The sequence below is a fragment of the Nicotiana sylvestris genome, chromosome 6 (assembly GCF_000393655.2).
Source record: "Nicotiana sylvestris chromosome 6, ASM39365v2, whole genome shotgun sequence".
Lineage (NCBI taxonomy): Eukaryota > Viridiplantae > Streptophyta > Magnoliopsida > Solanales > Solanaceae > Nicotiana > Nicotiana sylvestris.
In genome coordinates this window covers 193,482,643-193,553,631 of record NC_091062.1, presented here as the reverse complement: position 1 = coordinate 193,553,631, position 70,989 = coordinate 193,482,643, and the positions used below count along the sequence as shown (strand labels likewise).

The following is a 70,989-nucleotide window of genomic DNA, read 5'->3' as shown; positions in this document are numbered from 1 at the left end:
TGAAATGGTGAGCTTTGGGAGTGAATCTTAGAGTGCAAACTTTTAAAAAAGTATAAGTCATCTTTAGAGTTCGTTTCTGAGTTCCCTCTCTAAGTTTTCGGGTTGTTTTAACACAGATTTGCTGCTGTTTTTATGCTGCTTTAGTTGCTGAACTACTGTTTATTCTTTTGCTACCAGGTAATCCTTTAAGACTCGTAATGTACGTATTTTCAGCAATGAGAACAACTTGAACATGCTGCACCATTTAAATGTGCTTGATATGATGAATAGTTTGACAACAAAAGAGCTTGTATATTATTGTTATGTATCAAGCATGTGATAATGTGAATATAGTCCTTCATAATACTTGAATATTGAGTTGTAAGTTTTTGAATGTGATATGTAAGTCGTTTATGAATTTTTTAAGCATGTTTTCAAGTTATTATATCCGAGTAACAATGTTAAGTATGTCATGAATGACTTTAGGTGTATAACACATAGCATGAGTTCGTTTTAGTTGCTGAAATTTCACTGCCAACATATGCTTCTAGGAATGTTGTGATAATATCTTTGTGAATCTGGTCATTTTGCCGGATTTGCAAAAATGGCTATTTTTGTAAAGTGGGCGTTTATACAATTGTGACTATGTAGTTAATGGTCATGAACTCAAACTAAGTAAAGAGCTAAGATTGTATCAACTTTGGGCCTTATTGAATCAAAGATAAAAGTTGGCCCATTTACCTTTAAACAACAAAATTACCCCTTTTCTTCTATATAGCATTGGGCCAATTGAAATTCATTTCTTGGCTCATTTTAATAATAAATTCCAGCAGCCCAAAAGCTCCATACAAGCTGGCCATTTTTTTAACAAGAAGTTGGCTTATTTCTTTTAAAATAGATAAAGTTGGTCCAACATTTATTTGCATAATTTTTCCCAACTATAAAGCTCGAAAAAATAATAATAATATCAGATTTTTCTACTATTTTAATTAACTAGTTTCCCTTTAATTAATTTAAACGTTAGGCAAATAGTAGGTGCGCTTTAACTTCACGGACTCACTTGTGTAGCGTGACGCTTAACTTTTAATAAGTTAATTCATCAATTTCATGTCATATTCAATAGTTTTAATTAATTTATAAATCTTTTATCATAATCACGGATTCGCTTGCGTAGCGTGGTAATAGCATTTAATAAATTTTCTGAAAAAAGGGTTAATGTTTCCTCCAACACAATTGGAGCAATTTTTCAAAAGTAAATAACGTGCTAACAATCGTCTGTCATGACTGCGGATTCGCTTGCGTAGCGCCGTTATGACTAAATAATAAATTTCATCGATCACGCATTCGCTTGCGTAGTGTGGTTATGACATCTTATTATTCAAAAATATTCTTTAATTTTTTCTAATAATCAAGAGATAAAAGAGGATAGGTAAAACATGAAAATAATATAAATCACAGTTTGTCCAAAATTAATTCAAGCCAAGTTTAAGTCAATAAAGCGACCGTGCTAGAACCACGGGACTCGGGGAATGCCTTATACCTTCTCCCCGGTCAACAGAATTCCTTACCCGAACTTTATTTTCGCGGACCGATTAAAATAGAGTCAAACCTTCCTTTGACTAAGGATCCAAATAAATGGTGACTTGGAACACCGAAAAAATCAATTCTAAGTGGCGACTCTGAACAATAAAATAATCCCTATTCAAATTTTGTCACTTTAATTGGAAAAACTCTTTGGCCCATACACATATTATTATTATTTTGAGGGGTAGAAAAGGGGTGTGACATCGACGCAAGTACTGGAGTTTCACTGGAAACTTGATGAGGATGGCAACACGCAGGCCTTCGAGACGAGTTGAAGGAGAAAATTGATGAGCTGGTTAAGTCCATTGAGAAATGCAGCGTCCTCGAGGGGATGTTGAGGAGTAAGGAAGAATAACTTGAGGCTAGCAAGGGCATGGAGGCCCAATGTAGTGACCTTCAATCACAAGAGGTCAAACTGCATAAGCAATTGGAAGAATGTCGGCTTCAGCTGGAGGGCCTCAATGGTGAAGTTGCTGAGAAGCAGAGCGAGCTTGAAAAGGTAGAATCTTTCCGCTTGGAGAATGACCAGTCCACAACGAAAGCTAAGGAACACCGACTAGAGGGGAGGATCAGAGAGCTAGAGAAGGATAACTCCCTCCTTCATGATCGGGTGGTCGCATTGGAAGCTGAGAAGGCTCAACTGCTTGCACAACCCTTTTCTTCTCATGCTTCATAATTTCCCAAAGTTCCTCAAAAATTGTATGAGGAACGGATTCACACCGAGGCTCAATTGGATGTATATCGAGATTTGCATAAGGCGGGGTCCATTTTTGAGGTGGCCTCAAGGATGTTAGTGTTAAAGATCGTGAAGACTCGAGTCGCTTACGGGTACGATCCCGCTACTCCTTAGGGCGATGAGGGGGATGATGAAGGCGTAGATTGGCTTGAAGAGGACGCTTGGTATGACACCGCTTATCCTGAGAGCGAGGACGCCGAAAGTGAGGGTGATTGAGGTGGTGAGGGTATCGGTGACCAAGGTGGTGAAGGCATTGGAGATCGTGATGGCGACGATCAATAGTTTTATTTTTTCCTTGGAACCTTCTGTGTACTTTTACCAGCGTCTTCTTGAGCCTTTGTAAAAATGTTTAAGTATGAAATATCACATCTCCTTCCCTTCCTGCGATTTACTTTTTGTATTTGTATATTTTTGTTTCTGCCTGTTTCGCCTTTTCCTTCGTTGGTGCTGTTTTCCTATTTTTTGTGTCGTGATGCGGCCTTGGGCCGATAAGTGTTTGTTTGCTTGCGATTAACGGCCAAGGGCCAATAGGTGTTTGTTCGAGCGGGGTCGAATGTAACCTTTTGTTAGAATTGCGGCTGAAGGCTGATAGGTGTTTGTTCGAACGGGTTCGAACATAACCTTTTGTTAGAATTGTGTGCGAGGACCGATAGGTGTTTGTTCGAACAGGGTCGAACATAAACTTTTGTTAGAATTGTGGTTGATAGGTGTTTGCTCGAACGCGGTCGAACATAACCTTTTGTTAGAATTGCGGCTGAGGGCCAATAGGTGTTTGTTCAAATGGGGCCGAACATAACCTTTTTGTTAGAATTGTGGCCAATGGCCGATAGGTGTTTGTTCAAACGGGGTTGAACATAACCTTTTGTTAGAATTGCGGCCGAGGGCCAATAGGTGTTTGTTTGAACGGGGTCGAACATAACATTTTGTTAGAATTGTGGCCGATGGCCGATAGGTATTTGTTCGAACCGGGCCGAGCATAACCTTTTGTTGTAAAAGGCGTGCTGATAAGCGTAAATTTCTTACTTCTTTGACATGTTGCTTTGATTACATATTTGGAGAAATTTACAGATTTTTTTTTTCTGTTGACTGGCGTTCCAGTTCCAGTCCTAGTCTAGCTAGTCCTTTCATTGGTTGACCTTGAGAGTTTGGAGAGGTAGAGCAATGAAATAGCAATTTGGAGTGAAAATTTTAAAAATTAACTTTTTGGAGTTTTTCAAATTTTTCGAAAAATTCGAAATTCAATTTCAAGTAAAATTTAAAATTCTCATGGCCAAACATTGATTCCGAAAATTTAAAAAATTTTGAAATTCAACTTCAAGTGAAATTTAAAATTTTCATGGCCAAACACTGATTCCGAAAAGTTATGAAATTTTTTTTATCGCTAAATGGCCCTTAATTTCACTTGGGTTAATTTCGCTCGTGATTACTGAACTGTTGTTCCAATAAACTCGCAAAATTATTTCTTGTATCATTAAAGTTATTGTACTTTTTTATTTATCAGTAAAATGATAAAACTATTTTTTGTATCATTAAAGTCGTTGAGCTTTACTCGTTGTATTAGTAAACTCACAAAACAATTTTGTGTCTGTCAGCCTAAAGGATTTTATGTTTTAGCTTTTAGGTTTAGTTAAATGTGGTCGCTGTTACTTAAAGTGACTTAATCTCTATTATGACCAAAAGAAAAAAAATCTAATATATATAAGCTCAGCCAAGAAAGATTTTAAAGAAAGAGAGAAATGTGATGACAATAAAATTGTTCAACATTTCTCTCTGATGCTGAACATTAATCATAGACAATAGAATTTCAGACTTTACTTAATAGAGCAAAGGCAAAATCCTGATAGCTCACACTTGAAAAAAAAACAATAAACAGACACACTAAGAACTGCTTAATTTTAAGACAAAATAATAACATGGACAATTTGCTACAATTTCAATATCTTAGCATTGTGGTAGATCTGGTGGAGGTGGCTCCATAGTCTGTTTCTCTCCTATTCCATTCTCGACGATGAACGCCATCCCTAGCCCCCAAGCCAAATGAGAATCAATGTGGCAATGAAATAGCCAAACCCCTGTAGCAAATCATCACAAATAAATCAAAATTTTATAAACAGGTACAAAAATTTCAAGCTTGAACATTTTTGTGATGATATCAGGTTCTTACCTGGATTATCTGCCACGAAACGAATGACTGCCCATCCACCAACAGGCACATCAATTGTGTTCCTGACAGGCGGATCAACTAGGTTAAATGTAGCAGTATCAGTCTGAGGATTGAAGTTACCAAAACCTTGTCCAACGACCCAAAAATGGTATCCATGAAGATGTATAGGATGGTCCTCTGTCGAAAAGATAGCAGTATCCTGCAATACAATTTGTACAGTAGAACCAAACTTGATCTTGTGCAACTTAGTTCCAAATCTTGGTTGCCAAAGTCCTCGAGAAACATTGCCCGTGTAATCAAATTGCACAGGTGGAACAGGAGGAAAATCCAATGTGTAAATCCCTGGAATGTTTTGGTAATATGCCTGGAGCAATGAAGTTCTTCTAGGAAGAACAAATGAAATATTATTCATGCTAGCAGCAAACCGCGTATTATTAGGACCTTGACATCTAGGACCAGGAGCGCAATTCACTAAGCCAAGTCCAACAGTGAAAAACAAGTTCTCATCAATCTGATTGGGAACTCTAACATTGTTACTAGGAATGCTCCTCAATTGGCTAGTGAAAGCAGTCGCAGTAGCTGTATCGTTGAAAGCTGGAAGTTGAGGCAATGAAGGTCTTGAATTGGCCACCGACACGAGATTTGTGTACTCAAGGATAGCAGTGGTAGTGGTGTTGTCAAATTGCGCGTTTCTGGCAGTGGCATAGGCGCTAGCTGCCATATAGTAGCGGCCAGGGGGACGATTAGCAGTGAGGATTACATTGGTTGTTTGGCCAGGTCCAACCATAATAACATTGGTTGTAAAAGGCTTGTTGTAAGTAGCATCAACACCTACAACTGTGAGCATGTGGTTTGCAACTGAGAAGAAAAGTTGTTGATTGAGTGCAGCATTGATTACCCTCAGTAGAACAGTTTCTCCAGGGTTTACTGAAACTTTCACAGTACCTGCATTAAAATTCTGAATTAGTAATGATGAAATGTGTTATCCTCTTTTATTTTTCCCCTTTTAAGGATAATTTTGGTTCCGCATTTTGTGTTTAAGTTATATATACTAAATACTGAAAGTCTAGAAAAGGTTATCAGGTTAACTTGACCTACAACACTAGATATCTCTCTATATCAAGCATATGATGATAGATATCCTAGAAAATAGAATAATAACATTTTATAATCTGTTAAATTGCAAAGATAGTGTATATAAATTTTTTTAAGAGCAGGCTAAGCAGTGGCATAGCCACACTTAACACCCTTCGTCGAAAATTTGTATTGTGTATATAAAAAATATATTATGTATATAAATTAAAAATTACTTTTTATACGTGTACATTAAATCTTGAATACCCTTAGCAAAATTTCTAGCATTCGCCACAGAGGCTAAGTTTGAGTAAGAACCTTGGCTAGAGCATCTGTAAAGGTCACCAGGTTGACCATTAATAGTATATGCATCAGAATTATTAGGAGCTGCTCCAGTGAATTGTGCTTGTCTTTGTACTGCAATAATGTCTCTGTTCCACCATTCCCCTATGATAAAATCAAGAACTTAATTAGTCACATACTCACATTTGATTTTGATCAAAATTAAAATGAAAAGGGAAAAAAGCTATGTTGCGCGGACTCTCCAAAAATGTTGCATCCTCCAAAAATGCCTACTTTTGGAGGATCTGACGCGCACCTGGCACCATTCTTGCAGAGTCCGAGCAACATAGGAAAAAAGCATACCGAGAAGAATAGGGATATCTTTCTGGGGCTGTAAAAAAGGAAAATTAGAACCCTGTTTTGGTAAGATAACTAAAGCTCCATAAACAGTAGCTCTAAGCCATTTGCTGTGTGCATGCCACCACAATGTACCCTCTTGGTTTTCAATAGTGAATCTGTATGTGTAAAATCCTCCTGGTCTTATTGGACATTGTGTTACATACTCAGGCCCATCAGCCCATGGCGTCCGCATTTGACGAATTCCATGCCTGCATGAAAATTTTAGAACAATTACGTTCTATGCACTGACGATGTAAAATATTATTTGCGTAGTGAAGTCATTAATAAAGTAATTACCAATGGATTGTAACGTTGTAACGAGCTCTATTAACGACAGTAACAAATAGTGTATCCCCGTTTCGAACTGTCAAAGTTGGTCCTGGAAATTGTCCATTCACTGTAATTATATTCTTGGTTCTGCATAGCCTTGTTATTCTGGTTTCTTGAACCTGTCAAAAAAAAATTATTATTTCATGACAATGTTGGAAATGCCGATCGGAAAACAGCCTTTATGCCCCATCGGGTAGGGGTAAGGTCCGCCTACACACTACCCTCCCCAGATCCCACTTGTGTGATTTTACTGGGGTCATCGTTGTTCATGTTGTTGTTGTTGACAATGTTGGAAATGTTTATAGAAAATAAGAAGAAAATGTGAATGGATACTTACAATAAATTCATGGTAGTGAAATTCTGCATTTGCAAAAGAAGGCAGTAGAGATAGTATAGCTATAATGGTTGCCAAGAGGCCATTGAATAGTGGTTTCTTGAGAAAAAAATTACTATAAGTCTTCATTTCTCTTCTTTTTCTGGCTTTGTTTTAGTAAAAGCTTAGAAGTTGTAATACTCTGTTTAATAGACTTAATGAAGTTGTGATGCTGTGGTTAGTGGACTTAATGAAGTGGTCTATTTATAATGCTACAGGGTGGGAATCAAAAGCTTGGTTTACACTTTAAGAAAAATAAAATATTAAGGGATTTTGGAAAGTTTTAGGCAACTTAGTCCAACTACATGGAGGAGTTGGTGCACCCATTTGCAATTCTAAATCTAATAAACTAATATCATTTCTTCTTACATATTATTAGTAGTAGTAAATTCAGTTAATAACGGTTTCTACTTTTTTTGTTCTTTCAAAATTTCCTGAGTTTTCTCAACGGAAGTTATTTTCTAGAAAAATATTTTTTATGAAGAAGTTTATTGCTGATGTTTGATTAAGAAAAATATTTTCCATCAAAAGGAGAAAAATAATTTTCCTTAATTATGGATGGAGGTCATTTTTGCTTCAATTATCTTAACTTTTGATTCATCACTCGCTCTAGTCAAAACATAGACACTATTATTAATATTTAATAGTCAAAAAATTTCATCAAACGTTATCCAATTTGCTAATGTTATTGCTAATCTTTAATATATATTTTTCCGAAAAATATTTTCAATCACCAACCATACACCATATAACACTTAAATTCTAAGAATATTCTTTTAAGAAAATGATTTCCGTGACACCAAACAGTTTTCCATTGCTAGGTGAAATCGTACTGTTATTTAATGTGTGAAGTAATGGTATTTGACCGGGTTATTTTATATTAGAATCCAATGGTCAATAAAGAAGCAAGTAGTCGGATCAGTTGAGGAGGAAACTTTATTCGAAACACCATTAATCTTCCTGTTTTACCAGACAAGTGTCAAAATTTTTGTTAAACTAGTTAACGAGGAAATAAAGGGTGAATCCTGGCTAAGTATAATAAATTCTATATCCAAAACTGGGGTATGTCGCGGTGATATGAGACCGTGTTCAAAAGCAATAAATATCGGGCATATGCTCAATGATTGTCAATGAATATAATAATAGAAGCATGTAATAAGTGTACATAATGGCAATAAGTGTAATAAGGAGGAATTTATCACCCAAAATGTTAGATGACTTGGGTGATTCTTCTTCCTGACAGCAACGTGGAATAATGGAAAGTAAGGATGGATAAAGAATCTTAGGATCTTGTGAACAAAGAGTGAACAACGTATGTTGAGCAATGCAGTCATTGAACAAGACAAGCTTTTGTATATCCTTTGTAGTCAACCTTTTACAACGTGCTCTTATCAAAAAGTCAAGATCCCCTTTTGTTCTTTATTTCTTCTTATTTATAAGGAATATTCCTAAGAAATCCTAAAAAATACAACATAAAGAATATCCAATGGAATATTCCTTATGTCTTATTACTAAACCTATCCTACCGTGGCTTCCTTGCCCCCTAACTTGACCTCGGTAATAATCCCTCTTAAGACGACTCCTCGCCACTGTGTCGTGGTCGGCTCTGTCTTTGATCATGTATATTTGCAGTTATCAAGCCGCCCAAATTTTGACCAATACACTTCCTATGTATGCTGAATTAATTTATTGCGTTAGAATGATATATAGGACAATTGATACATCTAATTTAAGTACGAGGAATGTTAGTTGACCAAACAATGAAGAAGGTGAACCAATTTCAAGCAAGCTTATGGACCCCAATTACTATAATCAGCATAACACAAATGTGCATTAATTTCCTATATAGTTTGTGACTTTATATCAACATTCAAATTCATATATATATATATATATATATATATATATATATATATATATATATATATATATATATATATATATATATTGAGACAGAATGAACTAAGGGTGAATTTTGGCTTGTTTTGGTAGATTGAGAGAGGTACTACGTGGTGTTATCTATGGGCAGTGACATGCACAGTATTTTACACAAGTAATATCGACCAATTGTCACGATTTGACATGTATACGTGTTTTCATTTTGGAGCGGTGAAATTTTAAAAACTTACTTCCTATACCAAATTAATATTTACATATGATTACCTTTTAAAGTGGTATCGGCCTATTATACATATACATTTTTCAAGTAAGTGTACATTAGACTTTATTTCAAGTGGTTGAAACTTGAAAAGGTTGCAATATAATAACAAATCTAATGGACGATATACTTTATGCTAGCCCGAACAACTTCACAAATTCATAAGCTTAATTAGTACGAGGAAGTGGTTAACACAAAGTTTTAGATTCAGCCAATCTATTTAATAATTAAAACGTGCAACTTCACTTTCATTACATGGGTTAGGCAGCCTGCCAATTAACTACCCAAAGTATATATATATATATATATATATATTGTATCTGCTATCGTACAGCTGCTCATATTTGCAGCATTTTTATTCTCCAAGAACAAGAAAAGGAAGAGAAATCACCCGGCTTAGAATGTGGTGGAATGTTTGGAATCTCTCTATTCTTAATCAGAAATCTTGAGTTCGATATTGGGAATAAAGAACTTTTTGGTCGAAGATTTTTACCCCATAGGGCCTACGTTGAGCGAAACGGGATAGTCCAGCCAAAAAGAAATGGGACGAGAAATAGGAGACCCCCTTTTTGGCCTTTCTGAAGTGTGGCCCACACACGACCAGGAGGAAAAGAAAAGGGGGGGCCTTAGCCCTTAGAATCGAATTCTAAATCGGTGTGGTGCTGCTGGATGCTTCTGATCAATAGAACAAGAAGATGACCAAAAAGAAAGACCACCAAAAGTAACGACCACCAAGATAGGCATAGTAATTCGATCTTTTGATCACCCATTTTTTGAAAACCATTTTTGGGGGCTTCCGCCTTACACACGGAAAATTGGATTGCCTGAATCACGAGTCTTATATACTGTGTTACGATCACCTCATATTGATAAAAAGTCCAGAGAACAATTTTATATGAAAATAAAAAAAGAATTCCTGGTCATAAAAACAGAAAGGAACTTCGAATATCGAATGATTAAGCAAAAAAAAAAAAGAGAGATAGGTAGCAGCACAGTCAGGAGCGTATCTAGGTCATAGGATATTGGTTCACGTGAATCCATTCTCCTCTCCCTAAACCATGTATAGCCATGTTATATTTCTTCAAAATTACTTAAATATATGTATGTGCATCCACGCTCAAAGACTCCTATATATGGTGCAATAATTATTGGGTGCACCTCTACGAATAAAATTGATTGTTCTAATTCTACTTCGCACGGTCTTGTTTTCGAGACGGAATAAATATATATAAGTAAAAATCATTAAAATTTTAAAAAGAACATAATTTTGAACTTATAATTTCAAAAGTGTAGTGGGTTCATAGTAAGAGACTAAAGTAAACATGTTAAATATATATTCTAAATCCACCTCCTCATAATGAGTGCACCCATCCTCTTGAAATACACCTCATATCACAGTACTTTAATTTGTGGGGAAAATTAATAAAACTAAAAAAAACAACCACTTGAAATAAGAGGTTACAAAATTATTAAATATGGCTGAGAAAGATATTATGAAAATGTTATACTATATGTATTTATTCTAAAAATAGAGGAACGGCAGTGGTCATGAAATAATCAGAGATGGAGCAGTGGGCCAACTCTGTTGGATGAACAGCATCAAAATATAAGAATTGACTTGCAATTGAGCATATTGGAGTTAGATGATTACATAGCCATCCAACTTCAAATAGCCCAGTCCCACAACATCCTCTCCCTACTTCCAAATATCCTGTAAACAAAAAAGAAAAATAATTAAATTATATACACTTGCAATGAAAATGAATTTTTTAGCCATCGTACATGTTTACCTGCTACAACAGGTCAATTCTGCTAAAACATTTAGAGGTTTTTACACAATTAATATTATTTAACCTGTTATACCAAGGTTTTCTCCTTGTTTTCTAGGTGTGAAATTACTTGTAATTATCTTTTTAATTAAGTAATATAATACTGTAAAAAATAGTGTCACTGGTATAAAAGTTTAATAGGTATAAGAAGGTATTGTTTTGGTATAAAAGTTTAATACCACCTTAATACTTCGTTTGGTTAGCAAACCAGGTATAAGTTATCTCAGGATTAAAATTAACGTCGGGATAACTTATACCTTATAAAGGGTGGGGTAATTAGCACTGGTATAGCTAATACATTCTTTTTACAAATTGTGCAATTGTCATATTTAATACAACATACCAAACAATGGATAAAAAACAATCCCAGTATAACTAATCCCAGTATAACTTATCCCGACATAAGCCATATTCAAACCATACGGGTTATGCTGGGATAAGTTATCCTAGTATTGTTTTTATCCACTGTTTGGTATGTTGTATTAAAAATGACAATTGCATAACTTCTAAGAAGAAGATATAAGTTATCCCGGCACTAATTATCGCACCCCCTACAAGGTATAAGTTATCCTGGTACTAATTTTAATCCCGAAATAACTTATCCCAGGTTTGGCTAACCAAACAAAGTATTAAGGTGGTATTAAATTTTTATCGCAATACTATTTCTACTTATACCTCATACCAAACGACCCCCTAAGGGATCATTTGGTACATGGGATAAGGATAATAATCTTGGAATAGAATTTGGGATTAATTGGTTTGGGGTATTATCTAATCTCGAGACAACTTTTACACTAAAATAATGAGCTTAGTTATCCCATATAAAAGGTGGATAACTAATCACATTGGATATCCCACACGTTGGGATATCATAGCATCGTAATGGATAAGCCGAAATAATTCTGGGATAAAAATTTAGTACTGTCTTATTCCTTGTTTGGTTACTAATCCTACGATAAGTTATCTCACAATTAAAAATAGTACCGGGATAACTAAATACTTACCAGAGGATAGAAAAATAATCCCAAGATAAAACAGTAAAATTAACAATCTCAAGATTAATATAACATACCAAACAGTCAATAAGAAATAATACCATGATAACTAATCTGAGTATAATTAATCTCAATATAACTAATTCCAGCATAACTAATCCTATCATAACTCGTATTCAAACCAAACAACCCCTAATTTATTGCATGTAATCAATTTCTAAGTGACTTGGAGATAGTGTAAAGCTTATTATACCTCATTCAAGATTTTCTATCTTTTCTATCTTTTAAATTTTGTAAGTATTTACGTAAGTGCGAACAAATTAATTACTTGTTGGGCCTCCAGCCTGCATCGTTTCAGGCCAAAAGTAATATACTTAAGTTTGGTCAACATAGCATAGTGGTTATTTTAGTAGTTAGCCATTCTTTACATTGTATGGACATATTATAAATACAATGAGGCCAAAAGTGTGAAAGCCTGGCCAGTTATTCTTTCATCATCTCTCTCTTATGTTTCTGCAATGAAGAACCTCCCAGAAAACCTTCGAAACCCATTGTTGAGCTTCGATTTCTAGTCTTGTTTTTATTGGTTTGACATGGTATCAGAGCGGGAGCTTGTTTAGATTTTGCTTGTCTGCGTAGAACGGTGTTCCCCCTGTTTGTTTTCATTCAATTTTCATCGAGATTGGTTTTCGTTGGAGCTCCGTGATTTTTCGTGTGATTTTTGCCAAAAACAGTTTGTTGCTTCGTGTTTCAGTCTATTTTACGGTAGATCGTAGTGAATCTCTACGGTGTGGTAGCTGGAATTTGAGTTTTGTTCGAGATAGGGTTTTGATCGATTTTTTCGGAGCTAGGGTTTGGTTCGCTGAAGCTGTCTTACTATATCAAGGCCTTACTTCTTCAGGTTGCGAAGAAGGCTGGTATTTGTATCTCTTTTGCATGTGTTGGATTTTGATTTCAGTCTACAGTATTTGTTGGTGATTTAGTTGTTATAACCATGACTGGTGCTGCTTCTTCTTCTGCGTATACTCCTGATCCTACATCCCCTCTATTTCTTATGTCGTCTGATGCGCCTGGCGTGTCCCTGGTTCCTGTACCATTTTCGGGGAGTGGATTTGGAGGTTAGAAGCGTAGTATGATAGTGTCGTTGTCTGCTAGGAACAAGATATCATTTATAGATAGTTCGTGCCCTAAAGCTGCTGCCAATTCCCCTGATTATAAACAATGGGATCGTTGTAATAATATGGTGATATCTTGGTTAACAAGCTCATTATCACCTGATATAGCGGAGAGTGTTCAATACTTTGAGACAGCCGAAAGTATATGGAAACAATTAAATAATAGGTATGGTAGTGTAAATGGGACTAAAGTTTTTGAACTAAAAAGGGAACTTGCCTCTACCTATCAGGGATCCCTTGATATTGTTTTATATTTTACAAAACTTAAGAGAATCTGGGATGAATTGGGAATAATGTGCAGTAGTCATGCAAATTCTTGCAATTGTGCTGCTAAAGAGGGTCTCCAAAAGGAGAAAGAGGAGGACAAGGTCCATCTGTTCCTCATGGGATTGAATGAGGTTTACGTTGGTGTGAGAAGCAATCTGTTAATGATGCAACCTCTGCCATCCCTTGACAATGCCTATAACATTTTTCTTCAAGATGAAAAGTAAAGACAAGTCAACCCACCTTCTCAATTTACCCCTGAAGCAGCCTCCTTTAATGTGAACTCCCTTAATAAAACTACTCAACCCCAGCTGAATATGCAATTCCAGGGGCAGCAGAGACAGTTTACTCAAAGAGTGAATTTTGATAATCAGTCCAGGACTTCTAATCTCTTTTGCAAGTATTGCAAGAAGCCTGGGCACTTAATTGATAAGTGTTACAAGCTTCATGGATTTTCTACTAACTTCAAGTTTACTAAGGGCAGAAAAGCAGCTGCCAATATGGTGACAGATACTGAATTCTCTACTTCTGAGTGCACTTCTTCCAATCAGACTGCTATTGTGCCTGTTGCTGAAAGTGCTTTTGTGGTACCTGGGCTGACAAAGCAGCAATACTCTCAACTGCTCTCTCTCCTGCAACAATCTCATGTCTCTGATTCTGGTCCTCAACTCAATATCATGAGTTTTGCCAATTTTGCTGGTACTCTATTGCCTAAGAATGTAGTATATAGTTTTAACTTTACTTTGCTAAACCAATCTGATTCCTTAACTTGGATATTTGACTCTGGTGCTTCTGACCATATGACTGCTAATAAAGAATATCTCATTAATATCACACCTTTACCCATTCCTTTTCTAGTGTCCCTTCCAAATGGTTATAAAGTAAAAGTTACTTGCACAGGTTCCTTTGTTTTGACTGAATTTATAATTCTTCACAATGTCCTTTATCTACCTTCATTTAAGCACAATCTCATCTCTGTACACAAACTCACAGATCAATTTGATTGTATGGTTCAGTTTACAAGACTTTCATGTCTCATACAGGGCCCTTCTCTGAAGAAGTCGTTGGATCTTGGTACACTAGATAGTGGGTTGTACAAATTTGTGTGGGAAAAGCCTTCTCAACCTCAAGTTACTGTGTCAAATGCCTGCAGCAGCTTGTCTTCTTCCTCTATTTCTAACCATCTTCCTTGTATTGTAAATACTGTTTCTCTTTCTTGTAATAAAGTTGTTATGAATAAGATGGATATTGTTTGGCATAATAGACTTGCACATGTTCCTTTTATTAAGATGAAAAGTATTTCTGAAATTTCCTCTAATATTTCTTCTACACAGTCCTTTCCATGCTCTATTTGTCCCATGGCTAGACAAACTAGATTGCCATTTTCTGATAGTTCTATTCATAGTTCTAAGTCATTTCAACTTGTTCATGTTGACACTTGGGGACCATATTACACTTCTACATATTCAGGCTCCAAATATTTCCTTACCATTGTTGATGATTTCTCTAGATGCACTTGGACTCATCTAATGGGATCCAAAAGTAATGCCTTTCCCCTCCTGAAGGCTTTTGTATTGATGGTTCAAACTCAATTTTATGTCACCATTCAAAGCATAAGATCTGATAATGCTCTAGAATTAGGGAATAGTAATGATGCAGTTTCTTTCTTTTCTGAAAATGGAATCATTCATCAAACCAGTTGTCCACACACACTCAACAAAATGGTGTAGTGGAAAGAAAACATAGAACCCTCCTAGAAGCTTCCAGGGCTTTACTGTTCCAATCCAAAGTACCAATCAGGTTTTGGGGAGATTGCCTTCTTACAACCACATATATCATTAATAGACTGCCCTCTAGACTACTACAAAATAAATCACCTTATGAATTGTTGTTTGGCAAGACACCCAGCTATTCACACCTAAGAACTTTTGGCTGCCTCTATTTTGCTACTGTTCTCATTCCTCAGAGAGACAAACTGAAACCTAGAGCTATTCCATGTGTCTTTCTTGGCTATCCTTTTGCAAAGAAAGGTTATAAGTTGTATAACCTTCAGTCCAAACAGTGCTTTGTTTCTAGAGATGTCATCTTCCATGAACAAATCTTCCCTTTCTCGTCAGATTTTTTCACTTCTAGTTGTGTCAAAGTCCCCATTGTCAACCACCTCAGCATCAGTTACTCTGCCTCCTGATGCTACTACCTCTTCTAGTCATCTTTCAGTTCCTTCCCTTTCTGATGAACCATCCTTTCCTAATGCTTCTGACAACCCTCCTTCTCTTTTTGCTCCTTCACCTTCACCTTCTGATCTCTCACCCTCTCCTCACATTACTGATGCTCTACTTGACTCTACTATATCTACTTCCTCTCCTGCTACATCTGTTGCACCACTAAGAAAATCTACCAGAACGCATACTCATCCCTCTTATCTAAAGGACTATCTTTATAAACTACCTAATTCCCTTTCCTGTTCTGCTGTCCAACCTATAGAATTTGAACCATATACTTATTCTCAAGCATCCCCTATTCCAGCTTGGCAGGATGCTATGAGAAAAGAGTTTGAAGCCCTAGAAGTTAATAACACATGGGATATAGTTGAGTTACCTCCAGGTAAGAAGCCTATTAGATGCAAGTAGGTCTATAAAATTAAATACAAAGCTAATGGTGAAGTAGAAAGATACAAGGCTAGCTTGTAATTAGAGGGGATACTCAGGTTGAGGGGGTGGATTACAATGAGACATTCTCTCTTGTAGTGAAGATGTCTACTGTCAAGTGTTTGATTGTTGTTGCTATTAAGAAGAATTGGTCTTTATTTCAGCTTGATCTTAATAATGCTTTTCTTCATGGTGAGTTAGATGAGGTGGTTTATATGAAATTACCTCCTGGGCTTTCTGTTTCATCTCCTTCTTCTTCTGCTCCTTTGGCTTGCAAGTTAAAAAAGTCCATTTTATGGTCTTAGACAAGCTTCGAGGCAATGGTATGCCAAATTGTCTCAAGCTTTATATTCTAAAGGTTTTCATCATTCACTCAATAATTACTCTCTTTTTATCAAAGGGTCCCCAGGTCATCTTATCATCCTAGCTGTTTATGTTGATGATATTATACTTACTGGTGATGACTTACATGAGATTTCAGCTTTGAAACACTTTCTAGATTCTGAGTTTAAGATAAAAGACTTAGGCTTTCTTCATTATTTTTTGAATATTGAGGTCACTACTTTACCTGATGGAGTTGTATTGAATCAGAGGAAGTTCACCTTTGATCTGCTCAAAGAGTATGATTGCATGCATGTTCATTCTGTTATTAGCCCATTGGATTTGAATCAGAAACTTAAGGCTGTTGTTGAGGATCTTCTGCCTAGTCCTGAGAAGTACAGAAGCCTTGTGGGGAAGCTTTTGTTCTTGACTCACACCCGACCTGATATTTGCTTTAGTGTTCAATATTTGAGCCAGTTTATGCAGACTCCCAGGGTTCCTCACATGATTGTTGCTCTTCATTTACTAAGGTACCTCAAGGGTACTCCTGACCTTGGCCTTTTTTACTCTACCTCTACTGATTTCTCTATCAAGGCTTATTCTGACAGTGATTGGGTTGTTTGCCCTGACACACGCAAGTCTGTTTCTGGTTTTTGTGTTTTCTTGGGTGATAGCCTTGTTGGCTGGAAATCAAAGAAATAGCCTGTGATTTCTCTTTCTTCCGCTGAAACTGAGTATAGGGCTGTTAGTAAGACTGTTGCTGAATTGGTTTGGCTGTCCAGGTTGTTGAATGATCTTACTATTGTTGTTTCCTTTCCTATTTCTGTTTTTTGTAACAATATGGCAGCTATTCATATTGCCAAAAATCTTGTCTTCCACGAGCGCACACATATTGAAGTGGACTGCCACTTCATCCGGAGTAAGTTGACTGAAGGGTTCATCCAGTTGTCCCATGTTCCTACATCTGAGCAGCTAGCAGATGTCTTCACCAAGCCTCTAACTGGTGTCCTCCATCACTCCTTTCATAGCAAGTTGAAGGTTGTTTCCCCCTCCAACTTGAAGGGGGGTGTTGGGCCTCCAGCCTGCATCATTTCAGGCCCAAAGTAATATACTTAAGTTTGGTCCAGACATTTATTTTATGCTTAGCCTTGTATAATGTTGTACCTTGGGCCGGGCCCGGGCCTAAATGGGCCAAACGGGCCGGGCTTAACGGGCCTGGGCCTGACGGTCCCGGTCTCTGGCGGTCCCGGGCCTCGCGATCTCGGGTTTCGTGGGCTCAACGGGTGGAACCAGCCCGTGACGGGCCTAAGCCCATATGGTCCTGGGCTAAACGGGCCGGGCTCGTGGGCTTAGCGGGCCTAACGGGCTTTTTGATTTCTGTTTTTTTTAAGGCAATTTCTTGTAAATCATATCATGGCTATATAAATAATATATATGTAGAAATCAAATTATTAAAGTGCTTCAATACATAGAAATCAAATCATTTTTGTAAATTGAAAATAAATGGCTATTTGTGCAATATGGCCGTTGGTGGTCATTGGAGGTGGGGCCCTCATTTTGAATTTTGAAAAATCTTGTTTTGAAGACTTCTATAGTATACTAGTATAGTATATATATATATATATATATATATATATATATATATATATATATATATATATATATATATATATATATTTCTTGTAGTATATATTGTATGTTATGTGTATATATTACCTTATATATTTTCTTGTAGTATATATTGTATGGTATGTGTATATATTACCTTATATATTTTCTTGTAGTATATATTGTATGGTATGTGTATATATTACCTTATATATTTTCTTGTGGTATATATTGTATGTTATGTGTATATATTACCTTATATATTTTCTTGTGGTATATATTGTATGTTATGTGTATATATTACCTTATATATTTTCTTGTGGTATATATTGTATGATATGTGTATATATTACCTTATATATTTTCTTGTAGTATATATTGTATGTTATGTGTATATATTGCCTTATATATTTTCTTGTAGTATATATATTGTATATTATGTATATATTGTAGCTTATAAATAATTCTAAGTATAGACAAAGAAATATTGCGAAAAGAAGCTCATGGGTAGAAGCAATAAATTTTATTACCAAAAAATGGCATATCTTTCTTAGTCATCCTTCCCCCAATGGAATGAGCACAACAAGGTACTAATACCACCATTAGAAGGAAAAAAAACTAAGGAAGATGTGCCAAAATACAAGTTACATATTATTCTATGTATTATCTCTAACAAATCTCATAAATCCTTCAAGGTTCGGAGGAGGTTGCGTTGGTGGTGGTGGAAAAGAAGCTTGTTCATCACCACTTCCGGGCGAAGCCGAATCCTCCGCAAGTTCCGCTATCATTTCTTCATAAGCTTCATCTATCGCCGGTTGTGCTTCTGCAATTCCAAAGTTTCTTCTTTCCGAGCGGATCCAATCTCTAAACAATACTGATTTTTCCAAGCTATCCCTCATAGACGCTCTATGATCACCTATTTGCAGTCTTGCTTGACTGAAAGCGCTCTCTGATGCAACAGTTGAAGCTTGAATTGATAAAATATCCCGAGCCATCCTTGCAAGAACAGGAAAATGTTTTTCCCTTGCCTTCCACCATTCCAAAAGATCAAAAGAGCCGTCTGGATTCTCCTTTTCAAGTCCCTGAGACAAATAAACTTGAAGCTCATTTAGATGTGAAGTTTCATCATAATTATCACCTTGAGAACCCCTGAACTCCGTCCAAGATTTAAGAGCTTTTAAGCCCGCAGCTCTTTTAGACGATTGTGAGCTAGACGAAGTAGGGGTTGGAATAGTTGGCCTAGCATGCTCTAAGGCAAGTTGATAAGCATTATAAACTGTTTGAGCATTAATTTTAATTGAGGCTTTTGCATCTGCAAGTGTAGCAACTTCCTCATTTGAAAGATCTAAAGCCTTATAAATATTTGAATACCAAAAATGAGGACCTCCCAATTTCATTGTAGGATTTAACATTGCAGCAAGACCATAAATAGGAGGGATAGGAAAAAAATATTTTTTAAACTTTTGTTTCATTTCATTTATAGCAAGTTCATAAATGTCCCCACCCTCACCAAATTCAACAAACAAATCAGATAGTGCTGCAATATAAACTAAACAGTTTGAAATAGTAGGATAATATTGCCCAGAAAATGCATTTGTAGCAATTTGAAAATGTTCTAAAAAATCTAAAAGAATTTTAACATTCGTCCAATCTTGAGTAGTAAGCATTTCATCATCATCCTCACCACCTACCCGAGAATTAAACGTTGCATTAATTGGGTTTCTATATTCATATGCAACTACTAAACTTTCGTACATACAATTCCATCTAGTCGGGCAAGGTTTAGGAACCTTTCTTTCTCTAAGGCCATATTCATCACATTTTTTAAAATACTCTCTAAGTCTACTTCTACGGTTTGAATAAAAAAGCCAATTAAGAGCCATTCTAACCTTTTCAATTTCTATGTTTAAAATTCGCATACCATCACCGACAATTAAATGATAAATATGACAAATACATCTAACATGGAAAATATTAGTAAATGCAGGATTTAGTGTTGTTGTAAGCATGCCTATAGCACTAGTGTTACTAGAAGCATTATCCATAGAAATTGCCATTATTTTATCGCTAAAGCAAAAATATCTACAAATATCTGCAACAGTGTTAGCTATAAACTTACCTGTGTGACGTGAATTAATTATTCTATACGCAATTATGCGTTTTTGCATTATCCATTCCTCATCTATCCAATGACTTGTAACAGTTAGATAATCACAATCATTACCACTTCTACCAATATCAGTAGTAATAGAAATCCGATTAGGTATATGAGTAAATAAATACCGCAAATATTGTTCATATTCATGTTTGAATTTATAAATATCACTCTTAACTGTTGCGCGAGGCCAACCTTTATAAGTAGGATTAAAAACTCTTCTAATATAATGAACCCAATTAGGATTAGAAGCAAAAGTATAAGGTAAGCACATAACAGTAATCATCTTTGCTAATTCTTCACGATCTCTATTTGGATCGTAATATAAAATACCTCCGGTGACAGTGTTAATTCCTGGTTGAACTAGATTTGAACCTGTACTAGGGTTAACCGCAGAATCTACACTTGTCCCCTCTAGCTGCGCTTTCATTTGTAAAAATCTAGCCTTATCTCTAGGGTGTGTTTTTATGTGCCTAGTCAAACTACCCGTGCCGCTACGGTCTCCAGTATATTTATGCGACATTAATTTCCCACAAGTTTTACACTTAGCCTTATTTTGTTCTCTTACTTGAGTAAAAAAATTCCAAACTAATGATGTTTCTAGGCGTTTAGCAGGTTCTCTATTAAAAGTAGGAGTTTCTACAGGTGGGTCGACCGGTGCATCAGTTGGGTTATTAAGAGGACTAGTAGGTGTATCATCTAAATCCGGTGCTTGGGTTTCATCATCATCCTCATTTTCCTCATTATTTTCTAAGATGGTTTCATTAGGATAAAGAGCATTCATAATTTCATCATCTAATCTTTCACCTGGTGCAACATTATGATAAAATTCACTATCGGTAAATTGAAAACAAGGGTGATCACTATCAAGAATTACGGAAGGAGGAGGACGTCTAGGTTGGCGACTACTTTCAACTTGCTTATCTTTTCTAGGTCGGGGAGCCGGGGGAAGGGTAGTTGGTTGGCCACTACTTTCACCGGTTTTATCTTTTCCTTTACCAAACATTTTTTTCAAAGTAAATGCCATATTAATTATAATTATGCAAACTAAACCACACAAAAATATATTCTTAAAACGTAAGAGTTGAAACGAGTTTACCGGATTGCCGAACAACTTCTTGAAAATTGAAAATCGTTGAACACTTGAAAACTTCAATTCAACAACTTCACAATTTTTCACGAAATTTCAACAATAAATTAAGTAATTGTAGTAGAGAGATTGAGAGATATTGATGAATTGGTGAATAAAAATGAAAGAATGAGGGGGTATTTATAGTTGAAAAATGGGGAAAAGTGTAATTATATAAAGTTTGGGGTTAAAATAAAGTTTGGGGCCAAATGAGCATTTTCTAAACTTAAAAACGGTCAAATTGTCAGCCAAAACGGCTAGATTTTAAATATGGCCGTTGGAGAATTTAAAAAAAAAATAGTCGTTGGGCCCGTTAGGCCCGCCAGGCCTACCAGGACCCGGCCCACCAGGCCTGTTAGGCCCGTTAGGACCGTGGGCCTAGCCCACCAAGCAGCATTAGCCTTGTATAGTCTTTTACACTAGTTAGCCTTTTATTCTTGGTCAACATAGCATAGTGGTTATTTTAGTAGTTAGTCATTCTTTACATTGTATGGACATATTATAAATACAATGAGGCCACAAGTGTGAAAGCCTAGCCAGTTATTCTTTCATCATCTCTCTCTTATGTTTATGCGATGAAGAACCTCCCAGAAAACCTTCGAAACCCATTGTTGAGCTTCGATTTCTGGTCTTGTTTTTACTGGTTTGACATTACTCGATCAAATTAAAGAACATGCATGTTATGCATGTAAACTTTATAAATATCAAATGTATAAAACTCTAACTTTTCATAAATAGAAGGCAAAGAATTTTGCGAATGGGGAAAATACCATATTTTTGAGGATTAGTGTTCATGTCAATCAAAGGCTGGTATAAATCGGCATAGACAAGTTTGCTCCCTGGAAATGTGCCCTGAATTCGAGGCAATATTTCACTAAGCTTCTGATTATAAGATTGAGCTTCTGAATTCAGGTTTTGAATACACTGACGATCAAAGCTCAATTTTGCAGTCATTTGAGCAGGTATACATCCGAGGGGAGGAAGCCCTATTATCAGCACGTTCCGACATCCACTGTCATACAGTCTCTGCATTTATAATATTTTTATATAGTTTCTAAATATATAAAAAAATTTATAAAACATTAGTAAAGGTGGGATAGACAAATTCACATCGAAATCTTATCGCACTGTGCATTTTGGGATGGACGAAATAGCAATGCATGATTAAATATGTGTATCACGTAATCAAGTGATATTTAAAACCAGCAAGATGATGTCACGTGTTAAAATGATGTGACAAGTCTAAGTCAAAATAATGACTAATCAAAGGTCGTTATGACAAGTAGGTTAGGAAAAAACGAAAAATATATCTTACATTTGAAATATTAGCAAAACGATCTTATACAGAAAATATAAGGACCAATTTTTTTGTGAGAAGATGAAATAGAATATTAACCTTGATAATTTCTTCAAGCCTTTGGTGCAAGAAACTATGATAGCCACTTAGGCCAAGATCAAGCCTTCTTAGGAATCCATTATTCAAACTTAAAGCAATGTCATTACTTCCTGCCATAATTAGAACAAGAGCATCCTTAATTATGTCCAAAGCCTCTTTTTCTCCTACAACCCCTTTTAGAATTTCAATATATTTCTTGAAGTTCTCCACTTGTGTGAAAATTGGAGTACCCTGAGTTTTAACGTTTGTTAAATCATCAAATCCTGCACCTGAAAGGAAATCCAAATCTAAATTTAATAAGTTTAACCTTTAAAACTCTAAGAACTAAACGGTAACACCCCAGGCTTTCGACAGAGTTCCACTCGGCAAAACACAAGAGGGACGTTAGGTATACAAGTTAACAAGCCTTAGACCCTAGTGGCGTATTTTAAACCTGTGAGGGCCTAGGCCTAGAGCGGACAATATTACTAGCGGGCTAGGCTATTACAGATGGTATTAGAGTCACTCTTGTGTCAATCTTGCCGATTGTGGGTTAGGGTTCAACTCAGTTTAGGCAAATCCTGATTAAGCGGGGCAAACTTCAATGCTGAATCCCACATCGGCAAAACACAAAAGGGATATTGGGTATATAAGTTAACAAGTCTTAGATCCTAATGATGCGTTTTAAACCCGCAAGAATCTAGGTCCAGAGATACAATATCACTAGCGGGCTGGGCTATTACATAATACGTTTGAAATTATGAATTCAAAATATAATATTTTGCATATTAAAAATATTGAGTTCAGTTGACCTCCTAATATACAAGTTCAGTGCAACCTCTACCTGCGGAAGCAAAACTAACACCCGTTCTGAGCTCACTGACTGGTAAATTGGGATCAAGGAAAGGAGGAACAGTATCCTTGATTTGTAGGGAAAAGGCTAAGAAATCTGAAATGAGTTTTCCATTGGAAAATCTCCCAGTTGGGACTTGATTAGGAAAAGATTGTCCATAGGGTGGGTGATTGGCTTGAAATAGAGTAAGTATAAAGTTGTTATTGCCAGAATCTAGTAATGAATCACCAAAGGCAAGAATAGCAGGAAATTTTGGTATGTGGCCAGTGCAAGTGCTTGAGAAAATACATAATAGTTGTAGAATTACAACAAGGGGGGAGAAAATAAGGGAATTTGCCATTGAAAAGTCAATTCTTTTTTGGACTAAGGAAACTCTGATCAGCATTTATGCTGATATCTTTAAATGAAATTAAGGAAACCATAACTTCCATTTCTTGGTAACTACTTTGATTCAATAGATTAATTAATGCAGTAATTGATCAATTGAGATAAGTTATGATCGTGGGATTTAATTTCATTTTCCATTAATTACATATATGAGCTTTAATTTAACTTGTTCTTTGATCACATGAATTTTTAGTTCTTGAGTCTGAATGTATTATAAGTAAACCTTGCTATCAATTTAATTTAGGGAAAATGCATAAGTACCCATTAATTAACGCCAAAATTCCAACTACACACCTTATCTTTCCAGAGGTTTTATCACCCCCTGAACTATTTAATAGTAGAATTATTAACCCCCAAAATGCTGAAATGGCATAGAGAGTGAGAAGCAAAAAAGTGAAAAAAATTATGTTCGCAATTTTCTGTTATAATTATAAAAAAATCACTCTTTTCGTTTTTCTTTTCTTTTCCGAACGCCGATGACCTTCTCCGGCGAACTATTTTTCCTTTCTTTTATTTTTCCTCTAATCTTCTTCCTCTCACTCTGACCACCACCTCGACATCGTCACCACCACCTTCATCTTCCCCCACCTCCTTTTTATTCTCACCCACTTAATCTTTGCATCGGCACCACAATTATTACCCAAACACAGATCTTATCTTTCCAGCTTCCCACCGGAATATAAAAGTCACCGGAAAAATAAATCAAAATCGAAACTCACAATCGATAAACAAACTCCCTCGCCGGTAAAAATGGAGTTCCTAAATTCCAATATGAAACAAGCAACAAATCCACATATACAGACTCTAATCAAACAAGGACTGAATCAAAGAATGGACCTATAGGAACGATTGAAAAATTTGAATGTGAAGAAAGAATGAAAAAGATAAATAAAAAGAAAAAAGTCTAATAGGATAAGAAAGAAAAGAAAGGAAAAAAAATTCAACAATTGCAAAATAGACACGTGGCAGTGCGTGTATTTCACTACCTGTCAAGAATTTGGTTATTTATTTTCAGGGTGATATTTATTCTGTTTTAAAAATGTTCAGTGGAGTAATAGGGCCCCGCAAAAATAAGGTGTGTAATTGAAACTTCGACCGTAGTTCAAGGGGGAACTTATGCATTTTAATTTAGGCAGAATAGCCTGGTAGACACTTGTACTTGTTCGTCTTTGTCATCTCGGTCCCTATACTTGATAAAGTTTCGTCCAAACACTTATAGTTGTTCAAAGTCGATATTTTAAACCCCTCTGACCATTGACCAAGTCTACATGGCAACTTAATTGCTAAAGTGGACAAAATACGTGTATTTCACGCGTATAAGGAGCGTGGACATAAAATTTAATGATTAAAATAAGGAAAAAAAATAAAAAGAATAGAAAAATACAAAAAAAAATTAGAAAAAGAAAGAATGAAGGTGCCTGAGCTCTTTAATGGCGTCTCTACTTCTCTTAGTTCTGCGGCCCACCAACCCCCCTCCCTTCTCCACGTTACTCCTCTTCCCCCATTTTAACCCAACACCCCCAATAACACAGCCCTTCCCTTCACATCTGCATCCACCACAGATCCAAAACCTCCACTAGATTAGCAGCAATTTTTGGGGAATTTTTTTCTCACGTCCTCATTCCCTTACTTTGGAAGATAGCCTTTGCAAAGAAAAGAAATAGAAATAGTGGAAGAAGATTGCCTGTGAAACCTATTTTCGATTTGTTTTCATGTAGCAAAATTTCAGATTGTTTTGGGTGATGTTGGTCTTTTGGGTAGTCATTTTTATGGCAGGTTCTTTTTCTGGTGGTTGATTGGTGGTACAACAGTGGAGTGTTGGTTGTGAAGAAGCTTTGTAGATGAAGGGTGGTCTGTTTTTGATGACTCTTTAGGTTGACGAATGGATCTGTTTTGATTATTGTTGTTGTGTTTCGCTATTTGGATCTTTAATCGAATTTGGGGAGGAGACTCAAAGATTTTTTTGTTGAGAATTTTCGAAATTCCATTGTTGGTCTTGCGAGAAGAACGAGTCTATTGATTTGAAACCTCAAGTTGTTGCTTACATAGTACTAAAACTTAGTTGGGTATTGAAATTTAGACTTGGAAATGCGATAAACATTTGTGTTTGAGGATCAAAACTGGAGGGACAAGCAGAGACGCCATTAAAGCTCGCTTGAAGCTTCGGGGTATATTCAGGTTTAGAAGAAAGAACCCCCTGTATCTCTTTTCTATAGGTTCGGTATTTGTGTTGGGTGGCCAGTCCTATTTTTCAATAGTTTATTTTCCTATGTGGCACTAGTAATGGTGTGGCGTCCTACGCGTAGGAGATTGTATTACACACTGGTAGCTTATGTCATAAGCGTTTATTATACACGATTTGAACGAGTGTAAGTGTTCAATTGGCAAATTGATAAGTTTGGGGACCGGCATGACAAAGTGGCACAAGTACAAGTGTCATTTAGGCTATTCTGCCTTTAATTTATGTTACAACTATCCCTGCAGCTTGATGTCCAGAAATATGAAGCAAATTTTTTCTCTATATACAATGAACATGGAACTTGCATAATCATGACATTTTTTAAATGAAGAAATAATATGCAATATCTAACCTACTATTGATACTACTCGTGTGCACGAGTTGAAGATCATTGTATAACCAAGATTATATAATAAATAATATGCTTGTACTCGTGTGTATGAGATGTAGATCAGTATAATAACAAATACTGATCTTTGACCAAAATAATTAACTGGAAACAAGATCGAAAAATATCCTTCTCTCTGACCCTCCAAATCAATGGCGATTCCTTCACGCTACCAAATAATACAAGTTTACCTAACTGGCAATACCAAAAAAATTTATGGGCTCCAAAATTAAAATGAGTTGTCGCGTGGTAAATTTTATGAGACAACTAATTTGGACGCTCTCATTTAATCTATGGCTAATTTTTTCTAAAAATTAGTAGATTAAATGAACATATAAAAATCATTACGAATGATTTTGGACCGCCTAAAAATATAGGGGTAGATCTCTAGTAGAATAGGTACAGGTTGACATGAACCTAGTAACTTTTGTTTGGATTTTGTTTTTGTATTAAAAAGTCCACTAAAAATATTTAGCTTGAACCTGGTTCATTAGTCTAATTATTAGTATATATTAAGTTGATATCGTGTGGGAATACAATAAAATCCTAGATTCCCAAAAGAAGGGCAAATTAAATTAGAAGGACTATATTGCAATTTAAGCTAACTCAAATTTCAAATGATCATATTATTATCTGTCCACGATTGTTTCTAACTTCCTATATAACTAGACCATCGTCTCCATCCAATATTATCATATCACACTTAAAACTTCACACACAAACAAAAGAATTAAATAGAAAGGCAAACAAGAGTCAACACAAAGTAGTCTTCTTCTTTTTCCTGAGCTTAGTATATAAGAGATGGGGAACAGTCTAAGGTGCTGTTTGGCTTGTCTTCTTCCTTTTGGAGCTCTAGACTTAATCCGTATCGTACATTTAAATGGTCAAGTAGAAGAAATTACACATCCAATCACAGCTTCTGAGGTTCTGAAGAATTATCCAAATCACATTTTAAGTAAACCTTGTTCTCAGGGTATAGTTCGTCGGATTTTGATCTTGTCGCCGGAATCAGAACTCAAGAGGGGCAGCATTTATTTTTTGGTCACTGCCAATTCTTTGCCGGAGAAGAAGAAAACCAATAAAAATGTCTCCAAAATTAAAAGCAAAGAATGTCATGTTAGCATACCTGAGATTGATCGGTATTTAACTGATGTTACATTAAAAAAGAAGTTTTCCCGTCGAGAACGGCGGAAGGGTGCAGTTGAGGAATGGAGGCCTCATCTTGAGAGTATTTCCGAGGACTAAAATGTCTTCTTCATCTTTTCTTTTCTTTTTTTCTTTTCAGTTTTTCCATTAAAACTTTTGATCGACTAATTAGATTTGCGAAGAGTAAGAATGAAACCAATTATTTGCACTATATAACTTTTTTTTAAGACTCTCTTTTATGTTCGTCAGGTCCGTGGACTAAAATGAGGTGTTTGGATTGGCTTTTAAGCAGGTCAAATCAGCTTTTAATCATTTTTTTTTAGTTTTCTTCACCGTTTGATAAAGTTAAAAAAACCTAAAAATAAGTTTAAATCTACTTAAAACAAGCCAAAATCAATAAACTGACCAACCCAACTTATTACTTTTTAGTTTAAAAATTATTTATGCTAAAAAATTACTTTTTTAAGTCAATCCAAATGGGCTTAACGAGGGAAAATCTGAACTATCATTAGAAAAGGTCATTTGTGCAAATATCCAACTGAAGGATAACTACAAATAACTGATCATATTAGCTCATAGGATAGTGGGGGTCAATGGTCTATTATCTATCTATATATATTATTAAAAGGAAGAAAGTCTAGCCTAGAATTATGACAAGTGGCAACATAGGAAAAAGACATGTGGTAGTTTTAAGATAAAATTAGTTAGAATAGTTATAATAAGTTATTTAGTTATTTTTAAATTCAAATTCAAAATCAGTTATTTTCCCCCTTTTTGATTGCTTATTTATTATTATTTTATTATCTTTTTTGTTAATTATTGGCTTTTAAATGTTTACCAACGGAAAGAAATAACTTTTGTCAACTGTTGTGTTCCAAGAATGATGGTTTCCTACGGTTTTTTTCTATTTTGTGGCAGTTTTTTTTTATTTTGTGTTCTTCCTTTTAATATGTGGAATTTGGGAAGACCAAATTCATGCTCTGCCAATTATTTCATCATATTCATTCTCTGCCAATTATTTCATATTTGTAACTGCGACATTACATATGAAGGAGTTTAGCTTGATACGTGGACGACGCAACATGGAACAATTAGGAACACTTATATAATTAATGGTAATTTTGTATTTTCTTGCTTATTTTTGTCCATACTGATGATATCTCTGGGCTATGACTTACTTGAATATAGCTTATGAAAAATTGCATTTACAACCATCTTTAGAGAATCAATTATCTACGAAAACATACCCTGACTTCTCCCATGTATCTTTGATTTCTTGCGGTGTTATTAATTTAGTTCTTTATGTTCTTTATTTAGTTCATTTGAAATATCAGTACATACTATGGTTGTTTTTTCATTTTTTTCCTATCAAGTTGGTCTAAACTAATGATTACTAAATGTATAATTATTCGACGACTGGAAAACTCAAATTAGCTTTGGAAGTTTATGTACAAATAGTACATCATTATAGTATCACTTAATTTGTTGATGACTATCAGCATAGCCATTTTCCCATTTTATATTTAGAATATGCTAACAAATAACTAGAAGAAATAAGCTCTTTAATTTTACTCTTCATCAATTTAATTTTAAATTCTTTTTGTATTCGAATTTTCGTAAAAAGATGGCACATCAATTATTAATGGCTATTTTCCGGACGAGACACTAGAAAGGAACTATGCTCTTTATTCTATCCTTTGTTGTACCAAAAAATTTCTCCAGCCCGTTGAAACTCTATTTGTTGTTGAATAGATTGTAATGATGTTGGCACAAATAAAATGCGTGAGCAAAATTTCTTTTCTATATTAATGATTTCTATTAACCTATTTGATTTTTCAATTTTAGGAATCCCAAGATAATTTAATATAAAAATGTGAGTATAAAAATGTGTTAAGAGGATAAAATGAAAAATAATATATCAAATATTTTATAAGATCGTGGGAAATATTATTGGAAAGTTAGAAGGAAAATTTTATTTTGTATATGATTTTATTATAATATTTTATAATATCCATACAATTTATGGAATAATAGTAAATCAAATTTCTGTTTGTAAGTTACAAAAAGTTCAAGCAATCAAGTAAAGAATAAAAGTATAGCGGTTGAAATCTCCGTTGATTTATATTATTTGTAGCGGTTGAAATAATATTTATTTTATAAATTTTAATAATGAAGCAATTTTGAGTAATAAAATAAGAGTATCAAAGTAATTTAGATTTAAGAAGTAAAAATATTTACTTATATTATATTTAAAAAGGAGAGATAGGCACGGACATACGTGAAAAACTAATAAACAATAAATTACTTAAACATGCAATCACAACAAAAAATATGGAACAAGAATAAGCATATTTGAATTTGGTAGAGATGACACCAAGTAGCCACTTTGAAAGGCTGCTATTTAGAAATTAGCCAGTGCATTCTATTTCAGTTTTTCAGTTTAATTTTTCAAGACAAAAATGTCCTGAGTTGTCCTGAAATTACGTTTTTTAGTTTAAAATTTCATGACAAAATAAGTACTGGCTAATCCTTAAATAGCATCCCTGAGAAGGGTTATCTGTGCACTTGCCCCTCGAATTTGATATGAGAAAGTCTTTGAATTTCAGAAAAACATATTGTACAGATAAGACCGTCTAACTGATGTTTTAATAGATATTGGATAAAAATAACTATAATTTAAATTCATATGTAGATTATGTCAATAGTTAAAACTAAAATTTAATATATCATATTGAAAACAAAATAAAAGTAGTTCAAAATTATTATTTTTGAATTATAGGTAAAACACTAAATAAAAAATTAAGTAAAAATATTATATTAAAAAAATGCATACAAGAGGATGATAGGGATTGTTTGAGTATATTTATGATTTTGATTGATTTGTAAAATAAATATAGTAACTAATTAAATAGTGCTAAAAATTATGGTTAACAAATTTAGACAATGAACTAAGCATTTATATTGTTTTGTCTTTTATAAGTATAATTTTTATAAAATGTCAGTGTGCCAAATAGGCTAGCATTCTCTCATATACGCTTTACAAAATTATTTTATAACAAGCAAAATTTTGAAATTGACCGTGCATCGCGCGGGTACCTATACTAGTATTTTTAAGAAGAATTAAGCAAGTCCCTCCAATGCTCTTAACTCTCAAGTCAAATAAAGATCATAGCCAATTTAGTATACACCAATATTGTAAATAAGACTTGGTGTGATAGAAAACATGCTATGTGAGGCTATTTGTTGAAAACTTAAAACAACCAAAAAAAACTTGCATTCTAACTAATTACACAGACTGAACTTTGTGCTTCCTAATTTCTACAAACAATTCTGTCCAGATTTATAATACAGAGAAGACCATTCTTTTCTATCCTTCCTTCAAGCTATTTTCTACATTCTTGGTATTGACCATTCTTGATAAGGCTTCGTACAATAGATCCTTGTGGTTCGGCCCTTTCCCGGACCCCCCGCATAGCGAGAGCTTAGTGCACCGGGCTGGCCTTTTTTTGGTATTGATCAAAGAGGCAAAACTACTTCAGCTGCTACCCAAAAGAGCCAAAACCAGAACGATGACTATATTTCCCTGAACTAGAATAATAACTGCTAGATACAGGCTTCAGGGAGTGGCTGTTCATAAACTCAGTCCCTGGTGGTATTTGTTGCACAACTAGCAACGAAAAACTATAATCCGAAGTCGCTAACATGTCTCCAATAAATCCTAGTTCTGGACACTCAATCCATTCATTAATCCCTAGTGTTAACTCAGATTGTTCATGGTCTCGACCAACTATACAAAGATCACAATTGTGCTCGAGTGAACGAAGAACCTGAGTCGTCCCCACTGCATCTTTCACCACTTCTTCTTTGTAACTCACCCTTTCTGCACCAATGTTATTAGCCTTGAACCAACGTATCGTATCTGACTCCACACTGTTATCGATATTGCCACTAGAATGTCTGAGCCAGACGAGAGTTAGGCTGATGTGCGGATGCTCTAGCATCCTGCTGCAGTAGGCAAGCGCCTCATCATCATCAGGACCGCCAAGGTAGAGCATTGTAACACGAAAGAAAGAATGGCCGAATAAGATTTGTTGGTTATCAGCTAATTGACCTCGATCAACTAGGATCCCAACCGAGCAAGGTGCTTTATAGAGTACCTGTTGGTTCACCATTCGAATAGCAGGAAAATTGGCTCCTACTGTTCCATCAATCGCCCACTGCTTGTGGAACGGGACGATCACAATATTGACACCTTTTTCCATCCCGATTGTACATATGTCATCGTGCATAGTGGCATAAGGAACAATGGATGTGAAGTGTTGAACAGCCACAGAACCTTGATTTCTGTGCGCGAAAATGTTGAACGCGTTTGATATATGTTCTGTTCTGCTTGGCAGAGACGTCAGTTTAGCCTTGCCTCTTCTATTATGCGTTGGCACCAGCAATGCAGCCGCGCTACCTTTGAGTTCCATTAGATTAAGAACAAACACTGAAATAGGTCTCCTTCTACTTGGATTGGAGGCTTCTAGAAGATTAACAATACTTGGAACATTATCTTCATTGTGAATACATACCTGTATCCGAAGCTCACTCGTAGGATCCAAATGTTGTATACTATTTGTTCTGTAGCCTAAATACCTTCTTGATGGATCATAGAGGTACCAAATTAAGGGTCTCAAAGCTCCCGTAATCACCAACATTGTGATTAACAAAAGCGCATACGCTTCATTTGTTATTATCTGTAGATAACCAAATAAGAGACATGTAAATAACTCGTTTACTACTAGTAGTTGAGTTTAACTTCTATAGAAAGTAATTGAATTTTCAGGTAACCGAGCTATAACAGGTTAAAATACATTGATAACAGAAACGCGCAGAAAAGAAAGGAGTTAGGTTACGTACTCCATTATCCCTGAGGCCGATATAGAGGGATGCCTCGATAATTCCTTTGCAACACATGATGAGAGCAAGAGAAAGTGCATCTCTAAAAGGAACACCAAAATGAACTGCTGGAACAAGAGTGCCAGCAAATTTTCCAAAATAACCTAAGACGATCACTGCTTCAACGCCTAAAAGACTCTTTCCTTTTCCTATTGCGAAAATGTCCATTGCTAAACCACTAATAGCAAACTTAGCAGGAAGCAACAATCCAGTACATAAAGAATCAATTTTGTAAACCAAAGATGACCCTAGAGGAGGTCCCTCGGGTACCACCATGCCCAAAATAAAAGTACCAAGAGCAGCAGGTTGTCCAAGAGACTCCGCGACAAATCCACAGATCAAAACTATCATAGCTACGACTAGAAACTGGCTTTCCTTCATAGACCCTTTTTCAGGTATAGTCCTAGCAATGTGTTGCACAAATGGCCTTACTGCAAACACAACTACTATCAAGAAAGTACCTATCCATGCTATGCACAATGCTCCATTCCACTTTGAATAACTTGCTGATGAATTTATGGTAGTCCCAATTACGAAAATGACATATATACAAATGTCAGTAACCATAGAAGCCAATGTAGCTATTCGACCAATTTCTGAGTTTAGAATCTTAAGGTCGCCAAGAAGGCTGGTGATCACAGGAAAGAAAGACGCTGAGTTAAGTACGGCTACATAAGGCAGCAAATGAGCTGTTGCTTCATCTACTACAGCCAAATGAGGTAATGTATAACTAGCTAGACATCCAAGTACAAAAGGCAACGCGAAACTGGACGCACCAATTAGCATCGCATTTCTCCCCGCTCTTTTCACCATTGTTGGATCTACATGAATTCCAAGAACAAAAAGATGAAACATGAAAGCAAGATCTGCAACTGTTTGTAGTACCATTCTTCCTCTTGGTGGAAACATTAAGGCCGCAAACGCTCTGTTACGACATAAGCCTGATTGCCCCATGAAAACACCAGCCTGTTTTAGACCAACAATAATGATAGCATGAACAATGTAACACAAGTAATCAGAGGCAGTAACAACGGGTTAAATGAACCCAATATTTTCGACACTAAACATAGATATATACAAGAAAAATTACTAAATTTGTCAACCAGTATTAAAGTTTGAATCCGTAATTACAGAAGTACAAAGATTTATGCTAAGAACTTTAAAGATTGAATCCGTCAAGTTTAAATCATAAATCCATTTCTATAAGTAATGGACAGAGGCAGACCCAGGATTTGAAGGTCGCAGATGCACTTTTGAATTCAACCAAAATCTGTTTTGTATTTAGGGTACCCCTTACTAATATATGACTATTTTCTAAAGACATATGCATGCATAAATGGAATTTTTACCGAACTTTACGGGTGTCAGTGACCCCTCTTTGTACAGCATAAGTCCGCCTGTGGTAACAGAATTATCAGGTACTCAGAGGCGGATGTGTGTGTGTGCAAAAAAGAAATTACTAAAATTTTAAGACATCAAAACTTTCAAAAGGGTATAAAAACTTATAGATTGAACCTATCAAATTTAAATCCTGAATTTAACTCCGAGAATAAAGATAGTATCAATTTTGTAACACAAGTAATAGAATTGTTAGGTGTTGATCATAATTATGTAGAGAATAAAGGAGCTTACAATAAGTTGTGCACTGACCATACTTTGTTTAAGAGGTCTGATGAGGAAAAAAGTAATTCTGGTGACGAAGAAAATGAAAATCAATTGTGCCAACACCAGTGGTAAACTGAAAGCGAAAGGGTCACCTCCAGACCATAAACATCCTTTGGAATTGACCATATCTGAAAATTGACATATAAATAATTCTTGACGATATCGACCTTGGACTACTCCTATTGAATCTGAAACTCTTCGTTTTACCATTTTTGTTACAAAAACTACTGATTAAAGAAGCAAATGAAGAAAGAGGATGGTTTGGTGAAGAATTTACTCTAATAATTGAAATGGAAAGCATGGAAATTTATTTTGTTGAAACAATTAGTGTTAGTGTTCGTTCAGATTGTTAGACATTAACATAAGTTTGATATGCTAGATAGAAATGTGGATAATTCACCATATATCCATCATATTAGGCAAGTTTTTAGGATTAATTATTTCCCTCTCAAAACACCCTCATTTTCAATGGTTCTGCTTTTCTCCATATATCTCTTCCTTTTATAGTTCTTTTGTCTTTTTTTTTTTCTTTTTTTTTTTAACTTTTATTATCTCCCTGGAGCAACACCAAATGTTTTATGCTAGAGCATAGAGTGATTGAAAGAAACTTTTCCTATCATTTTCAGAGATGCATACAAGCTAACCAAAGCAAAACCATTATCACAAAAATCGAACCTCTTATCCCTCTTTAATTGTTTCAAACAACTTTCCATAAAAAAAAATTAATACACGGTAAAATAAGCCTAGGTATTCAATGTAGGAAAAATGGAGAGTCTAACTATACGCTTTTACCTTAAACTAAACCATTTATTGACATTGTTAGAGGATAGTCCAAATTTTTAATACTAACATAAGATGATACGATCTTGTTAGGTTTTTGCCTACGGATGAGTGGAACAATAAATTACCGTGGAGACCATCCTCAAGTTAATTCTTCCAAAAACATTTTCCGATAACTTCTAAAATTAATCAAACGGTCCTTACAAATCTTTTCGCAAGATTTGAAAGACTCTTCCACCGACAGATACTTCCTAAATTTAATCAAGAAGTTGCAAGACCTAATTTAGGAACACCGTTGTGAAGCTTCCGCTGCACAAGTCAAAAGAAACTAACGATTTACTGCAATCTAAAGTTACGCACATTGCATACTTCAATCGTAATAGCTAAAATGTTTATAGTTAGGGTTATCATTGAAGAGAGAGAGAGGAGCGGAACTAGTTTAGGAGTCTAACTTTTTAGATTCATTCATAAGGGTGTATGATCAAAAAAAATACTCTCAGGTGATGCAGAAAGAAAAGTAACATTTTACAAATTGAATCCACACCAATTGCATAGCTCTTGACAAAAACGGAAGAAATTAGGCAGCATCGCAAGGAAAGATCTATCTTCTCACAGTCACAGGTATCTACAAATTCCCTTCCTTTTTTTTTTTTTTTTTTTGCATTTATAGCCCAGACAGAAACACAAGAAAGATTCTTTATCGCAAACTTGCGAGACGACTGCTGTCGAAAACAACAACAAAGCCTATTTTCCGTCGGTCCAGACTGGAAATTTTTTATTGTTTTCTTTAAGCACCAAAATGGCTTCTTCTTGCATCATTTATTCTCTTTTTGGCAGCTTACAGTATGATGATTATTTAGTGCGAGCTAATGCAGCTGTAGAGAATGTAGGGCTAACCTCCTTCACAATCTAGATACAAATCTTAAATTCCGATACATTTAATTTCCTCGACGGAAAAAAAAGGTCAAATGTAACCTTGGCCGACAGAAATAAATTACGACCTCCGTCGTACCACCATTTTGTCAAAAGGACGAACAGCGAGAAACACTCTGGGAGCTTCTCGTATGGAGTATGGACAGTCACTTGCTGCTTAAAGAATGAAACAACCGCTACGGCTTTCCATCAGACTAGGTCAATAAAATTGTCAAAATCTTCGGTGCGGCTAACTTCAGTTTTCAGATGAGCGTTCTCCCACCTGATCTCCCATCCAATACAACAGCTCTAATATCCATTCCCGATAGGAACGTGATTATTACTAATTTGGGAATCGAATCTCAGTTGAAATATAAGAAGAGCAGAACTATTAGTTCATATGGAGGAAAAAAAATATTCTCGGAAAGCTGCCTACTTGAGAAGTCTACTAAACATTCTTCCACAGAAAGAAAGAAAGAAAAAAAAAATCTGGACTAGCAGGCACACAAAAGCAAAAATAACAGCTCAAGTAGTTATGTGCCATATAATAGAGTCAGCGAATCATTATATCAGGCTTCACGCCAAGATGCAGCAATCACCTATAGAGAAGAAAACATCATTCAGCTAGAATTACCAGAGCATTTTGGTTTTCACAGTAGTATCACTCACCTGAATATTTTCACCTACCTTAGCAGCAATTTGCAGAATATCCAGTAGCCTCTATCAAAACATTCAACATATCAAAAAAAGGGACTTCAAAACCCCATCCATTCCTACACCCCAAGAAGCAGAAAGAAAGGAGAAAAAGCATATATTGCTCGAAGTGCAAATGAGTGATCAACCTACCTCTTAGTCACAGAGTATATCTTGAAATGGAACTAATAAAAAACCCTCCCACCACAAATTTTTAGTACATAAGATGCTTGGCTGAAACTCAATAAGGACGTGAACGGTTTCCACCATGAGACTGTCTATCCGGGCCAGAACCTCCACTGTCTCTGTAGTTATCCCTGCGGCCGCCGCCACCATAACCTCCTCGACCTCCACGTCTAACAATGGATAGAAAAAGGCTCAGCATAAGAGATACATCAACTCTCCCATTAGCGCACAGACTCAAAAAGTTCAGAATATAGAATACATCCCCAACCATCTCTATACAATTAACATAATTTCACTACATATTATTTTCTTTTTAGAAAGAAAAATGGAACTATATATTTTCCATTTGTAGTGTATAAGAAAATAACATGCTTGAGGGAGGTAAAAATGCAGAGGGCATCAGCATGCGGTTTCAATTAGAAAAGGTGGATGAAAATGATTATAACACTAATACTGTAAGCAAAACGAAATAATTTGATACATAGAAGTTTACGGTTTTACTTCAATACGCACATAGTTGATCGAGATAAAGCATAAAACTTTGGTAGCAGTGAAGTTAGAAGATTAAGATAAAACTGGTTCACATGCACCCCCAAAAGGGACAAGTTGTAGTACGAATTAATGCAACGAGTTTTGATTGATCAGTAGTCATACTTTGGAACGAAAGCATGTTATCAAGTGAGAATTTCAGCCATGCAGCTACAGAATGAAATTTGACACAGCAATGATAGTTAAATAGATGCAAGAACCACAAGTCAACGACTCTGCTCATCTAATTAAGTAAAGAACCAAATACAGAGAATTGTGTCAAATAACCATATGTCGATAATCTAGTTACACACACTTGCTAATTCTGTATACATGCCACAACAGCATAACCACGACATTTTACAAGTTAACATAAGCTATGAACGGTGGCAAACTGGATGTCATATGCAATAGAGAAAGAGTGCAACAATTAAAGAAGGCTTACCCAGAACCAAAAGCTGGAGCAGGCTTTGGTGCAGACTTTTCAGCCATCGCAACACTGATTTTGTACCCTCTGAAGTCATGGTCTGATGATCAAAATTTATGATCAGCATGTAAATTATGTACAGCATAAACTCAAATGAATAAATTGGGGTCTAGTCTTTACTATTGAAAAAGCCACCCGCAGAGTGCGCTGCAGAAGGGTCTTCATATGACAAAACAGCATCTCCTTTGTTTTTTCCCTGTTCGTCAGTGTATAACTTTATGCTCCAAGGCCACTGGTCTTTGTAGCCTCGTTTTTGCTTGATTCTTGCCACCTACACATTTATGAGAGACCAATTAAGCGTTAACCCTGATATTTATGCTAACACAGAGTCACAAAAGTAAACTACATAATCAGAATTCAAGGGCAATATTTCATTGGTCAGCAAAATCAAGCAGATCAGAATAATGGTTATTGGGTTTTCTTTTTGTCTACCACAGTGAACACAGCAAGAAATCATGTGAAGTACAAGAAAAACTAGGTATATGCTACAATACGAAATGAATCTGATACTGAGAATCATAACCGAAAGAAATCTGCATATTACTTGTCCAATGCTCCCAAAAAGTTCTCTAAGTTCTTCAATGGTCACATCAGGAGGCAAATTTGAGATATATATTCTTGCGTTGTCACAGAAATCTCCACAGTTCTCATCACATTGCTTGACCTTTTCCGGAGCCTCAGCTGGGGAACTATCATAACCACCTGCATTCCTTTGACCACCGCCATATCCCCCATCATATCCTCCCGGTGGGCCACCCCTTCCACCCCCACGGGCATTAGCTGTTTTATCCCCACCATAGCCACCAGGGGCACCATATGAAGGGGGATAAGATGCAGGTCCACCAACATAACTCGTGGGCGGGGGGACGGCATCAGGGTTCCGACCATAGGTATTAGATGGTGGTGGATAGTTGCTATCAGCTGCCCCATAAGATGGAGGAGCATGTGGAGGACCTTGAGCATAACCACCACCATCTCTTCCCTGACTACCACCATAAGAACCTGTTCTACCACCTCCAGCATTTCTGTCATCATAGTTGTCGCCTCTTCCCCCTCGACTATTTCCATATCCCCCACCACTTCCACCTCTGTTATAACCGCTACCACCTCTGCCACCACGATCGTCAGAACCAGCAGGTGAAGGTGCACCACATTTGTTACATTCAACTCTTCTAGCAAAGTTCAAATTTCCACAGCTACACCCAGACATGCCAGAATTAATAACAATTGACAAGAAACAAGAACAAACACAATAACATATTTCAAATGAAATATTATGAAATGAAACCCAAAATACATAACCTTGAAGCAACCACCGCACTGAACTAACAATTTGTTGAATTGACAAGATATACGCATCATAGAATTATATAATACTGAAAGTAAAGAGAATCAAAACAAATTTTCTCAGTGAACCTGCACAGGGAAGCACCAGTTATCTTGAGCAAAATTGCTGGACCATTCAGTAGCAGGATTTCATACAACAAGTAATGACAGGAGAGAATACATAGTAACTCATATATTTCTAGTCGCATAATCTAGAAAAGACTCAGGTTATAACATGAGAATACAATCAGAACACATGTATATCAAAAAGAAATGGTGTTCAAGAAAAGGATCCAGATTCCTCACTGTGTTGTGAGCTTGGCAAAGCAAATACTTGGTATCTAAAATTTCTACTTCACTAACAGGATTGTCCAGAAAGTAACTTCAGTTTTTGCTCAAAAATATTGCACAAACAAAAGCCACCTCGCTCCATGTAATTGACTTAGTTCACGGATAGAAGCAAATATAATCCTTTTTTTTTGCTGGTATGGAATTAAACAAAAGTTTCACAAGGCCGAGGATTAGTTGTGAATTGAGGGGAGAAATTAGTAAAGATGAGTTAACATGACCTGAATATCCACGAGAAGGACGTGAGAATATTACCTAGGGTTAGGGCAACGCCAATCACCTTCCTTACCACTTCCTCCACCACGACCGCCGCCGCCGCCGCCGCCGCGACCTCCACGATCTCCTCCTCCTTGGTATCCGCCGCCGCCACCTCCTAAAAATAGAGTCATCATATGAATTAAATTATAACTCATTCAACACACAGATATAGTTCGCAAAACATGATAATTTATTCAAATATAAGATACCTCGACTATGTGAACTACCACCGTATCCTCCTCCACCTCCTCTACCACCACCACCACCACCATCTCTACCACCTCCACCGCCGTATGACCCTCCGCTGCCTCCATAACCGCCGCTTGCACCGCCATATCCTCCACCACCTGATCCATACCCGCCGCCTCCAGAACCACCGTAACCACCACCGCCTCCTCCGCCGCCGCTACCTCCGTAGCCTCCGCCACCAGACGGCGGAGCAGATCCGCCGCCTTCGTACCCGTACGTGCCTGCCATCGTTTACACTTAAGCTAGGGTTTCCGAATGAAAGAGGAAAAAGGTAAAAGTGAGTTAAAGACTGGGCGACAAGTGGGAGTCAATCTTATATATGCCTTGTGGAGAGGAGATATTTTTCTTGTGGATCTTTGTCCACGTCTCCAGCTGATCACTTTGATTGCTTTCCTTATTAATTTCTTTACACTTTTTTACGTAGATTCACCAATTAACCAACTAATCAAAATTGAGAAATTGTATTTTGTGAGGCCCTAGATTACTTGATAAGTAGATTTATAAATACCATTTGTTTACTTTAAAGATAAACCTAAAAAAGGCAGTTTAAAAGTCATTTAATATGCCTAATTAAGGATAAAAATAAGTAATATACATAATAATCAAATTGGTAAGAAAATATATGCATTTAAAAAGTTAACAGTTCTTGCCGATGGGCACATGCATTTGAGAAGCTAAAACATATATTTGAGTTGAAAAATTGTGCTAACTTATAAATTCTTTTTTTTTTTTTTGGTTAGAATGAAAAGAAAACTTTGTTTTACCCCGTAACAGAGTTTGCAAAACTAACGGATATGAGCGTCTGTTTGGGTTAAAAATAATGAAATTTTACCCCATCAAAACCAAGTTAAAAATAATGAACTCTCTATCTTTCTCTTCAACCGTCGACCCCTTTTCCCTCAAATTTCCTATCATACCCGACCTTCTTTCTCCCAAAATCCCTACAAATCCCACCTCTATAATGTTGAAGATAGGATCACTATTCAACGAGTCATGAAAGGAAATCAAATTTCGATTGAAGAGAAATTGTTTTGAGCCCTAATCGAAGAAGTAAAATGCAAAGTGGAAGTTCATTAACGTTGCCATGAGTATTGATCTAGAGTAGAAGTTTGTAAGTTATTGACATCCAAATGTTGATAGAATAAACGATCAATTGTCCGTAAAATATTGTATTTTATCCATTTCAGATTAAACCAGAGTAAAGGAGGATTGAGAAGTGGGCTCTAAAGGAGGGCCTTTTATGATGAGGAGCATTCATATCTCCCAAAGATGTACTAAATCGCCATTTCAAACTGATTTACAAGGGATTTCGAAATTTATATTGTTAATCAAACTAACAATTGACTCATTACGTTCCTTGCAGTACTTCCTGTATAGGCAGAAACAACAATGTAGTGATGGCTCGGGCTAGAGTGGGTAGATGGACTCAAATGCGTTTTAATGACTAATCAACAACTTTTTACTACTCTTATTTATCTTCCAATGCTTGTTTGTTTTAAAGTTGCCTAGGAAACAAAATTTTTCCTTTAATATGTGACGGATAGGATGATGCTAAATGCTTCACATATATTCCCTCATAACACCCCGATTATAAAAGAAGCATACTACTATAGGATGATTTTCGAGCGCTTCTTCCCACAGGTACTTTGTTTAGATAATATTTTGTATTGTGAGGTTTCATGATAAATGGGCTAATGTACGCTTGTTGTCGATCTTGCAACCTTCCGATAAAATGAGTAAGCTCACATAGTCGGAGTTTTTTGTTCAACTAATAATGCATGAAAATAATAATGCTAAATTTGAGGTTTACTTTTAACCATGTTCCTCTGCCATTTTTGGTTCTGCTGAATTCAGTTGGGCTAACCGTTCCTAGAGAAGCGAGTGTGGCGTGTGCTAAAGCAGTTGAGTGGGATGCTTCTTGGTCAAAGAACCTTGATCCTTCACACAGGAGTGCTATTGGCATACATAACTCGGTTTATGAGAATCATGTACATGCTATGAATAATGAAAATTTGGCCACAAGAATCATTGCATGTGTGCCGTCTTTGGTAAAAGTTGGTGCTGCTCCTGAGCTCACAATAAGGAGTTAGCAGCAGTCCATGACTTCTTGCTCATAAGTAATATTATAACTATTATAATTATTATAAGTTTTAGTCTAATGTCATTGTTTAAGGGAAGATGCAGCTTGTCTTTTAGCCGTTTTGCTGCATTAAAGACCAGATGAGGGTGGTTTTAAGCTGAACAATATTAATAATATTATTTGATTAGTAGGTCTCAGGAGCTCTTCAGTTGCCTCCGTTCCTAGAGGAGCGAGTGTGGCGTGTGCTAAAGTAGTTGAGTGGGATGCTTCTTGGTCAAAGAACCTTGATCCTTCACACAGGGCTGCTATTGGCATACATAACTCGGCTTATGAGAGTCATGTACCTGCTATGGATAATGAAAATTGGCCACAAGAATCATTGCACGTGTGTCGTCTTTGGTAGAAGTTGGTGCTGCTCCTAAGCTCACAATAAGGAGTTAGCAGCAGTCTGTTATCCATGACTTCTTACTCATTAGTAATATTATAATTATCACAATTATTATAAGTTTTAGTCTAATGTCATTGTTAAGGGAAGAGACAGCATGTCTTTTAGCCGTTCTGTTGCATTAAAGACCAGATGAGGGTGGTTTTAAGCTGAACAATATTAATAATATTGTTTGATTAGTAGGCCTCAGAAGCTCTTCAGTTGCCTCCGTTATTGTAATTTTAGTCATTTTCATTTCTCTAGGCCTTTTCCCCCTTCTGTCATGTATCATTTGCCGTTTATATAAGGTGCAGTATAGTTGATTGTCATTTTTATGAATTAAAAAATCAACCTGGACTTTGTATCTAGCTAATCGTCATTTTCAATTTGCTTCATTTAATTTGAGTTTATAGTTCATCTTCCATTGTTGAGGATAAAAGGGACCACTCAATTATGGTTTCGAGATTCTTATCCCAGTTGCTAGTAGATGATCGTATTATCTTGTCCCACCCTTCTCCTCTTTTCTCATAGTCAAGCTGTCACACCAGCAAAAAAACAAAAAACAGTGTAAGGGATTGTGCATCACATCTAAAGTCACTCATATTCATGAAGGATTCTGACTAGTGAATCGCAACAAAAAGCATTTCAAGAAGCAATATGCCATGGATAGGGACACCAGATTCACATATATACCATAAGATCACAATACAATGAAAATTTCTAAAATATTCAGCACGCTTACCATGGGAACAACGATGTCTTCCAAGAACCAGTATTTTTTTTCAGGCATAAGGATTAGGAATAGATTACTTAAGTCCAGCAAAAAGGAAAATAAGTAAATGAATATGAAAAATTCTGCAAAAAGGAGGAATTATGCTTCAGTGCGAACCTAACTATGGACTACAAACTTGAAAAATTCTGCAATACTAAAATTTCTGCTGTATAAAAATTTCTGCACAATAAAATTTCTCCAAATCTAAAAATTTCTACATAATGAAAATTTCTGCAATTTGTAATCAGTTCTAAAATTGCATGATGCATTAAAGTATTGAAACATAATTATAACAATTTGCTCAAAACATGAACTACATATTGTATATGACTAGAAACAACAAAAAATATGACTAAACAACATCCATGCTTCAAAATCTTCGACGATTCCTAAACAGCAGCAAATGTGACTAGAACAATGTCTACGACACAACATCTAAGAATTCCAACAGTAGAATGTCTTCAATAGTAGTGAGAACTAATCTCTTCTACTTCTCCTGTTCTAACCTACAAAATACAGAAATATGGTTTAATGCGTAACATGTAAATGAAACTTATTTGAGTAGTTTTAATAGTTTCATATTCTATTCAGCTTCCCAAAAGAAAAATAGCAACAATCGTGAGTTAAACGCCATCCAAAAATAGCAGCAAAAGTAATTCAGAGAGCATCCAACTTTAACCTCATTTAATTCTCCTCTTCTAACCTACAAAATAGAGAAAACATGGTTTAACTTTTAACTTGTAAATAGAAAAGCGACTTAAAAATTACATCATATTCAAATATTATACCGGCAATTTTTCAGGATGTGATGATGTAGTTGATTGTCAAAAGACTGGTTCATTTAGGTTAGTTTCTCTCTCCACATAGCTAAACTTGCAAGTTCTCTTGTTATGACTAGACTTATGACAAATGCTACATTCAATAATTGTTTGCTTCCTTTTCATCCTTGTTTTGCTCGCTCCAGCTTCACTAAATTTCTTTTTCCTCAATTTTTGCTTTCTTCCTCTCTTTTGTTTCACATTCTTTGGAGGAAAATGAGGAATATTACTAGATTTAGGCCACAATTGTGATCCATTAATTGGAAGAATAGCATATTCATAAATTCTCCTATATGCTTCCACCATGTAGCAGTCATCGACGTAGTTAATTACCTCATCATTTTTAGTCCAAATTGCCGAAATAGCATGCTTACAAGGATATCCCATTATCGTCCACTTCCTACAACTACATATTTTGTTATGTAGGTCCACTGCCTAATTATCATCCATGCTCTCTCCAAGGATTTCATAATTCCACTTATTTGATTTTTTGAGGAATAAACACAGTTGCTGCCGAGTCATTTTTGTGTAGAATATCCTTGATTCTAGGGCAAATATCACCCAAATTTCATTTTTCTCCTTTACCCATGTTAGCTTGTATCCGAGCCATCAATACGTATCTTAATTTCTCCAACAATGTTATAATGGGCTTGTCTCGGGCCTCAAGTATCATGCTATTAAAGGATCCACACATGTTATTCAACAAGATATCACACTTAGCATTTGGATTGAAGTGAGATCTAGACCATTCACTTGGTGGTTTGTCATTTATCCAAGAAACAACATCTACATCTAAATTTAAAAGGTCATACATGCGATCATGAAAGAACTTCACCGTCGTAGACTTTGCAGCAGCCCAAAGTGCATTCCTTAAGGAGAAACCACTAAATCTAGCCCTCCTAATATTGCCATAGAGGTGTCTCACGCAGAATCTATGATTAACGAATGCCAACACATCGTTAAATGCTTCAAGAAGACCTTCAATAAAAAAAAGATCATATTTTTTAGTAAGAGTTTCAAACTAAAATGTTGAAGCAAGCAAAACTTGAATATAAAAGCAACTCAAATCCAATAAACTGAATATAAATGCTTCACGAAGACCTTTTTGCTTATCTGACATGAAGGTTCAACCACCATGATCATCAATCTCCAAATCAATAGACAAGTAGTTCAAAAACCATGACCACGTATCCAGTGTTTCCTTTTCAGCAACTGCATATGCGATTGGGAATATGTTATTATTAGCATCAAGTCCAATTGTTGTTAACAATTGAGTTATATATATCAGGCCCTTTAACCAACAACCATCTACACCAACTATCTTTCTACAACCGGCCTTGAAGCCTTCCTTACAAGCAGCAAAGCATATATAAATTCTCTAAAATATATATGGCTTGTTAGCTATTTTATTTTATGTTAATTTCACATGAATCGAACTACCTGGATTTGTCCTTTCAAGCTCATCGATGTAGTCCCACAACATAGCAAATTGATCTTTAATATCACCATCAAGCAATGCGATGGCCTTTCTTTTAGCCCTTTTAGATTGAGGTAAACTAATATGAGCTTTAAGTTGCCGACTAATTGTATCTCTGAATTTAGAAAATTTCAGATCCCTGTTTGAACTGATGGTATCCAGATATCTGATTGCAATAAAAGAAAATGTGATCGTCTTATTATGATGATACCAATTGTTTCAACTATGCTCAGGGTTGTAATTTTTTATTTGAAATCCCTTGTCCCTGTGCATTCTTGATGTCATAATTTTCCACTCACAAGTCGGATGTATGCACTTACCTCTTATTCTTATCTTGTCATTTTTGCACCACTTGATATACTTTCAGCTTGTATTTCGTGAGTTTTCACAACATATTTAAACTCTTTTTTGTTTCCAAATGTATATTCAAGAGCAAGTATGAGATTCTTCTCATCAGTTTTAGAATTGTACTATCAAAACTCTCATTGTCTGAATCACTATCCAAGCTTAAAGTGTCCGAAGAATTCACGCAATTAGAATCCCCTTCTTCATTTGACAACTTATTTTTAACCTCGACACTAATACGCTCTCTACCACCTTCAACGCGTTGTTTTCCAGTAAATCCCTTATCCATCATTGGATTGAAATCTGATAGTTTATTTTCAGAATCATCAAACTCATCACTACTAGTGACGTTTCGACTAGTTTCTTAGCAATTCCAACAGTTTATTGCATATTTTCAATGTTGATTGTTTGACATTCATTCTCAGATTCTATCTTTGATATTTCAAAGTAATAGTCCAGATGCTCAAAATATATCTCAACTATATTATCTCTGGGAATTGATTCGGCGATTCTGCTAGCTTCAACTTCAGTTGATACTAATCTTAATATGTTACCAAACTTACCACATTTGTGCCAAAATATCACTAAATCATTTACGTAACCATAAATCTCGGCCATCTTCCTCAACTTTGTCATATTAAGATTTGTTGGTTTCACATAGTCAAAGTAGTCGACCACACCTCTAACATAGTGTTTAGTTGGCTGATGCTTCATCAACCCATATATGATATACTTTGATGTTGAAACATGACGCCGCAATTACAGAGTATGTCAAGAATAAAAATCATATTTTTAATAGGATTTCAAACCAAAATAATTTGAAGCAAGCAGAACTGAATATAAAAGCAACTCAAAAAATAAACAAAGAAGTTCTAATTATACTTTTGTAAATGCAAGCAGAAACAAAATTAAAAAGCAACTTATAATCTAATAAGATTTAGTTTTCCTATGTAGAAATAAGATTAAGAAAATATAAAGTACCCAAATTCAACCTACTTTGATACGAATTAACAAACAAAAACAAGAATCAAGGTAAAAACTTATAAAGCAAAGATTCTGAAAACTAATTGATAAAAATAGATTCTTACCATAAGATAGGCTTGCTTCTATTATACCGTTCCTCTTGATATACATGGTTGGTGATGGAGAATAAAGATCGACAATGGAAAAGTTTTGATTTTAGAAGAATGATTCTGGCGCCAAAGTAAAGAGAAGAACGATGTTGGCGCCAAAACAAGAGAAGGAACTAGGGATTTTCTCTTCTCCCCCGTTGTTTTCAGTTTTTAGTTTAACAGCATTTATTTTAACTCTATTTAAGGTTTTTCCGTCAGTTTTTTAAACTTTGTTAAGGGCTAGACTATATTTGTCCACTTTTATAAAGATAAGAGATATTTTACATTTAGTAATATAGACGAGGGACAAAAATACTTTCATAGGCATATTTAAAGGACTACCTAAGTCTTTTCCTCATATTTTACACAATTGATTGAGCAAATAAATATAATTGATAAGTATAACAATGTGCCTTTATTTTTTATTATTTTATATTGGTAATTTTTAGACCAATGTGCGCATCTCGGTTACTATACTGGTCTTCACTGATAACACTTTTTATTTCTATTGAAATTTAAACACTCCAAAATTTATATTTATTTTATTGATCACTAGATTACAATATGTCTTTAGTTTTAAAGATCCATGATTTAAAGAGACATATGGACATGGAAAACCACTAAATCACCACTTTGGATTTTTTTCATATACATACTATATAATAGGTACTTACTCGTTTTCTCTAGGTTTTGTAGTTATCAAAAACAAACTTTCTTTTATAATTTTTTTTATTCCCCTCCCCTTTGTTTGACTTGAACCTACGACCTTGAGATTGTAGGTGAGGAGTGCTCAGAGGCAGATCCACATATATCTTTGTGGGTGCTGGAGCTCCCATTTCTCTATTGGCGGTACATACAGAGATTGTTCGATTATTTGTCAACTTATTTTGGTAAGCACTATTCGATTATTTGTCAACTTCTTTTCGTAAGCACCCATTAACAGAGAAACTTCATGGGTTCTTTGGTTTGTGAGTTTGTAGAAAGTTCGGTTGAACTAAAATGTTCTGAGAATTTTTTTTAATTCCTTAAAACTTATAAGACAACAATGAGAAAGTAAGTTAATAACTTCTGCGCATGGCACATTTCTCTCTAGGCACATGATACTAATGTCCACCTCCAATAGGGGAAGAGAGCTTGCATCCCATATCAGAAGGCGATCATGGTGGCATCATCTTTGCAATACCAACAAACCTAGAAAGCAAACCCATGATTAACAGTAATTCAACCAATTGGCAACCAAATCGACGCGCAAACCAATGCAATTGTAACACAAAAATAACAGAGGGGAAAAGTCAGAGCGTAAAAGCACAACAACAATAGAATGAAATCATGCAGCGCACAAATTACCGTGAGAAGAGCACACCAAGTAGTAATGGACAGAAATCACGGGCTGAAGAAGTCGAAGAGGACTAAAATCAGTACCTAGGGCTTCGATCTGGGACAATTTCGATATCTCGAAAAGCTCAAATTCAGGGTTCAAACTGGAGTATGTGTCTCCTAAAATGTATGGTGAGTTTCCTATTGTGGAACTTGAAGTAGAAGATATTAAATCTGAAGTAGAATACAGGAGCAATATTGTTGTATGCTATATTCTAGGTGCTTACCCTCCATTTGCAATGATTAAAGGGTTCATCCAAAGGCTTTGGGCAAAACATGGATTAAATGAAATTGTTATGCTAAAGAATAGAATAATTCTAGTAAGATTTAACAGTGAAAAGGAAAAAAATGAAGCAGTACAATGTGGCATGTACCTTTTCGACAACAAGCCTTTCATTGTGAAAGCTTGGAGTCCGAATATAGAATTCACTCGTGAAGAGCTGCACATTGTGCCAATTGTCAAATTTTCAGGATTGAATTTCAAATATTGTAATGCAAAGGGATTGAGTAAAATTGGCAGCTTAGTAGGAAAACCTCTCATGGTGACCATAACACTAAGCAAAAGATTTGGCTGAGTTTTGCTAGATTGCTGGTAGAAGTAAATATAGATGTTGCTCTTCTTGAAGTGGTGATGTTCAGGAATGAAAAAGGTAATGTTGTTGAACTAAAAGTCTCTTATGATTGGAAACTCATTCTATGTAAGTTTTGCAATAAGTATGGGCATTCTAAATAGGTGTATAGGAAGAAAAATCCTCCAAAACCTGTCCAAAATGAGAAGGAGAAACAAGGCGAGAAGGAACAGGCAGAAATATCAAAAAATCCAGAAAGACAACCTTCAAATTCAATAGTTGACAAAGATTTAGATGGGGGAGAAGAGCTACTGGTCCAAAGATGAAACAGAAAGAAAGTAGCAGTAATGGAGGGTGGATTACACATTTGAAAACGGAAAAAAATTAGCAAGTCAATGAACATGAAAGGGAACGCATTTCAAGTACTGAACAAGACTGGTATCAGTGAACTTGGTAATAACTTAGCTGGAGAAAATATGGGAGGCTCAACCATTCCTCACTAAGGGAATGGTTAATTGCATAACAGGGAATGTTAGGGGCCTAAATGCCCCTAATAAGCAGAGGGAGGTGAAGCACCTCTACAATGAAGTTATGTCTGCTAGAATACTAAAACAGGATAAGGTCCAAAAAATAATTGAAAAGCAGTTTAATGGCGGGAGATATACCACTAATCTGAACTCTCATTACAATGGTAGGATTATAGTACTTTGGATACCTGACTTCTATAGAGTAACACCTTTAAGTTTGAAGGCACCCATTTTGCTCTGAGGTGTATTGTATCCTTCTACATGTTACATTTGGAGTATCCTTTGTGTATGCCTTTAACACTAAGGAGAAAAGGAGAGGTCCATGGGAGTATCTAGAAGAACATGTAGTAAGCTGCAAAAGGACATGGTTGGTTATAGGTGATTTCAATTCTATTTTAAATATGGAGGATAGAATAGGAGAAAATTCTGTCTCATGGGCTAAAGTAATGGAGTTTAATAATTGTGTAGAAACGCGTGGATTGATTGAACTAACTAATCAAGGGTGTAGATATTGGCGCGCCCTCTTTTTCCCTCTTCGCATCGTAAAATCGGGTTTATGACATTTTTAGGTATGGGACAACTCATTCCTTTTAGGAACTGGGTTTGCATTAGGAGAGTCGCCACCTAATGATTTAAGGTGCATTAGGACACATATAGGGTTTATTTCTAAGTTTGTTTGATAACCAGAGACAGGGTAAGGGCTTGAAATTATCCTAAGGGGAAGGTGTTAGGCACCCCTCAGGATCCACTAGTGTGGTTCCCGACCAGACAGTTTTTGTGAATTTTGTATAATTAGCAGATAGATAAATATAGGCTCAAATAGTAGGGGATTTAAGTTTGAACACATAAGAGTTTGAAAACAATTATTAAAAGGCGAATTTTGAAAAGGAGTTACAACTCTACAAACACTTGAGAATATAAAAGGGAGGAGGGAGTCCTAGGTTTATTTACAATATGGATCACATCAATGCGATACCCGGTATGACACTCCTCAGAATAGGGGATACACGTGGTATTAGCGCGCCGATCATCATATCCATATCTACCCTTCCCACCCCGTTAGGGTATTAAAGCGCGGATTGGTCTCGACCTCTATTGTATGCTATTACCCGTCCTATTCCTATCTGTCCCGGAGGAATTTAGGACTACTATTCTTATAAGAGGGAGGGTTTTAGGCTGACTCTTGGGTTTTAAAGGTAAAAAAAGATAAGGCGACATACAAAACACATAAGACTGCATATTAGGGGAAACATATAAACAAATAAAAGGCTCATATATACCTCCGCAAATAATGCACATAAATGGCATGACTTAAACACAATTAGGGTCGGAATTTAAAGTACTAAGACAGTGTGCTTTAATTGTTGAAGCAGACCATATTTATTACATAACTCAGATATGAAGTCCGAATCAGGCCTGTCTGTTGATTATAGTAGTTGCTAATTAAACAAAGGCGAATCCAGTTTTATTAAGCAATTACCTAAGACTTGCCTAAGTGTGTATTGGTGATGTCCTATAAGCATGATATCTATCACTGATTAAGAATGCAGCAGAGCAGTGGCTAATTTAAACAGGCGATTTGGATCATATAGGCACGCTTTCTAGACCGTATTAATAAAAGGAGTAGGTTGTTTAAACTGATTTAGAATAGTACGAGTCAAACTGATTTTAACTATACTAATTTTAGATCCTATAGGCATGGTATCTAAGTGTTAACGACTGATTTTGATCCTATAAGCATGGAACATGCAGTGAAGTAGGCAGGATGTCTGATTATAGCTATTTAAATCCTATAGACATGGTGTCTAAGTGTGGAATTAAAACATCCAGAATTTATTTAACATATCCTATAGGCATGGTGTCTAAGTGCGGAAGTAAAACATGCAGAACTTGAATTAAAACAAAACAGATCCTATAGGCATGTTCTCTACCCTTCTAATAGCTAAAACATGCATAATTACCCCATCCCTTTTCACTAACCAACCCTAATATTTGTTACAAATTATTACAGACCAAATACTGAATTACATCAAAAAAGTGCAAAAATAAGAAGTTACAACCATAGGAAGCCTAATTCTGACTTCCTCTCTGAGTTATGGAATAAACCACCTCAAATGCCATTTGTTTCAAAGCCTTTCTCAGACCTCGGTATGTTAAAGTTCCCTAAGGGTCTCAAGGGACCCCGGGCAGTGCTTACACCCAGGTTGCATAACCAGACAGAAATGAGTGCAGTGTAGAAGGGCCAGCCCTTATGTGTCCAAGTTCAGAGGGAGCTCAAGGGTCCCAAGGCAAGGCTCACATAAGAAGGGAAAAACCTAAGTTCTAGGAATATAGTGGAAGTGCAGAACATAGAGATTTATTTAAAACTGGACTGGGAAATAATAAGGAGTAAGGGTGCTTTGAAAACAGTAGTAGTAAAACTCAAACTACACAGAATCAGCAGTTACACAAAGGGGTCAAGGGTTTTGGGAATACATTGTATAAAGCATATGACCCCAAAAATGGTCAGGTTTGGTCATGCACAGCAATAGATGATGCTGGCATGCCCACAAGCCAGCCAGAGAACACAAACACTGTGACGACCCAAAGGGTCACCACCGTAGTTCTTCCTTGTTCCGCGCTTCTGAGGCCTTGAAAACCTCGCTTTTAGTTGCCTTGTTTTGTGTGCGCAGTTCGGGCACGTAGCCAGAAAGTTTTTATGTTAGAATATGTAAATTATGTGAAAAATTTGATGGATTTTGATATTAATATGCATATATTGACTTCGGTCAATATTTTGGGTAAACGGACACGGACCTGTGAATCGACTGTCCCGGAGGGTCCGTAGAAAAATATGGGACTTGGGCGTGTGCCCGGAAGTAAATTCCGAGGTCCCAAACCCGAGAAATGTATTTTTGTGTGAAATTGTTTTCTGAAATTAATTAAGGAAAATGAAGAAGAAAATTGATCAGAAAAATTGTGGTATCGGGATCGTATTTTAGTTCCGACGCCTGGTACGAGTCTTAAATATGTTTTAAGCACTATCTGTAAAGTTTGGCTAAAAATGGACGTCATATGACGTGTTTCGGACTTAAAATGAGGAATTTGAGTTATATGAAAGTTGAGAGAAAATCATGTATTTTGAGGCTTGATTCTATGTATATGATGTTATCTTGGCGATTTGATCGCACGAGTAAGTCCATAAGATGTTTTAAGGTTGTGTGCATGTTTGGTTTGGAGCCCCGAGGGCTCGGGTGAGTTTCGAGTGGGGCCCGGGAAGTCTTAAACTTAAAAAAATGCAGGTTCAGGTGTTGCAGGTCCGGCGCGGCCGCGGCCATTTCCGCGCAGTCCGCGCTGGTAGCCACGCGTCCGCGACACTTTTCTGTGCGGTCCGCGTGGTGGGGTTCAGAGGGGGGTGGCCAGGCCGACCAGCGTGGCCGCGCACCAAATCCGTGCGGTCTGCGATGGGTGGGTTCAGAGAGAGCCCACTTCCTCCCTCCCTCGGCGCGGCCGCGGTACATTTCCGCGCGGTCCGCGCTGGTAGACACGCGGCCGCGGTGCATTTCTGTGCGGTCCGTGCCAGCCCCCAGCATATATATAAATTCGGGATTTTCAGTCATTTTTTCACTTTTCAAAAACCCAAAACCTAAGAGGCGATTTTCCAAACAACTTTTCTTCTCCAAAACGATTGGTAAGTGATTTCTAACTTAATTTCTTTATTCCTTGACATCTTTTAACATGATTTCAAATTCAAATAAAAAAATTTCATGGGTGAAATTGAGTGTTTTGGGTAGAACCTAGGTTTTCTACAAATGGAGAAGTTGGACCTCAATTTGGGGTCCGATTTCAAAACAAAACATATATTTGGATTCATAGGGGAATGGGTACCGGGTTTTGGTCCGAACCTCGAGTTTCGATCACGTGGGTCCGGGGGTATTTTTGACCTTTTTGGGAAAAACCTTGAAAAATCTATTTTCATGCATTGGGGATGATTCATTTAGTAATTATTAATGTGATTAAGTAACTTATGACTAGATTCGAGCGGATTGGTGGTGGAATCAAGAGGTAAAGCTATACTAGAAGCGTGAGTTGAGTTTGGAGCATTCGAGGTAAGTGTTTGTTCTAACTTTGGCTTGAGGGAATAGGATTAGGATGTTATTTGCTACTTGCTAATGTGGAGTACGGTGTATAGGCATGGTGACGGTTATCTACGCACCGGAGTCTAGCATGACCGTGAGTCTTAATTGCTTTTGATTCGAATAATGTGACACAATCTCCTTGTTTACTTGATGAGTTTCATATAATATGAACGATTGAGGTAGAAATTGTGATTGGTGTACTTTTGGAGCGTTAGATAGAACATGAATGTGTTAGTTGAGGAAGAAGTGATTTAAAAAGAGAATGTGTTGTGAATACTCCCTTGCCGAGATGTGTAGACTGATATATACTCTCCCTTGTCGGGATATTTTGGGTTGTTAGTTGTACCCTTGTTGGGTTAAAGGTATTGAGTTGTTATCCTCCCCTGAAGGGGTCTACTATATGAAGTCAGATATTATATACTATATTATGGGATCGTGTGGCACGCCGTCCACTTGGTTATTGGCCTCCGTTGCCGGTGACATATTGAGCACTGTGATAAAGATGAATTGGGATCGTATGGCACGCCGTCCACTTATATATGCTATTATGGGATCCTGTGGCACGCCGTCCACTTATATATGATATTATGGGATCGTGTGGCACGCTGTCCACTTATATATGATATTATGGGATCGTGTGGCACACCGTCCACTTATATATGATATTATGGGATCGTGTGGCACGCCGTCCACTTATATATGATATTATGGGATCGTATGACATGCCGTCCACTATATATATAAATATATATATATTATGGAAACCAGAGTTTCTTCTGTTTATTTTCGATATTTCATTTTTATCTGTTACTCCCCGATAGCATGTCCCCTCCCAGCTTTACTTTGTATTATCTTGTTATTGTTTTCTTGCACTTGTTATATATATCTGTACAGGTTAATTGTGGTAGGTCCTATCTAGCCTCGTCACTACTTCGCTGGGGGTTAGGCCAGGCACTTACCAGCACATGGGGTCGGTTGTGCTGATGCTGCACTCTGTGCATTTTTGTGCACAGATCAGGGAGCAGCTTTCGGACCGCAGCAGTAGGACTTTTGGGAGCTATCTTCAGTCCAGGGACTCTCGAGGTAGCCTAGCTGGCGTTCGTAGGCCGAAGTCCCTTTCCATGTTTTTCGTTTGTTTATCTTGTATCAGTCAAACATGATGTATTTTCCTTTCAGACATTGTTTGTAGCATTCTGTAGTAGTCCGTGAGCTAGTGACACCAAACTCTGGGTAGCATTTTGGTTCAAACTTCCGCACTTTTGGTTTTCAGTTGTTTTAAATTTAAAGTCTTCCGCTTAGATTTTGTCTTGCTTATTATATTGTTGAAAGAAAGCAGGAAAGTGTTTTAAACATTTGGCTTGCCTAGCTCCGATAGTAGGCGCCATCACGACACCCGATGGTGGGAAATCCGGGTCGTGACAAGTTGGTATTAGAGCCCTAGGTTACTTAGGTCTCACAGCTCACGGACAAGATCAGTAGAGTCTGAGGGATCGGTATGGAGACGTCTGTATTTATCCCGCAGAGGCTTCTGAGTTAGGAAAACTTCACTTTGTTCATTCTTGTCGTGCAATTCTGTTTCTCAATTACTGATTGTCTTTCCACTCTGTTATTTCGCAGATGGCGAGAACACGTGCTTCCTCTTCTACCGCGCAGCAGCCTCAGCCCCCAACAGCAGCTCCTATTAGGGGTAGAGGGCGAGGACGAGGCCGGGGCAGAGCTCATCCCCGAGCAGCAGTCCCAACGACGGAGCCTCAGGTCGATTTTGAGGAGGAGGTTCCGACCCCAGTTGTTCCAGTGGGCCCAGTTCAGGTCCTAGAGGGTTTCATAGCCACTTCAGTTCTTCAGGACGCTTTGGTCCGACTAGTAGGCTTTATAGAGGGCATTTCTAGAGCGAGTTTGCTTCCCGTAGCTCCAGCCACATCTCAGGCAGGGGGAGGAGTTCAGACTCCCGATACTCGTACTCCAGAGCCGGTAGCTCCTCAGGCTTAGGTTCTAGTAGTTCATCCAGCCGTGGCAGTTCAGCCAGCTGTGGCAGCCTAGCCAGGTATTGCGGCTCAGTCCAGTGATGGTGCGGCTATGTCTGCGGATGCTTTGTGGAGGCTTGATCGTTTCACCAAGCTCTTCACTACTACATATAGTGGCACTCCCTCAGAGGATGCTCAGGATTTCATCTTCAGCTGTCATGAGGTTCTACAGACTATGGGCATTGTAGAGACCAATAGGGTCGACTTCGCCACTTTTTGCCTGGCAAGATCCGCCAAGACTTGGTGGAGGGATTTCTGTTTAGCCAGGCCAGTAGGGTCGCCATCATTGATCTGGGATTAGTTTTCAGAGTTATTTCTGGGGAAGTTTCTTCCAGTTACTCAGCGAGATGCTCTTCTCAGGCAGTTTGAGCGTCTCTAGCAGGGTCCTATGACGGTTACCCAGTATGAGACCCGGTTCATTGATCTCGCTCGTCATGCCATTGTTATACTCCCCACCGGGAGAGAGAGGGTATGGAGGTTTGTTGATGGGTTGGTTCAACCGATCCGTGTTTAGATGGCCATGAGTGCCGGGAGTGAGATTACATTTCAGGAGGCGGCATATGGTGTTCGTCGGATAGAGCTGGCACTTTCTCATGGAGGTGGTCATGGGTCTGATAAGAGGCCCCGTCATTCGGGTAGATTCAGTGGAACCTCGTCTGGAGGTAGGGATTCTTATGATAGAGGTCATCCTTCGAGGCCCTTTCAGTCAGCTCTCCAGGCTTCTCATGGTACACCAGGTGGTCATGGTTCTCAGCTGCAGTACTCTGACCAGCAGCTCTTCAGTTCACCATCAGCACCTATTAGTGCACCACCACTTCATTATTCTCAACAGCCGAGGGCTTGTTATACTTACGGCGATGTGAGTCACATTACCAGATATTGCCCTCGAGCTTCCATCAGCTCGCAGCAGTAGGGTCCTCGCCCGATGATTCAGGCACCAGTTGCCCCACAGCCTGCCTAGCCAGCTATAGGCGGGGGTAGAGGACATAGAGGTGGAGGTAGAGGCCTTAGAGGTGGAGCTCAGACCGCTAGAGGTAGGGGTCAGCCAGCAGCAGATCGTCCCAGGGATATGATTCAGGGAGATGGGGCCCAGCCCCATTGTTATGCCTTGCCAGCCAGGCCAGAGGGTGAGTCATCAGATGCTGTGATTACAGGTACTATTCTGGTCTGTGATAGGGATGCTTCTGTGCTATTTGATCCCGGATCTACGTATTCATATGTGTCATCATATTTTGCACCCTATTTGGTTATGCCTAGTGAGGCCTTGAGTATTCCTGTATACGTGTCTACACCAGTGGGGGATTCTATAGTGGTGGACCGGGTTCATCGTTCCTGTGTTGTGGTATTCAGGGGTCTTGAGACCCGTGTTGACTTGTTGCTCTTGGATATCATGGATTTCGACGTCATATTAGGGATGGATTGGTTGACCCGTATCATGCGATCTTGGATTGCCATGCCAAGACCGTGACCTTGGCGTTGCCAGATTTGCCCCGACTAGAGTGGAGAGGGACTCCTGGTCATTTTACTCGTAGTGTTATTTCTTATGTGAAGGCTCGACGCATGGTCGAGAAGGGGTGCCTAGCTTATCTGGCCTATGTTCGCGACTCCAGCGCTGAGGTCCCGTCTATTGATTCTGTTCCTATTGTTCGGGAGTTTCCCGAGGTCTTCCCTTCGGACCTGCCGGGCATGCCGCCGACAGGGATATTGATTTTTGTATTGATCTGGCTCCGGGCACTCAGCCCATTTCCATTCCGACGTATCGTATGGCGCCGCTAGAATTGAAAGAGTTAAAGGATCAGCTTCAGGATTTACTTGAGAAGGGTTTCATTAGACCCAGTGTTTCGCCTTGGGGCGCACCGTTGCTATTTGTGAAGAAAAAGGATGGTTCGATGAGGATGTGCATTGATTACCGGCAATTGAACAAGGTGACGATTAAGAACAAGTACCCACTGCCGAAAATTGACGACTTATTCGACCAGCTTCAGGGTGAGAGGGTGTTTTCAAAGATAGATTTGAGATCTGGCTACCACCAGCTGAGGATTAGGGCTGCTGATGTCCCTAAGACAGTATTTCGCACTCGGTATGGGCACTATGAGTTTTTGGTCATGTCATTTGGATTGACTAATGCCCCAGCAGCGTTCATGGAGTTGATGAACCGAGTGTTCAGACCTTATTTGGACTTGTTCGTGATAGTCTTCATTGACGATATTCTTATATACTCTCGCAGTCAGGAGGAGCATGAGCAGCACCTCAGAGCGGTTCTTCAGACCCTGAAGGATAGTCAGTTGTATGCTAAGTTCTCGAAGTGCGAGTTTTGGTTGAGTTTGGTCGCCTTCCTGGGTCATGTCGTATCAGCAGCAGGTATTCAGGTAGACCCGAAGAAGATAGATGCAGTCAAGAACTGGCCTCGACCAGCTTCAGCTACGGAGATTCGGAGTTTCCTAGGGTTAGCATGTTACTACCGTCGGTTCGTGGAAGGGTTTTCATCCATTGCAGCCCCTATGACCAGATTGACCCAGAAAGGTGCTCAGTTCAGATGGTCAGACGAGTGTGAGGCGAGCTTTCAAAGGCTCAAGACAGCTCTGACCACGGCACCGGTGTTGGTTTTGCCCACAGGTTCAGGGCCCTATACAGTCTATTATGATGCATCTCGTATTGGACTTGGTGCAGTGTTGATGCAGGATGTCAAGGTCATTGCCTATGCTTCGAGGCAGTTGAAGGTTCATGAGAAGAACTATCCAGTGCATGATTTGGAGTTGGTAGCCATTGTTCACGCATTGAAGATTTGGAGACACTATCTGTATGGTGTGGCGTGTGAGGTGTTCACGGATCATAAGAGTCTTCAGTATTTGTTCAAGCAAAAGGAGTTGAATTTGAGGCAGAGGAGGTGGTTGGAATTGTTGAAAGATTATGACATCACTATCTTATATCACCCGGGAAAGGCCAATGTGGTGGCCGATGCCTTGAGTAGGAAGTCAGCCAGTATGGGCAGTCTTGCTTATATTCCGGTCGGTGAGAGACCGCTTGCTTTGGACGTTCAGGCTTTGGCCAATCAGTTTGTGAGGTTGGACATTTCTGAGCCTAGTCGAGTATTAACTTGTACGGTCGCTCGTTCTTCGTTATTGGAGCGTATCCGTGATCGGCAGTTCGATGATCCCCATTTATGTGTCTTGAGGGACATGGTGCAGCGTGGAGGTGCCAAGAAAGTGACCTTAGATAATGATGGTGTATTGAGATTGGAGAGGCGAGTTTGTGTGCCCAATGTTAATGGGATTCGAGAGTTGATCTTAGCGGAGGCCCACAGTTCTCGGTATTCTATTCACCCGGGCGCCGCAAAGATGTATCCGGATTTGAGGCAGCACTATTGGTGGCATAGAATGAAGAAAGACATTATTGCATATGTGGCTCATTGTTTGAACTGTCAGCAGGTTAAGTACGAGCATCAGAGGCCCGGTGGTTTATTTTAGAGGATTGAGCTTCCCGAGTGGAAGTGGGAGAGGATTACTATGGATTTTGTTGCTGGAGTTCCGAGAACTCGGAAGAAGTTTGATGCGGTTTGAGTTATTGTTAATAGGCTGACCAAGTCAGCGCATTTTGTTCCTGTTACAGCCACATATTCGTCTGAAAGGTTAGCCGAGATTTATATCAGGGAGATTGTTCGCCTTCATGGGGTGCCGCTATCTATCATTTTGGATCGGGGTACGCAGTTTACCTCGCATTTCTGGAGAGCGGTTCAGCGAGAGTTGGGCACCCAGGTTAAGTTGAATACAACATTTCATCCCCAGATGGACGGTCAGTCCGAGAGGACTATTCAGATCCTTGAGGACATGCTTCGAGCCTGTGTCATTGATTTTGGAGGCTCGTGGCACCAGTTTTTGCCTTTAGCAGAGTTCGCCTACAACAAAAGCTACCAATCCAGCATTCAGATGGCTCCGTATGAAGCATTGTATGGTAGGCGATGTCGGTCTCTAGTTGGATGGTTTGAGCCGGGAGAGGCTCGATTATTGGGTACGGATCTGGTTCAGGAGGCCTTGGACAAGGTCTGGATTATTCAGGATAGACTTCGTACAACTCAGTCCAGACAAAAGAGTTATGCAAACCGCAAGGTCAGAGATGTTGCTTTCATGGTTGGTGAGCGGATATTGCTCCGTGTATCGCCTATGAAGGGCGTGATGAGATTTGGGAAGAAGGGCAAGCTCAGCCCTAGCTTCATCGGTCCATTTGAGATTCTTGATCGTGTGGGAGAGGTGGCTTATAGGCTTGCCTTGCCACCTAGCTTGTCAACTGTGCATCCCGTGTTTCATGTATCTATGCTCCGGAAGTATCGCGGAGATCCATCGCACGTGTTAGATTTCAGCACTGTCCAATTGGACAAGGATCTGTCATATGAGGAGGAGCCGGTGGCTATTCTAGACCGGCAGGTTCGACAGTTGAGGTCGAAGAGTTTTCCTTCGGTGCGTGTTCAGTGGAGAGGTCAGCCTCCTGAGGCATCGACCTGGGAGTCTGAGTCCGATATGCGGAGCCGTTATCCTCATATATTTCCCGACTCAGGTACTTCTTTCATTTGTCCGTTCGAGGACGAACGGTTGTTTTAGAGGTGGAGAATGTGACGACCCAAAGGGTCATCACCGTAGTTCTTCCTTGTTCCGCATTTCCGAGGCCTTGAAAACCTCGCTTTTAGTTGCCTCGTTTTGCGTGCGCAGTTCGGGCGCGTAGTCGGAAAGTTTTTATGTTAGAATATGTGAATTATGTGAATAATTTGATGGATTTTGATATTAATATGCATAATATTGACTTCGGTCAATATTTTGGGTAAACGGACACGGACCTGTGATTCGACGGTCCCGGAGGGTCCGTAGAAAAATATGGGACTTGGGCGTCTGTCCGGAAGTAAATTTCGAGGTCCCAAGCCCGTGAAATGATTTTTTGTGTGAAATTGTTTTCTGAAATTAATTAAGGAAAATGAAGACGAAAATTGATCAGAAAAATTGTGGTATCGGGCTCGTATTTTGGTTCCGATGCCTGATACGAGTCTTAAATATGTTTTAAGCACTATCTGTAAAGTTTGGCTAAAAACGGACGTCATATGACGTTTTTCGGATTTAAAATGGGGAATTTGAGTTTTATGAAAGTTGAGAGAAAATCATGTGTTTTGAGGCTTGATTCTATGTATATGATGTTATCTTGGCAATTTGATCGCACGAGTAAGTCCGTAAGATGTTTTAAGGTTGTTAGCATGTTTGGTTTGGAGCCCGAGGGCTCGGGTGAGTTTCGAGTGGGGCCCGGGAGGTTTTAAACTTAAAAAAATGCAGGTTCAGGTGTTGCAGGTCCGGCGCGGCCATTTCCGCGCGGTCCGCGCTGGCAGCCACGCAGCCGCGACACTTTTCTGTGCGGTCCGCGTGGTGGGGTTCAGAGGGGGGTGGCCAGGCCGACCAGCGCGGCCGCGCACCAAATCAGTGCGGTCCGCGCTGGGTGGGTTCAGAGAGAGCCCACTTCTTCCCTCCCTCGGCGCGACCGCGGTACATTTCCGCGCGGTCCGCGCTGGTAGCCGCGCGGTCCGCGCTGGTAGCCGCGCGGTCCGCGCTGGTAGCCACGCGGCCGCGGTGCATTTCTGCGCGGTCCGCGCCAGCCCCCAGCATATATATAAATTCGGGATTTTCAGTCATTTTTCCACTTTTCAAAAACCCAAAACCTAAGAGGCGATTTTCCAAACAACGTTTCTTCTCCAAAACGATTGGTAAGTGATTTCTAACTTAATTTCTTTATTCCTTGACATCTTTTAACATGATTTCAAATTCAAATCAAAGATTTTCATGGGTGAAATTGAGTGTTTTGGGTAGAACCTAGGTTTTCTACAAATGGAGAAGTTGGACCTCAATTTGGGGTCCGATTTTAAAACAAATCATATATTTGGATTCATGGGGGAATGGGTAACCGGGTTTTGGTCCGAACCTCAAGTTTCGACCACGTGGGTCTGGGGGTATTTTTGACCTTTTGGGGAAAAACCTTGTAAAAATATATTTTCATGCATTGGGAGTGATTCATTTAGTAATTATTAATGTGATTAAGTAACTTATGACTAGATTCGAGCGGATTGGTGGTGGAATCAAGAGGTAAAGCTATACTAGAAGCGTGAGTTGAGTTTGGAGCATTCGAGGTAAGTGTTTGTTCTAACTTTGGCTTGAGGGAATAAGATTAGGATGTTATTTGCTACTTGCTAATATGGAGTACGGTGTATAGGCATGGTGACAGTTATCTATGCACCGGAGTCTAGCATGACCGTGAGTCTTAATTGCTTTTGATTCGAATAATGTGACACAATCTCCTTGTTTACTTGATGAGTTTCATATAATATGAACGATTGAGGTAGAAATTGTGATTGGTGTACTTTTGGAGCGTTAGCTCGAACATAAATGTGTTAGTTGAGGAAGAAGTGATTTAAAAAGAGAATGTGTTGTGAGTACTCCCTTGCCGGGATGTGTAGACTGATATATACTCTCCCTTGTCGGGATATTTTGGGCTGTTAGTTGTACCCTTGTTGGGTTAAAGGTATTGAGTTGTTATCCTCCCCTGAAGGGGTCTACTATATGAAGTCGGATATTATATACTATATTATGGGATCGTGTGGCATGTCGTCCACTTGGTTATTGGCCTCCGTTGCCGGTGACATATTGAGCACTGTGATAAAGATGAATTGGGATCGTATGGCACGCCGTCCACTTATATATGATATTATGGGATCATGTGGCACGCCGTCCACTTATATATGATATTATGGGATCGTGTGACACGTTGTCCGCTTATATATGATATTATGGGATCGTGTGGCACGCCATCCACTTATATATGATATTATGGGATCGTGTGGCACGCCATCCACTTATATATGATATTATGGGATCGTGTGGCACGCCGTCCACTTATATATGATATTATGGGATCATGTGGCACATCGTCCACTATATATATAAATATATATATATATATATATATATATATATATATATATATATATATATATATATATATTATGGACTCTCGAGGTAGCCTAGCTTGCGTTCGCAGGCCGAAGTCCCTTTTCCATGTTTTTCGTTTGTTTATCTTGTATCAGTCAAACATGATGTATTTTCCTTTCAGACATTGTTTGTAGCATTCTGTAGTAGTCCATGAGCTTGTGACACCAAACTCTGGGTATCATTTTGGTTCAAACTTCCGCACTTTTGGTTTTCAGTTGTTTTAAAATTAAAGTCTTCTGCTTAGATTTTGTCTCGCTTATTATATTGTTGAAAGAAAGCAGGAAAGGTGTTTTAAACATTTGGCTTGCCTAGCTCCGATAGTAGGCGCCATCACGACACCCGATGGTGGGAAATCCGGGTCGTGACAAACATATAGGGGGATATGGGGGTTTGGGATTCATAAGTCAGCAAATCACATAACAAGTGACTGACAGAGTACATACATAAGGGAAAACATTAATTTAGAAGGGGAGGGAGCAGATTACAGCATGCTTAGTAATGTAACTTGATTGCATAAACATAAGCAGAAGCAGGCAAAAGTGAAGGAAACTGAAACAGGTAAAGAAACATGTTGTTATTGATGCTTGAAGATTAACTAGGACATACCAGTAGAGAATCAAAGTGCAGAAAGAAATAAATAAGCAAGATTCCACAGTCTAGCTTTGGCTTTCAGCCGGCTAGAAAAAGCAGTATCACAAGTAGTAGTAGAGAAAAGAGAAAAAGTTTTGAGTGTAAGTGTGTGTTCTTGAACTCAATTGTTTGTGTCCTTGAAAGAAGAGGGGTGCAAGGTATTTATAGCTTTTTGAAAATGAGTGAAGAATAAGGTAATAAGTAAAGTCTTAACACAAACATGAAAACAATCACAAGTCAGAATCAATTAACACAAGTGATTCCCTTTAATTAAGGAATCATTGTTTAACGGGTAGTAGCCGGTTTAATTAAGGAAAGAAATCAGTTTGGGGACAAATTGATTATTGCCATATAAGGGGGCAGTAGAAGTATGAAATAAACAATCAAGTCTAAGTACAAAATAGGCTTATTTTGGGAAAGGATTCAGCAAAGTAAAACATCAGAGTAAAGGAAAGGAATCAATTAATTTAAACAAACGAGTGAAATTAGGGTTCCTAAAAGAAAAGCTTTTTGCAATCAGTCACAAGATCAAGATCAATCAAGGAAGAAACATGATTCTGCACTTCAGTATATAAATAGAGTGAACAAAAGCATCAGACATGCGAGACCAAACACATTGGCAAAAGAGATAACATAAACATACAACAGTGACAGAAATAAGCTAGGATTTAGTAGTAAGGAAAATATTCGAAGCAAAGTAGTCAAGTAGGTCAAGTAGTCACGTAGAATCAACAGTGAAGAAGAACATAGTATCAGGTAAGAGAAATCAAAAACAAATAAAGGTCTCACAGTAGTAATATGTGAGAAAAAACCTTTTAAGAAATTAGGGCTTCGACAGTAGTTGAGTTTTAGAGATGATAAGAACTCAAAATCAAATAAGTCAAACAAGGAAAAGAGAGTCAGGAACAAAGAACAAGTACACATTTAAACAAATAATTTCAAAACTCGGATAAGACTAAAAGGCACTAGGGTTTTTAACATGTTGAAATAGATAGAAGAACAACATGAGCAAATCGTTTCAAACCTAGCAAAATCACAAACAACATTAAAAATAGAGAAGAAATCTTTTGAAAAGCTTAAAGGAAAACCCTAATCGTCGAAAAAATGAAGAGTCATTTTGAAAGAAAAGTTGAAGAACCTTCGAGAAAACACTTAAGAGATTCATAGTAAGTACATATCTAAGGTAAATCTGAAGAAAATTGAAAGATCTTGAAGATTAGGGTTTCGGAAAACCCTAAAAAGGTGAGAAAGACCTTGAAAGTTACCGATCTAGCCAGGAAAGTCAAGGATCTGCCTTGAAAGGCCAAGAATGGCCGGAGAGAGGTCATGGATGGCCGGAGAAAGGCCATGAACAAAAGTCGAGCAAGGACTGGACCAGACCACAGAAACAAATACCCAGGAGCCATAGAAGGCTGATACACATCTTCAATGGCCACGAGAGGCCATGGATTAGGCAGGGGTTAAGGCGGATTAGGGTGGGATGAGATGGCGGCGGCTAGGGTTCATGTGAGGTTTCAAAGAGAATTGGGAGAAGAAGGGTTTCAGAGGCGGCGTTTGGTGAAAAATAAAGTAGGGTAAGGGGTCGTTTAAGGTTAAAAATGGTAAGTGCGAATATTGGTCGTTGAATTGAACGATCAACGGCCTGGATTAAAGAGGGTAGGTAGGGGAACTCTGGTTGGGTCGTTTAATTGGGTTAGGAGTCTGGTTTGAATGGGAATTGGGCCGAGGAAATTGAGTTAATTTGGGGTCAGATTTAGGCTAAAATTGAAATGTAATTGGGCTATTATTTAAATAACCAATTTTTCCTTTTAAAATTATAAAAAATAGTAAATTAATTTCTGGAAATAAATTGAAAGCATTAAAATAATTTATAACATATAATTAACAACTTAAAAATACAGTACTTCATTTTGTGAATATAGAACATAATTGAATCTTAAAAGGGCTAGTATTTCAATTATATGCAATTTAGCTTAAAAATACTAAATAAATTTGTAACAATATGCAAAAATTACCTTAGCTATATTTTAGCATAAATATAAAATTCCAATAAATGAATTACCAAAAATAATAATTTTGGAAATACTTATTGGGTTTTTTGTGAATAAAAGAGGGAAATAAATTAATTTTAAAATCTTTAAAAATTATGGAAATATAATAAAACACTTGGATATGCTTACATATGCATATTTTGAAGTTATATATGCTATTTTGAAGTTATTTTGCATATTGAAAATATATAGGAAAAATTGGGTATCAACAACTGCCCCTCTTTACCCAGGAAGGATGAAAGAGTTGTCGGGTAAAGATATGATGGCCAATTTTGACTGAGCGAAATGGTTTGAAGAGCTTTAGGTCGTGCCCTGGCTTCTGAGCTGCCTACATATCCCTGGTTTTACAGGAATCAGGCCATATGTAGTTCAGGATCCATCGGCGGAGTATGCCGATGGAGGCTTTTCAAGAACGGACGCAATATCTAGGGTCGGGAATGGTTAAGTTTGATGTGGCTATGGGAATTGGAGCGGGATCGCTCCTACCGGGATGGTCGTTGCTCGCCGATTTACCTACAATTAGAAACAATACAAGCATATATCGCGCATAAATTTAAACATGATGCAAATTCCTGTCGGACCATGAATGTTGTCTTTGGACGGTTAGGATGACGTCCTTAGACCATGACGTCCTAGGCCATGAAGCGTATGATAAAGGATTCGCAGGCCATGAAATGATGCTCTCGGGCTATGAGGATGGTGCCTCCGAACCATGGTGCCTTTGAATAATGATATGCAAAAGATTGAAAGGGATCCTCAGGCCATGACATGGTGTTCTCAGGCTATGAAGATGGTGCCTCCAAACGATGATGCCTTTGGATAATTTGGCGATCTTTCAGCCCATGAGATGCAGTATGAGGCGATCTTTCAGCCCATGAGATGCAGTATGAGGCGATCTTTCAGCCCATGAGATGCAGTAGCATGATGTAAACAAGACATAGCTTAGTCTTGTGCATTGAAGGGCAGAGCTTAGCCCGTAAGAGAAACGAAATAAATGATGCTTGAGATAGTGCTTAGTTCCGAAGAAAATTGGAGGCAGATTTTAGCCTCAGAAGGCAAAATACTAGCCTTATGCAAAGATGCAAATGCGGAGAGAGGTAGAGCTTAACCTTGGAAGGTAGAATGGTAGCCTTATGCAAGTTGGAAGGCAGAATAGTAGCCTTATGCAATGCAGATGCAGATGGAGGTATAGCTCAACCTCGAAAGGCAGAATGGTAGCCTTATGCAGGAGTGCAGATGGAGACAACATTTAGTCTTGGAAGGCAGAATGGTAGCCTTATGCAAAAACAAAATAACGAATGATAGTAGAGTTTTCTTAGCTGATAGCAAATTGCGATGTCGTGATTACTGAGAGCATTATGATAGACGGAACGTCACTGGTGTATGTTGATAGCAAATCTTTGCAAGTGTAATAGTTCGGAGAGTCGTGTTCCTGAATAATGTTTGTCCATGAGTGTATAGTATGTGTAATGATTTTGCAATCCTGGTGCCTGCATCCAAAGAAAAATCGTGAGTTTTGTAGAAGGGGGAGGTTAGCTCGTATCCCCGCTGACTTTGCTTGTACTGCTCGGCTTTGGTTTGGTGATACTGTACATATCATTGGAGTAGCATTGCTAAACAAAGCAATTTCAGTAATAAACAGGCATGGTTTCGTAAAGATATGACATAAGTGTATAATTAAGAAATAGCTTTTAGATGAACCGATGAATGTGACGTGGCTCGGGACATTGCAACCTCTCTAGCTATGGAATTTTGAGGGTCCCCCTCAAAATTCTACCCCAGTTTGATGAGTTGACGTTTCTGACTGCTGCTCGCGGCCTCAAAATTCTGCCCCAGTTTCCAATTGTGGAGGAAACGAAATTTTTTATTGCATTGTGGCCGAACCCACAAGGCTGCCCACGTATCCTCTCTTAAACGGGAATCAAGTTAGGCGTAGTTCAATTTACATCATATAAGGGAAGCATAAAGATTACACATAGTAACGCTTGACTGCATCTGAGTTAATTGGCTTTGGCCAGACTTCTCCGTCCATCTCTGCAAGTATGAGGGCTCCTCCTGTCAGAACCCAGTGAACCATGTATGGACCCTGCCAGTTGGGAGAGAATTTCCCCTTGGCTTCATCTTGATGCGGAAAATTTTTCTTTAATACCAGCTGCCCCGGTATGAACTATCTTGGCTTGACTCTTTTGTTGAAGGCTCTGGATATTCTGTTCTGATAGAGTTGACATGGAAAACTGCATTCATTCTCTTTCCGTCTATAAGGGCTAGTTGTTCATAACGACTTTTTACCCACTCTGCGTCGTCGATCTCAGCTTCTTGTATGATCCTTAGGGAAGGAATTTCTACTTCAGCGGGAATGGCAGCCTCCGTACCGTAAACCAGCATAGAGGGGGTTGCCCTAGTTGATGTACAGACTGTGGTGCGATACCCTAATAGAGCAAATGATAACTTATCATGCCACTGTTTATGCTTCTATATCATTTTCCTCAATATTTTCTTGATATTCTTGTTGGCGGCCTCTACATCTCCATTCATCTGAGGCCTATAGGCTGTGGAATTCTTGTGTTTGATCCTGAAGGTTTCACATATAGTTTTCATCAAGTCACTGTTGAGGTTGGAGCCATTATTAGTAATGATCGACTTTGGAATCCCGAATCGACAAACAATGCGGTCGCGGACAAAGTCTGCCACGATTTTCTTAGTTACTGCTTTGTAAGATGTTGCTTCGACTTATTTGGTGAAATTGTTGATTGCTACTAGGATAAACCTGTGCCCGTCTGAAACGGCAGGCTCGATTGGTTCGATAACATCCATTCCCCAGGCGGCGAAAGGCTATGGCGAGCTCGTTGCATTGAGCTCATTTGGAGGTACCTTTATCATGTCTGCATGTATCTGACAGCAGTGGCATTTCCGGACATACTGGATGTAGTCTGTCTCCATAGTCATCCAAAAGTAATCGGCTCGGAGTATCTTCTTTGCTAAGATAAAACCGTTCATATGTGGACCGCAGGTCCCAGCCTGAATTTCCTTTAGTAGCCTGGGTGCTTCCTTTGCGTCGACACACCTTAATAGTCCTAAATCAGGAGTCTTCCTATACATGATTCCTCCGTTGTGAAAGAAGTTGTTGGACAATCTCCGAAGTGTACTTTTCTGAGTAGGATTTGCAAGCTCTGGGTACTCTCCTTTTGCCACATATTCCTTGACATCATGAAACCAAGGCTTTTTGTCCGCTTCTTCTTCAACATGGGCACAATATGCTGGCTGATCATGGATTTTTACTGGAATGGGATCAATGAAATTTTTGTCTGGATGTTGTATCATAGATGATAGGGTAGCCAATGCATCGACGAACTCATTCTGGACTCTGGGAACATGTTATAACTCCGTCTTCGTGAACCTTTCCTCAGTTCCTGTACATGATGCAGATACGGGAGTATCTTGGAGTTCTTGGTTGCCCATTCTTCATGCACTTGATGTATGAGTAGGTCCGAATCTACAATCACTAGCAATTCTTGAATGTTCATGTCAATGGCCATCTTGAGCCCTAAGATGCAGGCTTCGTACTCGGCCATATTGTTGGTGCACAGGAACCTGAGTTTGGCGTACACTGGATAATGTTGACCGGCTTCTGATACTAAGATTGCTCCTATGCCAACTCTTTTGAAATTTTCTACTCCATCAAAGAACATTCTCCGACCGTCATAGGATTCTGCAATATCTTCTCCTATGAATGATACCTCTTCGTCAGGAAAATACGTTTTCAAGGGTTCGTATTCTCTATCCACGGGATTTTCAGCAAGGTGGTCTGCCAGTGCTTGTCCCTTAACCGCTTTCTGAGTTACGTAAACAATGTCGAGCTCACTTAACAGGATTTGCCATTTGGCTAGCTTGCCATTAGGCATGGGCTTCTGAAAGATGTACTTCAAGGGGTCCACCCTTGATATGATATATGTAGGCACAAAAGTAATACCTCGGCTTCTAAGCTACCCAGGTCAAAGCACAACAGGTGCGCTTTAATAGAGAATATCGAGCCTCATACGGGGTGAACTTCTTACTAAGGTAATATATGGCCTGTTCTTTCCTCCCTGTTCTATCGTGATGCCCCAGAACGCAAGCGAAAGCTCCATCCAATACTGCAAGGTAGAGTAATAGGGGTCTACCTGGCTCGGGCGGGACCAAAGCTGGTGGTGTTGACATGTACTCTTTGATTCTGTCGAAGGCCTTTTAGCAGTCATCGGTCCATTTGGTAGCGGCGTCCTTCTTCAACATCTTAAAGATTGGCTCACAGATAATTGTAGACTGTGCTATGAACCGGCTGATGTAGTTAAGTATCCCCAAGAAACTCATCACATCCTTCTTGTTCATTAGCGGTAGCAGTTCTTGAATGGCTTTGACTTTTGATGGATCCAGTTCTATCCCTCGGTGGCTCACAATAAACCCAAGCAATTTCCCAGCAGGAACCACAAATGCGCACTTCGCGGGGTTCAGTTTCAGGTTGTACCTCCGCAATCTATTGAAAAACTTCCTCAAATCTTCCATGTGATCAGTGGCCTTCTTGGACTTGATGATAACATAATCTACATATACCTTTATCTTCTTCTGTATCATATCATGGAAAATGGTAGTCATTGCCCTCGTGTAGGTTTTAGGCCGAACGACATCATCTTGTAATAGTACATTCCCCACGGCGTAATGAAAGCCGTTTTCTCCGCATCTTCTTCATCCATCTAGATCTGATGATAACCAGTGAAGTAATCTACAAATGACTACAGCTCATGCTTGGCGCAATTGTCAATCATGATATGTATGTTTGGCAAAGGGAAGTCGTCTTTCGGACTGGCCCGGTTGAGATCCCGGTAGTCGACACAAACTCTGACCTTCCCATCCTTCTTTGGCACTGGCATGATGTTGGCTAACCATGTCGGGTATTCTACTACCCTGAGAATTTTAGCTTTGACCTACTTAGTGAATTCTTCCTTGATTTTCAAACTCATGTCAGGTTTGAACTTTCTGAGCTTTTGCTTTACCGGCGGACATGTTGGATCGATTGGCAGTTTATGTGCCACAATGGACGTACTCAGACCAGTCATGTCATCATATGACCAGGCGAATATGTCCTCATATTCCTTTAGAAAATCCGTGTATTCTTCTTTTCTGACAACGATAGGTGAACGCTGATTCGTGTTTCCTTGATGTTTTCTGCATCTCCCAGGTTAACAATTTCGGTCTCGTCGAGGTTGGACTTAGGTCTGTTCTCAACTTTTTTAACAATCTCATCAGGTATGTCATCTTCCACTGAATCAATGTCCATTTGTTGTGTTGTCTCATTGCATGTCACAGTCATTGATTCATCAAAATAAGTGATAGTAATGCTGTATAAGTAAAGTAATGAGAGAAAAAATAATAATGAGTGTTGATTCATAAGAAAAGTCAAAAATGCTTTGATAAATTGCATAAGTGTTTTGAACATTGGAGATCTTATTGTAGGAATTAAAAATGCGAAAAGGAAATCATTTAGTAAATAAAAACAATGCATGATGCTTGTTTTAGCCTTGCTACCCCGAGGCTCGTCGGGCTCTGGTTGTCCTGATGGTCCAGTTATTGAGGCGTGCCCCTTTGTTCACAGCCTGTATGGAAGGGCCTTCCTCCCCTCCTCCTCGAGAACAACACAACAGTCCATGTCAT

The 70,989-nt window shown here is 38.0% G+C and overlaps 6 protein-coding genes across 11 annotated transcripts; 2 read left to right on the top strand and 4 right to left on the bottom strand.

Moving 5' to 3' along the window:
• Window positions 1–4,044: 4,044 nt before the first annotated feature.
• Window positions 4,045–7,079, bottom strand: LOC104237603 (laccase-3-like). Its single transcript, XM_009791777.2, has 6 exons — window positions 6,886–7,079; window positions 6,516–6,667; window positions 6,183–6,427; window positions 5,856–5,984; window positions 4,464–5,408; window positions 4,045–4,371 (listed from the first exon to the last, which is right to left on the bottom strand). The coding sequence occupies exons 1-6, from the start codon at window positions 7,009–7,011 to the stop codon at window positions 4,241–4,243; spliced, it is 1,728 nt and encodes a 575-aa protein (XP_009790079.1). The 5' UTR covers window positions 7,012–7,079; the 3' UTR covers window positions 4,045–4,240.
• Window positions 7,080–12,897: 5,818 nt separating this feature from the next.
• On the top strand, window positions 12,898–13,569 carry LOC104237609 (uncharacterized). Its single transcript, XM_070149786.1, has 2 exons — window positions 12,898–13,021; window positions 13,079–13,569. The coding sequence occupies exons 1-2, from the start codon at window positions 12,898–12,900 to the stop codon at window positions 13,567–13,569; spliced, it is 615 nt and encodes a 204-aa protein (XP_070005887.1).
• An 8,354-nt stretch (window positions 13,570–21,923) lies between these two features.
• On the bottom strand, window positions 21,924–23,771 carry LOC104237610 (GDSL esterase/lipase At2g30310-like). Its single transcript, XM_009791785.1, has 3 exons — window positions 23,423–23,771; window positions 22,600–22,868; window positions 21,924–22,229 (listed from the first exon to the last, which is right to left on the bottom strand). Exons 1-3 carry the CDS (start codon window positions 23,769–23,771, stop codon window positions 21,924–21,926), a joined length of 924 nt encoding a protein of 307 aa, XP_009790087.1.
• A 3,475-nt stretch (window positions 23,772–27,246) lies between these two features.
• LOC104237604 (uncharacterized) lies at window positions 27,247–27,690 on the top strand. The gene has a single exon (XM_009791778.2). The coding sequence runs from the start codon at window positions 27,247–27,249 to the stop codon at window positions 27,688–27,690; it is 444 nt and encodes a 147-aa protein (XP_009790080.1).
• Window positions 27,691–30,806: 3,116 nt separating this feature from the next.
• LOC104237605 (cation/H(+) antiporter 14) lies at window positions 30,807–36,828 on the bottom strand. Of its 6 annotated transcripts, none has more exons than XM_070147751.1 (4): window positions 36,736–36,815; window positions 36,559–36,609; window positions 32,494–33,498; window positions 30,807–32,330 (listed from the first exon to the last, which is right to left on the bottom strand). In XM_070147751.1, the coding sequence occupies exons 3-4, from the start codon at window positions 33,484–33,486 to the stop codon at window positions 31,134–31,136; spliced, it is 2,190 nt and encodes a 729-aa protein (XP_070003852.1). In that variant the 5' UTR covers window positions 33,487–33,498; window positions 36,559–36,609; window positions 36,736–36,815; the 3' UTR covers window positions 30,807–31,133. The 6 variants fall into 6 exon arrangements, with proteins under 6 accessions (XP_070003852.1, XP_009790081.2, XP_009790082.2 ...); XM_009791779.2 differs by lacking the exon at window positions 36,559–36,609 and adding an exon at window positions 34,165–34,325 and having other exon boundaries at window positions 36,736–36,808; XM_009791780.2 differs by lacking the exon at window positions 36,559–36,609 and adding an exon at window positions 34,183–34,325 and having other exon boundaries at window positions 36,736–36,808.
• LOC104237606 (transcription initiation factor TFIID subunit 15b) lies at window positions 36,397–40,274 on the bottom strand. Its single transcript, XM_009791781.2, has 6 exons — window positions 39,925–40,274; window positions 39,713–39,830; window positions 38,328–38,979; window positions 37,904–38,054; window positions 37,742–37,823; window positions 36,397–36,938 (listed from the first exon to the last, which is right to left on the bottom strand). The coding sequence occupies exons 1-6, from the start codon at window positions 40,190–40,192 to the stop codon at window positions 36,824–36,826; spliced, it is 1,386 nt and encodes a 461-aa protein (XP_009790083.1). The 5' UTR covers window positions 40,193–40,274; the 3' UTR covers window positions 36,397–36,823.
• Window positions 40,275–70,989: the final 30,715 nt, after the last annotated feature.

Excerpts from the sequence above, each read along its gene's own strand:
- LOC104237603 (XM_009791777.2), bottom strand. The coding sequence starts at position 7,011 with ATGAAGACTTATAGTAATTTTTTTCTCAAGAAACCACTATTCAATGGC. Across the intron at positions 5,985-6,182 it reads AGATATCCCTATTCTTCTCG|GGGAATGGTGGAACAGAGAC; the intron begins GTATGCTTTTTT and ends ATTTTATCATAG. Across the intron at positions 4,372-4,463 it reads TTTCGTGGCAGATAATCCAG|GGGTTTGGCTATTTCATTGC; the intron begins GTAAGAACCTGA and ends GATTTGCTACAG.
- LOC104237609 (XM_070149786.1), top strand. The coding sequence starts at position 12,898 with ATGACTGGTGCTGCTTCTTCTTCTGCGTATACTCCTGATCCTACATCC. Across the intron at positions 13,022-13,078 it reads TTCGGGGAGTGGATTTGGAG|ATAGTTCGTGCCCTAAAGCT; the intron begins GTTAGAAGCGTA and ends TATCATTTATAG.
- LOC104237610 (XM_009791785.1), bottom strand. The coding sequence starts at position 23,771 with ATGGCAAATTCCCTTATTTTCTCCCCCCTTGTTGTAATTCTACAACTA. Across the intron at positions 22,869-23,422 it reads TGTTAGTTTTGCTTCCGCAG|GTGCAGGATTTGATGATTTA; the intron begins GTAGAGGTTGCA and ends ATTTCCTTTCAG. Across the intron at positions 22,230-22,599 it reads GGCTTGAAGAAATTATCAAG|AGACTGTATGACAGTGGATG; the intron begins GTTAATATTCTA and ends TTATAAATGCAG.
- LOC104237604 (XM_009791778.2), top strand. The coding sequence starts at position 27,247 with ATGGGGAACAGTCTAAGGTGCTGTTTGGCTTGTCTTCTTCCTTTTGGA.
- LOC104237605 (XM_009791779.2), bottom strand. The coding sequence starts at position 34,323 with ATGGTCAATTCCAAAGGATGTTTATGGTCTGGAGGTGACCCTTTCGCT. Across the intron at positions 33,499-34,164 it reads TGGTCAGTGCACAACTTATT|GCTGGTGTTTTCATGGGGCA; the intron begins GTAAGCTCCTTT and ends GGTCTAAAACAG. Across the intron at positions 32,331-32,493 it reads TCGGCCTCAGGGATAATGGA|ATAATAACAAATGAAGCGTA; the intron begins GTACGTAACCTA and ends GGTTATCTACAG.
- LOC104237606 (XM_009791781.2), bottom strand. The coding sequence starts at position 40,192 with ATGGCAGGCACGTACGGGTACGAAGGCGGCGGATCTGCTCCGCCGTCT. Across the intron at positions 39,831-39,924 it reads TGGTAGTTCACATAGTCGAG|GAGGTGGCGGCGGCGGATAC; the intron begins GTATCTTATATT and ends CTCTATTTTTAG. Across the intron at positions 37,824-37,903 it reads TGCGGGTGGCTTTTTCAATA|ACCATGACTTCAGAGGGTAC; the intron begins GTAAAGACTAGA and ends TTTGATCATCAG.